Genomic DNA, 64,950 nt, shown 5'->3' with positions numbered 1-64,950 from the left:
GACACTCTTAAATCTTCAAACACTTTTCTCTTCTCCCGCAACACTCTTGTCTGTCGGCACTATGTGGCAGCGTTGCATGACAACCCCTCTCACCACGGAAAGGAACCTAACAGCTTTGGTAAGAGAGGAGAAAAGGACCTGGCCAGTACGGGACTCAAACCCGTGACCTTGGCGTTATTAGCACCACGCTCGAACCAACTGAGCTAACCGGCCTCACAACAGTGCTCCTCTCTGTGCTGCAAAAAATCGAACTCAGGGAATTTCTTTTGTCCTCCTTTGAATAGAAAGCCGTGTAATTCAGTGTACGGGCTTTCTCGTGCAGTTTCATGGTTCTTGTAACCCAAATCCTACACTGGCCTGAAGTGCCCCCCCATTTCACAGCATTTTTCAGCTGATTTAAAATGTACCTAAAGGAGAAGCATTATTGAAGACCATCAATTACCAAGAGCTTTTGTCAAAGGTTTTGGTGGTCATTTTGAATGACCACAGAGCGCTGTGACCTCGGTTTTACATCTCATCCAAAAGACAGCGCCCTTTTACAACACAGCATCTCCGTCACTATACTGGGGCATTGGGACCCGCACAGACCTCAGGGTGAGCGCCCCACTGCTGGCACCATTAACACCGCTTCCAGCTGGAAGCTTTGTTTTTCCCTGTAGCTCACCCTCATCCGGGTACTGACCTGGCTCACACCTGCTTAGCTTCAGTGGGTTTTTTGAGTTGCGAGTTGCAAGGGGATGCAAGTGATGGAGCCGCATGCTGCAAAAGCCACTGCATTGGCCGGGAATCGAACCCGAGCCTCCCGCGTGGCAGGCGAGAACTCTACCACTGAACCACCAATGCTCAGTGCCAGGGCCTTCAAAAAAGACGCTTTTTTGGTGCTCTGTGCAAAACGCGTCGACATCTGCTTCCAGCTGCAAAATGCCATTCGCGGACGCTGAAGAACTTATTTCCAAGGCAGCGGGTACAAGCAATTGGGCGTTTTAAAACCACCAGGAACAGCAAAGAGGCGCGCTTCTTTGCTTGCGCCGAAACACACCGACTGGAGGCGGATAACGTAGTCGGCAGGATTCGAACCTGCGCGGGGAGACCCCAATGGATTTCTAGTCCATCGCCTTAACCACTCGGCCACGACTACAGCAAGCCCCGCTGCATTCTTGCTACAATCTTACCTGGATCGCGAGGCGCCGGCGGAAGCCTATTTCAAAGTCGTTCTCCGTTTCAAAAAAACATTTCCAAAATACAAGCCTTGCAGACAGACACGCCTCAGAGGACTTAAGGGTGGCTTCATGTCGGAATGATAAAGTCTCCCCGTCCGGACATGAAAATGCCACTTTGTTACACACAAAAAAAGAATCAACAACAGAGAAATGCCCACAAGCATTTGAAAAGCCGCACCACGTCGCACTTGAAATAGCTCTTACATTAGTGTTAGACGCAGGAATCGCCTTTTTATTTACGCTCTTACCAACGCGATGGAAAGCAAAACAAAGCAAAGCAGAGCAAAACAAAACGAACAAACGAAAACCTTGCGTATAACGCCGTTACGTGCCCAAGCGGTATTGTACATCATCCTAGCACTGCACCCCGGGGCGTACGGTATATGGGAACGAGCACACGCCACGAATCGTCTCGAATCACTCCCTACAGCTGTAAGGCACCTTGAAGCGTGCACCCCCAACATTCTTCTTTGCGCATGTGTGAAAGGTAAACTCTTGAGCAGACTCTGAACCAGCTCTAAGGAAACTAATCCGATTAGACGTTACTTTGACTCATCTTTTTACGCTCAGTGCTGGATTGCTCAAACTCCAGCTAGGGTTAGGGTTAGCATTCCCACGCTACTTAGACACTTTGTTTACGCTCAGTGCTGGATTTTGGGAACTTCAGGATGAGTGGGAATTTTCTCCTATCTGTCAATTCTGTTTTGTTTTGGAGACTCTTGGCTGCCTATGTTGTACAGTGCAGCGTGAAGGAAACATTTTCCAAAACTGTGTCAGCTCAAAAGTTGTAAGAAAACCTCTCCAGCTGCTTTAACTCTCTTCATTTTTGTCATTTAATGTGACACTCGACGTATAACTGGAGCCTCACATATGCAAATGGTGAGGCTCCAGCTCGACACCCAGTTTGACACCACTTTACAGTATATGACAAAAGCATGGCAGACTGTGCCGGACCGGCAGATAACTTCCGCTTATTTTTACCATATTAAACATTGGAAATCCAACCACTTGTATTTGTGACACTTGATTTTGGCTCCACCTAAGACACTCTTAAATCTTCAAACACTTTTCTCTTCTCCCGCAACACTCTTGTCTGTCGGCACTATGTGGCAGCGTTGCATGACAACCCCTCTCACCACGGAAAGGAACCTAACAGCTTTGGTAAGAGAGGAGAAAAGGACCTGGCCAGTACGGGGCTCGAACCCGTGACCTTGGCGTTATTAGCACCACGCTCGAACCAACTGAGCTAACCGGCCTCACAACAGTGCTCCTCTCTGTGCTGCAAAAAATCGAACTCAGGGAATTTCTTTTGTCCTCCTTTGAATAGAAAGCCGTGTAATTCAGTGTACGGGCTTTCTCGTGCAGTTTCATGGTTCTTGTAACCCAAATCCTACACTGGCCTGAAGTGCCCCCCCATTTCACAGCATTTTTCAGCTGATTTAAAATGTACCTAAAGGAGAAGCATTATTGAAGACCATCAATTACCAAGAGCTTTTGTCAAAGGTTTTGGTGGTCATTTTGAATGACCACAGAGCGCTGTGACCTCGGTTTTACATCTCATCCAAAAGACAGCGCCCTTTTACAACACAGCATCTCCGTCACTATACTGGGGCATTGGGACCCGCACAGACCTCAGGGTGAGCGCCCCACCGCCGGCACCATTAACACCGCTTCCAGCTGGAAGCTTTGTTTTTCCCTGTAGCTCACCCTCATCCGGGTACTGACCTGGCTCACACCTGCTTAGCTTCAGTGGGTTTTTTGAGTTGCGAGTTGCAAGGGGATGCAAGTGATGGAGCCGCTCGCTGCAAAAGCCACTGAATTGGCCGGGAATCGAACCCGAGCCTCCCGCGTGGCAGGCGAGAATTCTCCCACTGAACCACCAATGCTCAGTGCCAAGGCCTTCAAAAAAGACGCTTTTTTGGTGCTCTGTGCAAAACGCGTCGACATCTGCTTCCAGCTGCAAAATGCCATTCGCGGACGCTGAAGAACTTATTTCCAAGGCAGCGGGTACAAGCGATTGGGCGTTTTAAAACCACCAGGAACAGCAAAGAGGCGCGCTTCTTTGCTTGCGCCGAAACACACCGACTGGAGGCGGATAACGTAGTCGGCAGGATTCGAACCTGCGCGGGGAGACCCCAATGGATTTCTAGTCCATCGCCTTAACCACTCGGCCACGACTACAACAAGCCCCACTGCCGCTGCGTTCTTGCTACAATCTTACCTGGATCGCGAGGCGCCGGCGGAAGCCTATTTCAAAGTCGTTCTCCGTTTCAAAAAAACATTTCCAAAATACAAGCCTTGCAGACAGACACGCCTCAGAGGACTTAAGGGTGGCTTCATGTCGGAATGATAAAGTCTCCCCGTCCGGACATGAAAATGCCACTTTGTTACACACAAAAAAAGAATCAACAACAGAGAAATGCCCACAAGCATTTGAAAAGCCGCACCACGTCGCACTTGAAATAGCTCAAACATTAGTGGTAGACGCAGGAATCGCCTTTTTATTTACGCTCTTACCAACGCGATGGAAAGCAAAACAAAGCAAAGCAGAGCAAAACAAAACGAACAAACGAAAACCCTCACGTCCCGCACTTGCGTATAACGCCGTTACTTGCCCAAGCGGTATTATACGTCATCCTAGCACTGCACCCCGGGGTGTACAGTATATGGGAACGAGCACACGCCACGAATCGTCTCGAATCACTCCCCACAGCTGTAAGGCGCCTTGAAGCGTGCACCCCCAACATTCTTCTTTGCGCGTCTGTGAAAGGTAAACTCTTGAGCAAACTCTAAACCAGCTCTAAGGAAACTAATCCGATTAGACGTTACTTTGACTCATCCTTTAAGGGACCTTTGTTAATTGGAGAAATCAATGATTTCGAATGAATTCTGTATGCGTTAAAAGACAGCTATACACAGAAAACATGCAGGACACTGCTCATGATGTTTCCCGAGCCGAAACACAGTGCGTTTTTCCAAGCCATCTGACAAAGCCCGCCCACTGAAAACTGCAGCAGATCGTGTAAAGACGTTCAACTTTGTAACTACTGCACGCACAGGAAGCAGAATAAATTCCTCTTTTCAAACTGTCAAAGGTTTGCTTTGCGAACGCTGCAGGACATCGCACAATCTCTTTTGAACGGGGACAAACGATTTCTTATGAGGCGCACTAAGTACAGACGTTTAAAAAGCTCCACTCATGCCGACCATGCAGCATGAAGAAGCGCAACCTAACGTTTGCATTCCTAGCACTGTTGCAACCTAGCACTGTTGCATTCCACGCATCAGTAGCTAAGAGAATATCATTTAAGGCTCTTGTTAATGCTGTTTCAGAAACCAGACTGAAATTTCTCAAGTATATTATTTGAATCCAGATACGATTGACGTTGGGCAACAACTATTCTCTCAAAACTTTTAGATTGAAATGGGACCTTTGAGACAGGCCTGTAGTTGTTAAGAACTTGTGGATCCAAATTTGACTTCTTAAGGAGCGGTCTAACAACCGCTACCTTAAATTGATCAGGTACAACGCCTGACGCAAGCGATGCATTCATCATACTAATTATAGGTCCTGCCAGTCCTTCGAGGGAATCTTTGACTAGCTGAGTGGGTATGGGATCTAGCGAACAGGTGGTTGACTTTGTCTTACGTCTGTGTCCATGAGTCCACCATAAGAAGAAATCTGAACAGAAATCTGAGTGGTGATCATGCGAGGTCACCACGGAGGAAACCACTGCTCTCCCCCCAAAAAAAACCACCACTGCCCCTCTCAAGTTTGCTAAAGACCACATGGATGTTCCACAGCAACTCCTGGAACAATGTTCTGTGGACAGACGTGACAAAAGTTGAACTTGTTGGTAAATGTGCACAGCGTTATGTTTGGAGATAACAAAACACTGCATACCAACTCCAAAACCTCATCCCACCTGGGAAGCATGGCGGAGGCTGTACGGCTTGCAATCATCGAGGGACCGATGAATTCCAAGATGTATCAGGAAATTCTACAGCAGAATGTCAGGGTGTCTGCCTGTGATCTAAAACTCGAAAGACGCTGGGTCATGCAGCATGACAAAAACAAAGGAGTACATCAACAACAGAGTGGCTGAAACAGAAGAAATTCCATATTTTGGGATGGCCAAGTAAGAGTCCTGACCCCAATCCCATTGAAGTGCTGTGGCGTGATCTGAAGCAGGCCGTTCAGCGCAAGACATCCCAAAAATATACATGAACTGAAACAGTTTTGCATAGAGGAATAGGCCAAAATACTTCCTAACCGCTGCTCAGGTCTGACCAGCCGCTACAGAAAGTGGGGATTGAGGTTTTTGTCATAAAGGAGGTTCCACTAGCTCCTTAATATAAGGGTTCACATACTTTTTCCATCAATGACCTTGATTGTTTAAACCATTTGGTCAATAAAGAAACAGCAATGTCAAATGTTGGGCGTGTGTTGTTTGTGAAATCAGACTCTCTTTATTAATTATTATGACTTAGATAAAGATAAGATCACATGTTAGGAGCCATTCATGCAGAAATCCACATCATTCCGAAGGGCTGTTTACAAAAGTTTTTCTCCCAACTGTATGTGAGAGAAAAGCAGAGACGCTCACTGAGTAAGGTGGGGTTGTAGCTTTGCAAATCACAAGGACATTTGTACGCTCAAAATGGGACAGGAGCACCCCAGATGGGACTCAAACCCACAATCGCTGTTTTAGGAGGCCAGTGTCTTAGCCATTAGGCCACTGGGGCACACTGGGGAGGGTCAATCACGCTGATGAGAGACAGTTTTTTTTTCCTTTGCTTTTTCAAAGGGATCCCCAAAATTAGGGAAGTTAGGCAGCAGAAGGTTTACTGTGACCTGAGAAGGACCGGCATCCAATCACGGTGGTACACACACACACGCTCTCACTCATCTGAGCTACACGGCTACCAAGATGATCTCAGGTGCGCCGAGCTGGTACGGAACATATTGAACTGATCGACGACGAATTGTCTCTCAGACAGGCTTTTCACCTCTGAGCTCCCTGACTGACAGTGATCAGCTAGGTAGTGAAACAGTCAGCTGCTTCTAAGCCTTAAACAGCTGCATCTCGGCGCTTCCACGGAGAGATGATTTGAAAGCCGAACATCGCCTATTGGGAACACCTTTCTATCACTAGTTTAAGAGACTCTTAAGGTCTTGCAGAGGTGCCTGTCTAATAGCATGTGCTTTGCAAGCTATAGGTGTTTAGGCTGAGGCAGAATGCCTGTTAACAAAATGTTTTTCTAAAGGGGCCTCGCACTCTTTTCCAAGCAATGGTCACCATCCCCACCGAGTGTCACAATGTAGTCATGTCCTAGGACATCACCTGTTAGTCTCCATTTGTCTGCCACCAACACTTTAGGTTACGGAGTCACAACCGCACCCCGGAGACCAGAGGAGCCATTGGCGTTCTGGCGGCGCAGATTGGGCTGAAGGTGGGACGCTTGAATCTCGCTGTTGGAGGCCGTCTGAAACTGACCCAAGCCTTTCCCTTGAATTAAATGTAAATAAGAAATGAACCCCAGATGCACATGGAATCAATCACGTGTTTCCTTTGAGCCGTTTCAGAGACTGCTCCAGAGTTTACCTTGCACAGATGCGCAAAGATTAATGATGGGGGTGCACGCTTCCAGGCGTCTTACAACTGTAGGGACTGTTTAGAGACAATTCGTAGATTGTTCTCATTTCCCTCTATTCCCCGTGTTGCAGTGGTAGGATGACGTAAATTCCTGCTTCGACACGTAACGGCATTATAATCAAGTGCAGGAGCTGAGGGCTTTAGTTTTGTTTCGTTTTCCATGGCGTTCGTAAGCGCGCAAATCAAAGGCAATTCCTGCGTCTAACACGAATGTAAATGCTTTGGAAAGTGCAGTGTGGTGCAGCTTGTAAAATCCTTTTCCACATTTGTGGTTTGTTGATGTTTTTTCTGTCTGCCAAAGTTGCATTTTGACATCCGGACTGGGGGACTTCATCATTTGAACGTGAAGCCAGCCTTAAACCCTCTGAGGCATGTCTGTCTGCCGGCACGAATCTTGTGAAAGGTATTTTTTTTTTTAACGGAGAGCGACTTTAAAAAGGTTTCCGCAGCGACTTCGCACTCCGTGTTAGATTATAGGAGGAATGCGGCGGCAGCGAGCTCGCTTTTGTCATGGCCGAGTGGTTAAGGCGATGGACTCGAAATGCGTTGGGGCTTCCCCGCGCAGGTTCGGAACTTGCCGACTCCGGCGTCTGCCGCACGTCGCCTTGTGCCTGCGCGGCAAAGGCAAAGTGCCGCTTCTCCTTTCCCGGTACTATAAAAATGCTAAATCGCTTGGACCCGCTGCCATGGAAAGCAGTTCTTCAGATTACCACACATTCTGCGTTCGCACCTCTGGTGCTCTACTTATGCCTTTGAAAACCTAATGAATAAAGCTGAAAGAACCGACACGATATGTAGGTGCTCGTAAAGCACGCATTAAAGATCTGTTAACAGCAAGGGTTTCAGTGGGTTAACTGAGGAGAAGGCGTGATCGCTAATTGTTGACTTTTTATTTGGTGTTAGAAACACTCTTACTGTGCATGATGTGCAACAAATGTAGCCACAGAAATTGCATCACGCTTTCATGTATGCTATTGCAGACACCAACGTTGCCTAGCTAGAAAACCGAAATAGCCGTGGGTTTGCTTGTTGGTCTGAAGGATCTCTCTTCGAATCTCTATCATTTGTCAATGGAAGTAAAAGGCGCTGCAATCTCATACGTTCAGAATCAAACCCGCAGCTGTTGTTCGACTTTATTTCTTGACTAATTACAACTGAGTGTCGCATGAGCAGTTACGTAAACTTGTCTGGTATATTTGAACACAAATGCCGTTCTTCAATTAAAACTAACAGTACATTGTCAGGGACATTCAGTTCTATACAAACAAGAGACAGACAAGAGAATATTTCTACCTTTCATGTGGACTACGTGTTGACTTACTGATCGGAATAATTGAAAAGTTCGGGTTCATAGCCGATGCAGTGCGTGCTAATTAGAACAACAGCAACGCTGAGCTCTCAGCACCGTACTGAGCCCAGGTGTTTTTCTAAAGCTGTCAGGTGCAGTTCATTTACATGAAGGAAATCTCTTACTGGGTACGATTACAATACAGTAAGTAGCACAGGCTACTTAGGGAGTAGCCTGATGCGTTTAAAAACGACCCGAGCCAGGCAGAAGTCGAACCTACAATCTCCTGATCCGTAGTCAGACGTGTTATCCATTGCACCACTGACCCTGGTGCAACACTGCAGGACTGCAACCCGGTGAGCTCAGCACTGCAACTAGTAAAATACCCCCGGTCCATTCTTTTCCAAAAGTGAGAAACACCTGTTTTCTACATTTTGTCTGTTTTAAAACCATATCTCTTTAAACCAAACCAAGAGTTTGTCTTTTGCTCTGATATTCTGATTCATTTCGATTTCAAAGAAAAAAAAAACTACCTTCCAAAGCATCATAAAATTGTCCCTTCTTCCAGACTCTACTTCTCTCTTGTAGTAGTACAGCAGACCTTTCCAGGTGAGCAGATCACAGAGTCCGAAATGAGCTTCCTCCATCAAGCAAAGTACCTGAACATGACTCTGTCATCATAAAAGCGCCCCTGTAATAAAGAAATTCAATCTGAAATCAAGAGGGCAGTTGCCTACTGAAATACAAGAAGTCATCAATTTTAACCTAGCAACACATTAAAGGCTGCATCTATACAAGTACGATTCTAGAAATGCTCACCAGATTACGTTTTAAGAAGGAACTGCGCTTCAGGTTCTGCCGAGATCTTAACTCGGATGGCAGGATTCAGAGTCCGGAGTGCGGACTGATTGCGCACGGAGGGTCCATATACTGTGGATCCCTCAGTGATCTTCCGCGTATTCAAACCGCCAGCGTGTGACTCCCCTGTCCCCGTGACCTCATTGCTCTGCTCTCTCCTCTGTGCAGCCGAGCCCGATTCACGGTAAAGTGAAAAAAAAATATGCCCTCAACGTGAGATTTACTCTGGAGCGAGGATAGATGTTACCTTTTTATCATTGAACAGGATGTATGTGATGTGGCGACTAGGTTCAATTTTGTATCCTCTTTAAAAGATTAAGGACTGGGGTGAGCGTGATTTACCACCCTTTCAGCTAAGAACCCGACGTGCGCACCGTTTAAGCTGCATAGACTCGGTCGTTTAACTCTTCTCCATTAGCAGGGTTAAGGTTAAAGAAAAAAAACATTGCTGACTTCTTTTTTTTTTGCCAGCTGCTAGCGCTGATTAGCAAGGTTTGTATTTCATGTTTTGCAAGTTGCATCCATTTTAAGAAAAACAAGTCGTGTTAAAGACAGGAAATGAATACTTGCATTTAATTAAGTCTAGCCATAGGCAGTTATCCACTGGGATTCAGACCCAGGGTCTCCTGTTTACTAGACAGGCACTTTAACCAACTAAGCCACAGCGCCCCGGGAGTGCTGTCCTTTTGCAGCCACTTGGACACACCACTCAGACACATCTGCATTCGGTGTGTGCTCCGCCTGCTCGCTGAGCAAGTTGCCACCTTTACATACAATAGCAACATCGACACCAAGAGAAAGGATGACAAATGGCTTTTATCTGGAACTTTTCATGTCCAAGGAGCTCAATGTGCTTTCTGTGTACAACAGGGCCACTGAACTCCACGCTGGCCACTGAACCACAGCAGTGGCTTGCTGGCTTGACATCTCCCAAGGAAAATGTTGAAATCGCATGTGGAACAGGAAAATGACCCTCGAGTACGAGGGAAAAAAAAGAAAAAGATCATCTGGAGCGCGCCAACCCAGTTGGGACAGCCCAGTTTTGTTGATGAGGTGGCCGAGTGGTTAAGGCGATGGATTGCTAGTCCATTGTGCTTTGCACGCATGGGTTCAAATCCCATCCTTGTTGGTTTCCATGTCTGTTTCCATTCTGTTTTTGATCCCTATTGCTCAATGCACAGTGAAAGCATTGCATACATGTGTCTGACAATGAGAAATGGGCCCCTGAGACAGTCATTTGCCTGTTTCACAAATGATCGTATTTTACTAGAGATTCTGTTTGGGATTCAGATGTGCATTCGGACAGCAATCCCTTTCAAGAAATGATACGTTCTGGATGAGGTCAAAGGTGCATCATTTGGACACTTTGTGGGCTTGAAATACAAAGAAAATCATGTTCTATGGTACAAGATAAATACAAAACTTAAGCTTTTATTATAATTAGATTTGTTTATAAAGCATAAGCAATCATTTATTACATTAATATATGTAAAAATAACATTTTAGCATCATACGTTTAGTATATTTAGTCCCTAATGCTGAAAGAAATGATCATAGAACATGACTTCTAACCTTACCTGCTGTGTTTTTGATCCCTATTGCTCAATGCACAGTGAAAGCATTGCATACATGTGTCTGACAATGAGAAATGGGCCCCTGAGACAGTCATTTGCCTGTTTCACAAATGATCGTATTTTACTAGAGATTCTGTTTGGGATTCAGATGTGCATTCGGACAGCAATCCCTTTCAAGAAATGATACGTTCTGGATGAGGTCAAAGGTGCTGGAACACTGTATTTAGGATGTGTTTGCAGTTATTCTGTGTTTCTAGCTTCAACCCAGTGATATATATATATATGCTCACTGATTTTTTGGTACATGCCCAGGGCAATAATCATTATGAGGATTTATTTCCATATGTGCTAGAGGTAGTGTTGTGAAATTCTTCAACACACTGGATCGCAGGTTTAAACCTGCACTCTTACTCCTTAAATACCAACAAATGCAGATATGTGGCAATCATATTGTAGCGGACACTCATTTGCCTGTTTCACAAATGATCATATTTTACTAGAGATTCTGTTTGGGATACGGATGTGCATTCTGACAACAATCTCTTTCAAAAAATGATTTTACCTTATCGCAGCTTTGCCCCTCTTGCCTCTTTGGAAAATATCTCCATCTTGTGGTCGTTGTTGGTAATGTTTAGACAATATCTCCATCTTGTGGTCGTTGTTGGTAATGTCTAGACAATATCTCCATCATGTGGTCGTTGTTGGTAATGTCTTCTTATGCCCTTTTTTATTTCAATTCTTTATTAGTTGATTCTAGAATCTCTACAATAGAGCTGAAAATATCAGTTTTGTAGCAGACAATATGACATTAGTTATAGTCCAAATAAGACTTTATTACCCTGTTTGTAACATAACAAATTAAAATTGATTAAAACTAAGTTTGGAACACCAGGGAACATAAAAAATGATTTTTAGGAAAACCATGAGGTTCTCTGTGTCCGATGCCTGCAAGGGGAGAAAGCTAGAATCCTTTGCTTTTTCAAAATTTGAAAATAAACATCATATAACAACAGCTTTCATTCCTAGGAGTGAAAAATAACCATTTTTGAAGACATATTAGTTTCTAAAACACTACAATAAAGTTAAAAACATCCGTTTTATATTACTTTTAGTATTTTTAGTGAAATTAGTCATTTATTGCACTATTTTTAATATAATCTCTAATTAAAAGTGAATAGAATTAAGTTTGGAGCAACAAGGAACACAAAAAAAAAAGATTTTAAGGAAAAAAATGATGTCTTCTGTGCCAGGTGCCTGCAAGGGGAGAAAGCTAGAATCCTACCCAGGCTCCTGGAGTTCTGTCCTGGCTAAAGGAGGGTGAATCCATCCCCTTCAAAGCTCCATGAAAAAATGATCATTTAAAATTTGAAAAAAAAAACATCATATAACAACAGTTTTCATTCATAGGAGTGAAAAACAACCATTTTTGAAGACATATTAGTTTCTAAAACACTACAATAAAGTTGAAAACATCCGTTTTATATTACATTAATTTTTGTGAAATTAGTCATTTATTGCACTATTTTTAATAAAATCTCTAATTAAAAGTGATTAAAATTAAGTTTGGAACAACAAGGAACACACAAAAAAAAGATTTTAAGGAAAAAAATATTGTCTTCTGTGCCACGTGCCTGCAAGGGGAGAAAGCTAGAATCCTACCCAGGCTCCTGGAGCTCTGTCCTGGCTAAAGGAGGGTGAATCCATCCCATTCAAAGCTCCATGAAAAAATGATATTTTTAAATTTGAAAAAAAAAAACATTATAGAACAACATCTCTTGGTCCACAGAGTGCAAAAATCCAACTTTGAAGAAAATCCATTGACTGATCCCCGAATCCTGAAGTTTCTTCGCATGATATCGGGCTTGCAACCACTTTCTGGAAAATTTTCAGCTCCATTGTAGAGATACTAGAATCAACTAATAGAGAATTAAAATAAAAAAGGGCATAAGAAGACATTACCAACAACGACCACAAGATGGAGATATTGTCTAGACATTACCAACAACGACCACAAGATGGAGATATTTTCCAAAGAGGCAAGAAGGGCAAAGCTGCGATAAGGTAAAATCATTTTTTGAAAGAGATTGTTGTCAGAATGCACATCCGTATCCCAAACAGAATCTCTAGTAAAATATGATCATTTGTGAAACAGGCAAATGAGTGTCCGCTACAATATGATTGCTACATATCTGCATTTGTTGGTATTTAAGGAGTAAGAGTGCAGGGGGTTTAAACCTGCGATCCAGTGTGTTGAAGAATTTCACAACACTACCTCTAGCACATATGGAAATAAATCCTCATAATGATTATTGCCCTGGGCATGTACCAAAAAATCAGTGAGCATATACATATATCGCTGTGTTGAAGCTAGAGACACAGAATAAGTGCAAACACATCCTAAATACAGTGTTCCTGCACCTTGACCTCATCCAGAATGTATCGTTTTTTGAAAGCGATTGCTGTCAGAATGCACAACTGAATCCCAAACAGAATCTCTAGTCAAATATGATCATTTGTGAAACAGGCAAATGAGTCTCTCAGGTGCCCATTGCTCATTTTCAGACACATTTATGCAATACTTTCACCATGCGTTGAGCAATAGGGATTAAAGATACCAGAGGTAAGGTTTAAAAGTGATTCTGAGGTGCAACACATCAGCGAAACAGCTAGGCATCTGAAATGCGGGGTTTGAGAGCCCTTCAGGGAACACCGTACCCTAAAGGTACCAGAAGTCCACTAGTATAAGCATTAAGTCACTGTCAGCCCTGTTGCAATGTAATTGCTACATATCTTCATTTCTTTGGTTTTTAAGGAGTAAGAGTGCAGGGGGTCTAAATCTGCGATCCAGTGTGTTGAAGTATTTCACAACACTACCTGTAGCCCGTCTGGAAATAAATCCTCATTCTGATTATTGACCTGGGCATGTACCAATAAATCACTGAGTATATATATATATCACTGTGTTGAAGCTAGAGACCTGTATGTAATAATATGATGCTAAAATGTTATTTTCACATGTAAGAAAACCGGCTCAGGGACGCCAAATATGTAATGTTGCCATAGCAAAATTAAATGTAGGGGGTCTCTGAAGGCACCAGTTCTGTAGGGTTTGGGCATTTACTGAGACAATTATTAATTGTAGCAGTAAATCACAAAGTTGATTCTTTTGATAGCTTTAGAATCCAACCATGTGACATAACTCAAACAACGCGCACACACAGGTACTAATACACGAGGATACATTTATTAATACATAAAATATGCATGTAAACCTAACAGATCTTATCAAGAGGGTTATCAGAATACAAAAGATATATATTCAGTCAGTTACGAAGTGTTACACATATCAAGAGGACATACGTTCAGTATATCATTCATTAAGACCGTTTCGTTAATGAACTTGGTTATAACTTCTACATTAGATACTCAAACAAGTACATAACTCTTAGGAATTAAATTGATATCAACTGGTTGGGATAACAATTGAATTCTCGAGCTGTAATGCATTGAAGTTGAATACTCATCCAATCTTTGGGGATTCAGATCTTCCTGCGGGCACAAAGAAACAGTTGCAGGCTGTTGCTGTCCAATCCGCGCTCTCTGGCTCCGTGCCAGGCTGTGCTGTGCGGCTTGCGACGCTGCACTGCTGATGCTCACTGTGGGCTTTAACTAGCAAAGTTTGTGCACAGGAGAAAAGATGACTGTGGGTCCCAGCAAGTCAGGAAGAGGACCGGTTCGTTTCTGATGAAGAGCTAGTTCTGAATAGTGATTCAGCTGTCCACAGTTCCGACCTGTTCACAAGGCCTGCTGCTGGTGCTAACCTCGGGTGGATCCTCTGGTTATTCTCTGGCAACCTCCGCTCTAGACTCTTAGAACAAAGGAAAGTTCTGGCACTCGTACACACTGGCCGTTCCGTGGTTGTCCGGGCTGAGTCTCAGGATGGTCAGGAGGCGCGCTGCGAGAATGTCCTGCCCTTGGGAGCCTTCTGCTCCTGGGCCGTCCTGCCCTGGAATTCTCCTTTGAATTCCCTTTAGAATTGTCCACAGAATCCTCTGAATCCTCCCTTCTGAATCTTACTGAATCTCACAGGCTCTCTGTGTTGCCTGTTTTTACCTGGAGGAACTTCAGCTCATTGATTGGCTGAAAGTTCCATGGGCATCAGAGTCCCACGTGGGTTACTCGGCCCTACCAGTCCCTGATTGATTGATCAAGGTGAGATATGAGTCACTTAGTCCTGACACTTAGTAATGCAGTCCAGATGTCCAACTGGCACTCCCTAGACAGATAGGCGCCAATGGATGACTATTGATCATGATAGCCAGGCTTAGCTAAGTGCATCCCCCTTTGGGAGCTGTCCTAGGACCTTAAATCACCCTGCAGAACAGTTTCTCTGTGGCTGCACCACAGAGATGAACAGAGAAATGGGGCCTCATTTGGGAAGGCTCAGAACACTTAATTCTGCCTTATTAATAAGCCTCGCCGCTACATATCCCCCCTTTTTGAAGGTCATGAGGTCCTGAGGCGTTGTTGCCTTCAAAACAAAACAGAGTTAAGTGATGTCCCTTGCCATTAGAACATTAATCTTAAATGTCCACATTACTCCTCGAGAATTCATACCGGAACCAGCGTTGGATACAAACAGGATGAATAACATCTGGAGTATGTATAAACACGGTAGGAGACATTATCTAAGTCTAGGAATTACACATCAGGAAGTTCACTGTCAATATCTGATACCTCTGTAGTACATATTTGGGGAGAAATCACTTCCTTTCTTTTGACATGCTACCTTTGACTCATTCATGCTACCCAGATTACATTTTGATGCAAGAGTACAGCATTCAGAGTACACTGTCAGTCATGATCCAGCTTCCCAGCAGCAGTGTTACAATAACAACAGTTCCTGTTCCCAGCCCCGCGATAAACCACAACACCTGTGTTGGGTATCTGCTTGGGTGGTTTGGAGGTTTGTTCCATTAAAGCAAACTAACTACCTGTACCTCTTCAGGGCTTACTGTTTCTTGGATTTCTATCCAATTCAATAGTGTGGCACCTGAAGGCATCCATGACCTCAAGTTTGGTCTTATGTTGTCTGGTTCCAGACCGTACAGTGTTAAGTTACCATGCTGTACTATGGCCTCCTCGGGAACTTGCAGGAAAACTGTTTGATTAGGTAGCTGCATTGTGGTAGCTGTATCATGCCTGTCACAAGTCATAGTGTCAGTTAAATGTGGTGTGCTGACCAGCCATTTACTTCCTACCTGCTCTTCATGGGGTTCATTAACCTCCCTCTGCTCGTTAGTAGCTTTACACCCTTCATTGGTGAATCGTTTAGACACAGCCAATGGATAGCTTTGGTGGCCATACCCATCTCAAGATTTGGAACCAAATTCAATCTTGGATTGCCTTCTGGGTGAGCTATGAGCGATGGGGTTAATGTCACATACTCCTCTACTGAGAAGAGTGGAATCAAGTGGGTTGGGAATCGTGCCGTGGTTAGACTAGCTACAGTGGCACTAAGCTCCCTTAATAGGTCTTGTGTCAACATTCTGGCCTGTTGCACACAAGCATAAACCCACTGTATAACACCAACAATCATGTCCACTGGTTGGGGAATAAGGTTTAACCCTGTTGCATAGGAAATTGCCTGTAGGGTTTTCCCTAAGCTTTCCAACTTTTGCTGCTGTCGATACAGTCTGTCACTACCCTCCGGCATCTCTGACCCCTGCCTTCTTGGGGCAGTCAGGGTGAGAGTGCCAGTAGCACACAAACCTACCAGAAAAAAGCAAACGTGCAACAGTGGCGGCAGCAATCAGTCCTCCCAAAAGTCTTTTCGGGTGGCTGATCCCAGTCATCTCCTTCTGAGTGACTGTCGCCTTTCTAAGCTGGCGCAGCGTGTACATGGTGTCTTTCTCAGTATGCCCTGTGGCATCTTGGGCACCAACATCCTGGAAATATGGGGAGATCTGACGCAGCTGCTGATGCTGCTCTTCCTTTTCCAGGGCATCTGCTTTTTCGATTTGTTCATGCCTGTGCTCTAGGAACCCTGCAGGGGGTGGTGCAGCGGTAGAGCATGCCTGACCCTCGGCTGAGTGGTCATCTGGAGCACCTGAGTGATCTGGGATTGTTACCCCATTCTCACTGTTCAGGTCCACCCTGCACACTTCCTGATTGAGGAATCCCTCTATCGGCATGTTTACAATCGTTCGCTGGGCGTGGGTGTAGGACACCTGCTCGCTCCCCCCTTCCCTTGCTAGGGGTTCAGGGAGCTGCCCCAGCACTGGGATAGCTAGTTCACTGTCTTTGAACTTACTATCACTCACCAGGCCCATGTCAGTGCAGGCGGGGATTCTGACACCCCTCTTTGCGATGTCCTGCACTGGCAGGCGGGTGACTTGACCATCCAGCTCCAGTCTGGCTGAACCACTGTTGGTCAGACTCAGACTGACAGACTGAGCTGGTGGCTGTAAGAAAACCGGCTCGGCTTTCATTCCCTGTCCCTTCTGGGGGACTGGGTGTGTTGGCAACCCTGCCGTTGAGGCAGGAACAATCAGGTCAGTCTCACTCACTACCTGGTAGTTGTGAGAAATAATGTTACCTGACTGCAGGTTCCCTGGGTCACAGCAGAGGGAATCGGCATCTGGGATCAGGTGTGTCCACAGCGCAGTAGTCTCAGCGTCCAGCTGGACCTCCTGTCTAACCTGTGAATGTTGCACCAGGGGCACCTGGCGGTGGCCCTGTGACAGCTGCTCAAGCAGATCCTTACTAATAGAGGACCTCTCAGGGCTAAGGGTGAGGGCTACATCACCAACCTGCTCTCCTGCCATCTGGATCCCTTCCACCACTGCAGGGTGGTGTTCCTGACCCCTCTTGGGTGCCAGGGTGCACAGGGAAAGCTCCTTTTCATCGCCAGGTGGGGAGATCTGCTCCTCTTTAGGGATGTAAAAGGTGTGTGCTTTACCTGGTGGATCAGGCGGCTGCTTGGAGCACCGCTCCTGTGGCATGGAGGCTGTTGGGACCTTGGCCGGGACACGACTTCCCTGTACAGTGCCTTGCGAAAGTATTCGGCCCCCTTGAACTTTTCAACCTTTTGCCACATTTCAGGCTTCAAACATAAAGATATAAATTTTTTATTTTATGTGAAGAATCACCAACAAGTGGGACACAATTGTGAAGTGGAACGAAATCTATTGGATTTTTGAAACTTTTTTAACTAATAAAAAAATGAAAAGTGGGGCGTGCAAAATTATTCGGCCCCCTTGCGTTAATACTTTGTAGAGCCACCTTTTGCTGCGATTACAGCTGCAAGTCGCTTGGGGTATGTCTCTATCAGTTTTGCACATCGAGAGACTGAAATTCTTGCCCATTCTTCCTTGCAAAACAGCTCGAGCTCAGTGAGGTTGGATGGAGAGCGTTTGTGAACAGCAGTTTTCAGCTCTTTCCACAGATTCTCGATTGGATTCAGGTCTGGACTTTGACTTGGCCATTCAAACACCTGGATACGTTTATTTGTGAACCATTCCTTTGTAGATTTTGCTGTATGTTTGGGATCATTGTCTTGTTGGAAGATAAATCTCCGTCCCAGTTTCAGGTCTTTTACAGACTCCAACAGGTTTTCATCCAGAATGGTCCTGTATTTGGCTGCATCCATCTTCCCCTCAATTTTAACCATCTTCCCTGTCCCTGCTGAAGAAAAGCAGGCCCAAACCATGATGCTGCCACCACCATGTTTGACAGTGGGGATGGTGTGTTGAGGGTGATGAGCTGTGTTGCTTTTACGCCAAACATATCGTTTTGCATTGTGGGCAAAAAGTTCGATTTTGGTTTCATCTGACCAGAGCACCTTCTTCCACATGTTTGGGGTGTCTCCCAGGTGGCTTGTGGCAAACTTTAGACGAGACTTTTTATGGATATCTTTGAGAAATGGCTTTCTTCTTGCCACTCTTCCATAAAGGCCAGATTTGTGCAGTGTAAGACTGATTGTTGTCCTATGGACAGACTCTCCCACCTCAGCTGTAGTTCTCTGCAGTTCATCCAGAGTGATCATGGGCCTCTTGGCTGCATCTCTGATCAGTCTTCTCCTTGTCTGAGCTGAAAGTTTAGAGGGACGGCCAGGTCTTGGTAGATTTGCAGTGGTCTGATACTCCTTCCATTTCAAGATGATCGCTTGCACAGTGCTCCTTGGGATGTTTGAAGCTTGGGAAATCTTTTTGTATCCAAATCCGGCTTTAAACTTCTCCACAACAGTATTACGGACCTGCCTGGTGTGTTCCTTGGTCTTCATGATGCTCTCTGCGCTTTCAACAGAACCTTGAGACTATCACAGAGCAGGTGCATTTATACAGAGACTTGATTACACACAGGTGGATTCTATTTATCACCATCAGTCATTTAGGACAACATTGGATCATTCAGAGATCCTCGCTGAACTTCTGGAGTGAGTTTGCTGCACTGAAAGTAAAGGGGCCGAATAATTTTGCACGCCCCACTTTTCATTTTTTTATTAGTTAAAAAAGTTTCAAAAATCCAATAGATTTTGTTCCACTTCACAATTGTGTCCCACTTGTTGGTGATTCTTCACATAAAATAAAAAATTTATATCTTTATGTTTGAAGCCTGAAATGTGGCAAAAGGTTGAAAAGTTCAAGGGGGCCGAATACCTTCGCAAGGCACTGTATATCCGGGGAACAAGGAAATATTTTTATTTCTTGTCCAGAGGGAACAGAAGGAATCTCCACATAGGCTTCTGTGTTCGGTGGGCACTGTGTGAGCACAGTCTGCCTCTTGGCCCCCCTTTCCTTCTGTACAGAAGGCTTAGGAGCCTTGACCTGTTTCCACACTTTGCCTTTCTGGTGATCCACCAAAGGTTCCTCTCTGAGTCGCATGCCCTTTTCTTTTTCAACCCGTTTGAGCTTGCCGTGTGACATCAAACACCTTTCAACCTCAGTGTCAATCAGTGTCTCACAGTGTAAGACATCTCCCATGGCAGCCTTGAGGTAAAAGCTTCTTGCTTTTCCTCTGTGTTTTACTGCCTGCTCTGTGACTTCAGGGGTGGAGTCAGCACTCACTTGGGAGTGGCTGAATTCATCCAGGCAGGAACCCTTCTGCTCAATCAGATAGACTGAGGGAGGGAGAGGGGGCGGGTCTCCGCCTCCTCATGGAGAGTATCAGCTCATTCACGCTTCCGGCAGCCTTGGGGAGCGGTTGTCCCTGTCCTAATAAAGCTTGTTCAAGCCTGGCCAGGCGGGTGGCTACTGAATCCTTTTGTTCAGCTTTATCTAGCCCTTTCCCTCCCCCGGTGTTCTCATGGCACTTAGGACGCTGGGTGTGGTCCTGTGTGCATGCTTTGGAACGGGGCTTAGCCAGCTCAGGAGCCTGTGCTCCTTCGAGCAGGGGGGAATTAACCCTGCTGGCTCTGACGGCAAACACAGTCACTTTAACAGCTTTTTGCTCAGAGCGACTTTGGACATCATACTCCCAGGCTTTCTGCACGAATCTCTTAATATCAGTCATTTTCATGGTCTGTGCATCTGTATGCATTAAGATCATCTTTCTGACTGACGGGTGGAGATTCGCAATGAATAAACCCTTGAAATGTGTGTTCTCTTCGCAACCCTCATCATTTCGCCCTGCAAAATAAGTTCGTCTAAGTCTCTCGTAATATTCGCGAGGGGACTCTGCTCTCTTGTGCTTAATGTTAAGAGCGGCGGCTATCGCAGCAGTCGGGTCAATAAACGCACTGTTTTCTTCGATAAGTGCTTGACAAAGCTGCTCAAAATCATTACAGACTTCTTTCATCTGCCTAGCCATCCACTCATGTACAGCTCTGCTGGTAGTTTTCCTGACCAGAAACACTTTCTCCTGTTCTGTGGCGTTTGGCAGATACTGCAGGGTATACCTGAGGTCCTGAATATAACTCTCGATATTATTCTTTGACACTGCGGGGTCAAATCTCTCTATGTCCTTCGCTAGCTCTCTCAGAGAATGGAGATTTATCCTTCTAGCTTCTCCGCTGACGGAGATATGGAAGAGATCGTGGTCAGACCTGTCGCTGCTAGAGAGAGTGCTTAATAGCGACTCGAATTCAGACCTTTTAGCAACCATCGTTAAACTTAAAGAGTATTACTTTTAAGTACGAAATCACAGTTTTACCACAGAAAACCACAAGATCAAGTATGCAATCAACCCGGTAGATCGCAAAAGATCACAAAACAATCAAGCACTGCTTAAAGAGCAAGGGGAACTTTTTTTTCTTTCGGCTTTCAGCACACCGTATTGTTGTGTATGAAACCCGCGGCGTTTTATATTGAATTATTCCGCTTGGTTGACTCATTTCAGTCTTGCCACGCCCACCCAGGGACGCCAAATAATGTAAGAAAACCGGTTCAGGGACGCCAAATATGTAATGTTGCCATAGCAAAATTAAATGTAGGGGGTCTCTGAAGGCACCAGTTCTGTAGGGTTTGGGCATTTACTGAGACAATTATTAATTGTAGCAGTAAATCACAAAGTTGATTCTTTTGATAGCTTTAGAATCCAACCATGTGACATAACTCAAACAACGCGCACACACAGGTACTAATACACGAGGATACATTTATTAATACATAAAATATGCATGTAAACCTAACAGATCTTATCAAGAGGGTTATCAGAATACAAAAGATATATATTCAGTCAGTTACGAAGTGTTACACATATCAAGAGGACATACGTTCAGTATATCATTCATTAAGACCGTTTCGTTAATGAACTTGGTTATAACTTCTACATTAGATACTCAAACAAGTACATAACTCTTAGGAATTAAATTGATATCAACTGGTTGGGATAACAATTGAATTCTCGAGCTGTAATGCATTGAAGTTGAATACTCATCCAATCTTTGGGGATTCAGATCTTCCTGCGGGTACAAAGAAACAGTTGCAGGCTGTTGCTGTCCAATCCGCGCTCTCTGGCTCCGTGCCAGGCTGTGCTGTGCGGCTTGCGACGCTGCACTGCTGATGCTCACTGTGGGCTTTAACTAGCAAAGTTTGTGCACAGGAGAAAAGATGACTGTGGGTCCCAGCAAGTCAGGAAGAGGACCGGTTCGTTTCTGATGAAGAGCTAGTTCTGAATAGTGATTCAGCTGTCCACAGTTCCGACCTGTTCACAAGGCCTGCTGCTGGTGCTAACCTCGGGTGGATCCTCTGGTTATTCTCTGGCAACCTCCGCTCTAGACTCTTAGAACAAAGGAAAGTTCTGGCACTCGTACACACTGGCCGTTCCGTGGTTGTCCGGGCTGAGTCTCAGGATGGTCAGGAGGCGCGCTGCGAGAATGTCCTGCCCTTGGGAGCCTTCTGCTCCTGGGCCGTCCTGCCCTGGAATTCTCCTTTGAATTCCCTTTAGAATTGTCCACAGAATCCTCTGAATCCTCCCTTCTGAATCTTACTGAATCTCACAGGCTCTCTGTGTTGCCTGTTTTTACCTGGAGGAACTTCAGCTCATTGATTGGCTGAAAGTTCCATGGGCATCAGAGTCCCACGTGGGTTACTCGGCCCTACCAGTCCCTGATTGATTGATCAAGGTGAGATATGAGTCACTTAGTCCTGACACTTAGTAATGCAGTCCAGATGTCCAACTGGCACTCCCTAGACAGATAGGCGCCAATGGATGACCATTGATCATGATAGCCAGGCTTAGCTAAGTGCATCCCCCTTTGGGAGCTGTCCTAGGACCTTAAATCACCCTGCAGAACAGTTTCTCTGTGGCTGCACCACAGAGATGAACAGAGAAATGGGGCCTCATTTGGGAAGGCTCAGAACACTTAATTCTGCCTTATTAATAAGCCTCGCCGCTACACACATATATTAATGTAATAAATGATTGCTTATGCTTTATAAATAAATCTAATTAAAATAAAAGCTTAAGTTTTGTATTTATCTTGTACCATAGAACATGATTTTCTTTGTATTTCAAGCCCACAAAGTGTCCAAATGTTCTATGATCATTTCTTTCATCATTAGGGACTAAATATACCAAACGTATGATGCTAAAATCCTGAAAAAAGGATAGGCTCCATTTCGTCAGTAGATTGGAGTCCAAAACTGATTTGGGTCAATATACATTACCTTTGAAGATAAGGTACAGTCTACTGTAGGGAACCATCAACTTAGAAAGCATTGGCCTTCCCTGGGGGTCAGGTAGGTGCAAAAGATAAACCTTTATCCTATCTTTATCTTAAGATAAGTGTCCAAGCAGTATTTTTCCAAGTTTCACCAAGCTCATCATGTTGCCATAGTAGACAAAGTTCTATAAAATGTTAAATAACTTTAGAAAAAAGCATCTTGGTCTTTCAGTACTGTACAAGGTGAATTAAACTGTCCCTGGTAATAAAAAGTAATTAGAAGCATCCCAGAAACATCCCAGCATCCCAGAAACATTCTAGAAACATTCTATCTCTAGAAACATTAGCTGTTTTATATCATGTAATTTAGTGTGATGTTGTCAGAATTCAAGGACATTATCACACACAGAAATTGGTTCAGTTAAATCTAAAAAACACAGCTAAACATGGGTTTAAATGTAAAATAGAAGTCTTACCTCTTGTCAAAAGATTTAATTCAAGAAGCGATGTAATAAATGATTGCTTATGCTTTATAAACAAATCTAATTAAAATAAAAGATTAAGTTTTGTATTTATCTTGTACCATATAACATGGTTTTCTTTGTATTTCAATCCCACAAAGTGTCCAAATGACGCACTACATGATATAAGGAAGATTATCACATGCATATCGGTATTATCTTTCTTATGAAAATGCATTCCTTTCATTACATTTTACTTTTTAAAATGAACTCAAATTGTGTATAATGTAATAATGTAAGTAGAATAGATTCTAATAATATAATGATCCAGTGTGTTGCACTACTTCACTGCTTCACCGCTCTATGCCGTCTGGAAATAAATCCTCAGACTGCTCACTGCCCTGGGCTTGTACCAATAAATTACAGGAGCACATCTATATATCACTGCGTTGAAGCAGGAGACACACAATCACTTCAAACACATCCTAAATACAGTGTTCCAGCACCTTTGACCTCATCCAGAGCGTATCATTTCTTGAAAGGGATTCCTGTCCGAATGCACATCTGAATCCCAAACAGAATCTCTAGTAAAATACGATCATTTGTGAAACAGGCAAATGACTGTCTCAGGGGCCCATTCCTCATTGTCAGACACATGTATGCAATGCTTTCACCGTGCATTGAGCAATAGGGATTAAAAACACCGCAGGTAAAGTTAGATGTCATGTTCTATGATCATTTCTTTCAGCATTAGGGACTAAATATACCAAACGTATGATGCTAAAATCCTGAAAAAAGGATGTGCTCCATCTCGTCAGTAGACTGGATTCCAAAACTGATTTGGGTCAATATACATTACCTTTGAAATTAAAGTACAGTCTACTGTAGGGAACCATCAACTTAGAAAGCATTGGCCTTCCCTGGGGGTCAGGTAGGTGCAAAAGATAAACCTTTATCCTATCTTTATCTTAAGATAAGTGGCCAAGCAGTATTTTTCCAAGTTTCACCAAGCTCATCATGTTGCCATAGTAGACAAAGTTCTATAAAATGTTAAATAACTTTAAAAAAAAGCATCTTGGTCTTACAGTACTGTACAAGGTGAATTAAACTGTCCCTGGTAATAAAAAGTAATTAGAAGCATCTCAGAAACTTTATCTCTAGAAACATTAGTTGTTTTATATCATGTAATTTAGTGTGATGTTGTCAGAATTCAAGGACATTATCACACACAGAAATTGGTTCAGTTAAATCTAAAAAACACAGCTAAACATGGGTTTAAATGTAACAGAAGTCTTACCTCTTGTCAAAAGATTTAATTCAAGAAGCGATGTAATAAATGATTGCTTATGCTTTATAAAGAAATCGAATTAAAATAAAAGCTTAAGTTTTGTATTTATCTTGTACCATAGAACATGATTTTCTTTGTATTTCAAGCCCACAAAGTGTCCAAATGTTCTATGATCATTTCTTTCATCATTAGGGACTAAATATACCAAACGTATGATGCTAAAATCCTGAAAAAAGGATAGGCTCCATTTCGTCAGTAGATTGGAGTCCAAAACTGATTTGGGTCAATATACATTACCTTTGAAGATAAGGTACAGTCTACTGTAGGGAACCATCAACTTAGAAAGCATTGGCCTTCCCTGGGGGTCAGGTAGGTGCAAAAGATAAACCTTTATCCTATCTTTATCTTAAGATAAGTGTCCAAGCAGTATTTTTCCAAGTTTCACCAAGCTCATCATGTTGCCATAGTAGACAAAGTTCTATAAAATGTTAAATAACTTTAGAAAAAAGCATCTTGGTCTTTCAGTACTGTACAAGGTGAATTAAACTGTCCCTGGTAATAAAAAGTAATTAGAAGCATCCCAGAAACATCCCAGCATCCCAGAAACATTCTAGAAACATTCTATCTCTAGAAACATTAGCTGTTTTATATCATGTAATTTAGTGTGATGTTGTCAGAATTCAAGGACATTATCACACACAGAAATTGGTTCAGTTAAATCTAAAAAACACAGCTAAACATGGGTTTAAATGTAAAATAGAAGTCTTACCTCTTGTCAAAAGATTTAATTCAAGAAGCGATGTAATAAATGATTGCTTATGCTTTATAAACAAATCTAATTAAAATAAAAGCTTAAGTTTTGTATTTATCTTGTACCATATAACATGGTTTTCTTTGTATTTCAATCCCACAAAGTGTCCAAATGACACACTACATGATATAAGGAAGATTATCACATGCATATCGGTATTATCTTTCTTATGAAAATGCATTCCTTTCATTACATTTTACTTTTTAAAATGAACTCAAATTGTGTATAATGTAATAATGTAAGTAGAATAGATTCTAACAATATAATGATCCAGTGTGTTGCACTACTTCACTGCTTCACTGCTCTATGCCGTCTGGAAATAAATCCTCAGACTGCTCACTGCCCTGGGCTTGTACCAATAAATTACAGGAGCACGTCTATATATCACTGCGTTGAAGCAGAAGACACACAATCACTGCAAACACATCCTAAATACAGTGTTCCAACACCTTTGACCTCATCCAGAACGTATCATTTATTGAAAGGGATTGCTGTCAGAATGCACATCTGAATCCCAAACAGAATCTCTAGTAAAATACGATCATTTGTGAAACAGGCAAATGACTGTCTCAGGGGCCCATTCCTCATTGTCAGACATATGTATGCAATGCTTTCACCGTGCATTGAGCAATAGGGATTAAAAACACCGCAGGTAAGGTTAGATGTCATGTTCTATGATCATTTCTTTCAGCATTAGGAACTAAATATACTAAATGTATGATACTAAAATGTTATTTTCACATATATTAATGTAATAAATGATTGCTTATGCTTTATAAATAAATCTAATTAAAATAAAAGCTTAAGTTTTGTATTTATCTTGTACCATAGAACAAGATTTTCTTTGTATTTCAAGCCCACAAAGTGTCCTTTGATCTCTTATCTGTGGTAATCCACAATGACCCCGTTCTTCAGGTGATTCATCATGTCCTCCCTCGTCTGTTGAGAGGCCATCCCGATCTCTTCTGCCGTGGCATGCTTCATACACGCTCTCTTGAAGTGAGCAGGAAGCTGATCAAAAGTATTCAGGCACATCTTGCACACCAGGGGAATCCTCGCGGGTTTCCTTTGAAAATAAATAATACCATCTGTGTATAGAAACAAGCTAAGACTGATTTCTTAAATTATCCTTAAAATTCTCTCTCATAGTTTGAGCATAATGATTTTATTGCATTTATATAAGAATTGCTCATTGCTCCAAAATAAATAATGGTTTCATAAAAAAGTGAACACTTACTTGGTCTCAGTCACAGACTTTCCAATAGAAGCCATTGTGGAGTTCAGCAACTGCAGGTCCTAGAAGTGGGGAAGGAATTTTAAAAGAGAAATTGAATTACAATACAGAAGGAATGGCTGAGGGTTCACTGAAATATATAAATATACAAATTCCAAAGACTGAGTCCATATAGAAACAACTACTTTTCATTTTCAGTATAAGAAAAAAAAAACATTATCTTCCAAAGCATCATAAAATTGTCCCTTCTTCCAGACTCTACTTCTCTCTTGTAGTAGTACAGCAGACCTTTCCAGGTGAGCAGATCACAGAGTCCGAAATAAGCTTCCTCCATCAAACAAAGTACCTGAACATGACTCTGTCTTCATAAAAGCGCCCCTGTAATAAAGAGATTAAATCCAAAATCAAGAGGGCAGTTGCCTACTGAAATACAAGAAGTCATCAATTTTAACCTAGCAACACATTAAAGGCTGCATCTATACAAGTGCGATTCTAGAAATGCTCACCAGATTACGTTTTAAGAAGGAACTGCACCTCAGGTTCCGCTGAGATCTTAACTCGGATGGCAGGATTCAGAGTCCGGAGTGCGGACTGATGGCGAACGGAGGGTCCACATACTGTGGATCCCTCAGTGATCTTCCGCGTATTCAAACCGCCAGCGTGTGACTCCCCTGTCCCTGTGACCTCATTGGTCTGCTCTCTCCTCTGTGCAGCCGAGCCCGACTCACGGTAAAGTGAAAAAAAAGATGCCCTCAACGTGAGATTTACTCTGGAGCGAGGATAGATGTTACCTTTTTATCATTGAACAGGATGTATGTGATGTGGCGACTAGGTTCAATTTTGTATCCTCTTTAAAAGATTAAGGACTGGGGTGAGTGTGATTTACCACCCTTTCAGCTAAGAACCCGACTTGCGCATCGTTTAAGCTGCATTGACTCGGTCATTTAACTCTTCTCCATTAGCAGGGTTAAGGTTAAAGAAAAAAACATTGCTGACTTCTTTTTTTTTTTGCCAGCCGCTAGCGCTGATTAGCAAGGCTTGTATTTCATGTTTTGCAAGTTGCATCCATTTTAAGAAAAACAAGTCGCGTTAAAGACAGGAAATGAATACTTGCATTTAATTAAGTCTAGCCGTAGGCGGTTGTCTGTAATGACCAGTTCTGTTCGAGAAGACACAACAAAGAAGGCACCGCTGGGATTCGAACCCAGGATATTCTGTTTACTAGGCAGGCGCTTTAACCAACTAAGCCACGGCGCCCCAGGAGTGCTGTTCTTTTGCAGCCACTTGGACACACCACTCAGACACATCTGCATTCGGTGTGTCCTCCGCCTGCTTGCTGAGCAAGTTGCCACCTTTACATACAATAGCAACATCGACACCAAGAGAAAGGATGACAAATGGCTCTTATCTGGAACTTTTCATGTCCAAGGAGCTCAATATGCTTTCTGTGTACAACAGGGCCACTGAACTCCACACTGGCCACTGAACCACAGCAGTGGCTTGCTGGCTTGACATCTCCCAAGGAAAATGTTGAAATCACATGTGGAACAGGAAAATGACCCTCGAGTACGAGGGAAAAAAAAGAAAAAGATCATCTGGAGCGCGCCAACCCATGTCCGGACAGCCCAGTTTCGTCGACAAGGTGGCTGAGTGGTTAAGGTGATGGACTGCTAATTCATTGTGCTCTGCAGTCATGGGTTCAAATCTCATTCTCGTCGCTCTCCATGTCTGACACATGTGCCTGTTTGACGTCGGCCCTCCTGTTGCTTGCTCCGGTGCTAGAGCCGTACATTTTCTAGCGGTGGCTGAACATGGTATAGTAGGCCAACGTCGGTATCGAGCAGTGACAGTAACAGTACTTACTGCGCCCCATAAGAAATCGTTTGTCCCTGTTCAAAAGAGATTGTGCGATGTCCTGCGGCGTTCGTAAAGCAAACCTTTGACAGTTTGAAAAGAGGAATTTATTCTGCTTCCTGTGCGTGCAGTAGTTACAAAGTTGAACGTCTTTACACGATCTGCTGCAGTTTTCAGTGGGCGGGCTTTGTCAGATGGCTTGAAAAAACGCACTGTGTTTCGGCTGAACTCCACACGCATGAGCAGTGTCCTGCATGTTTTCTGTGTATAGCTGTCTTTTAACGCATACAGAATTCATTTGAAATCATTGATTTCTCCAATTAACAAGGGTCCCTTTTTGAACCTGCGAGAAGCATTCTTTCAATGTAACAGATTTACTCCAGGGAAAGCCAGCATGACATTGAGAGTAGCTCAAGCTTTCAGCACCCATATTGGACTGCGTGTATGCAGACACCACTCAGAATCCCCTGTAAGATTCTCCCTCAATTCCGTTTTTCAGTGCTTTAGCTCTTTCAAAAGGCTTCGCTTTGCTAGTCACAATCCAAGGCTCATGATAGCATTTGAAAACATTCACCACTGCGTTGGCCGGGAATCGAACCCGGGTCAACTGCTTGGAAGGCAGCTATGCTCACCACTATACCACCAACGCATGCCCACAGGAAGTCTGCAGGACACCACCAGAGAATGCTTTTTTTAAAAAAAATTTTATTAAACATAGAATTTACAAATACAAATACAACAAGAGGATCAGAGTCATGTACAAGAGAAAAAAAATGCAGCAGAAAAAAGCATTTAACTACCAGAGGTAATTAAGTAATTATGTGATCAAATTGTATATTTTACATGTATCATATTTTCCTTGCTTTAATATTTCTCAATTATTTATAAACTTTAGTTTCAACATGCATGCGTTTCCTGTAAAAAATAAAACTCAGCACACAGTTTTTCTTTTAACAACATTTCGAGTACCTCTGGCATTCATGAAAAAGACATACACAAAAGCAAATAACTAACTCTAAGACTGTCTAAACTATTGAGTTTTTCAAAGAACCAGAACTATAACAGTCCTTAACACTTAACTACACCATTCCAAACTAACACTAAAGAAACACTAGTATATACTGGTATAACAAATAAAACCAAACATAATCATTAACTGAGCAGTCACTGGGAGCAAATCTCCTTCCCGTCCACAAAGGCCCTCGCTCCCACAAAGTAGGCTCTCCTCCCCTCTCTTCTGGCAGCTTCAACCTGGGGCCACAGCTGGTTCCTGGTACTCCTGTCCGCAGCAGACAGGTCCTCTGCAAACCTCAGTTTGTTCCCATTCAAATACTCATTCCCCCTCGCCGCTTGCCACAGCATGTCCCTCGCCGTCCTCTTGGTGAACTGTATTATAATCGATCTGGGGAGCACTTGCCCAGACATGTTCGCTCTCCCGAGCTTGTGAACAAAGTCAATGGCCGATATTACGTCCTCCTGGTCCGGCAGGGTCCTTTTACAGATACCCTTCACTGTTGCAACAAGGTCCTTATCACGTTCCTCTTTAACTCCAAATAATTTTAAATTCCATCATCGACGGTATCTATCTACATCGTTCACTTTCAATTCAAGTTCTTTAATATGCTTTTCTTGTTTGGTATTTACTTGTTTAAGAACTTTTACTTCACTCTTTAAGTCTTCAACCTCTTTAAACACACAGTCCATGGACTTTTTAAGACTTTCGATTGCGACTGTATTAGATCAAGTCATTTCCTTCAGCTCACCCATGCTCTGTGCCATCATGTTGAAGATGTTGGTCTGGAGCTCCTCCAGCGTCAGGTTGCCCCTTCCTCTCTTGGCTGCCGGGGTTTTCACAGGTGTGCTGGGCAGGGACTCCGGCTCTTCCTCTGGCAGCTGAGTCTCACTTGGGCTGCGAGCGCTCGCGTACGAGCGCATCTCCAGCACTCTTTCCACGTCCCCTCCAGCTGCTTCACTTTTCCCTTTAGTTGCCATCAATTTTCTTGTAGTGCTATACATATACGATTGAGGTATCTTAGAGTTCTCCTTCGAAGACCCAGCACTCTCTTTTCTTTTCCCAGTGTTACTCATATCGAAATTCTTAAACCTAAAAAAAATAGTTTTTTTTTCTTTCAATTATAACTGAAGTTTAAACAAGTAGTGTTAAGTCCTTATTTTTCTGTAGTCAAAAAAAGCAAAAATTAACATTCAGGTCATGAAAAACTCAAAAAAAATCCTCAACCACTAAACTTTACCTCCCACCTGAGCGCCATCTTGAACGCCCCTACCACCAGAGAATGCTCAAGATTTCGGAAGCTGTCTCCGGGACGTGCTGATTCCACACATCCTGAATAAATCATGATATTGTTAGTTGCTGTAGCTAGACGTTCAAATGAGTTTCATGGCCAGATGGACTGTTTCCTCCAGCGGTATAGTATTGCAGTGAGACAGCACGATGCCTGCAAGACTATGTCACGCTAAACGCCACAGATTGTGTTTGTCCGTTCGTGTCAGTCATCCTGCAGCCACGGGAAGTGGGACACAAACATGCCTCAATGCTTTCAAGACGTTAGGATTTGTTTGTGCAACATCCGAGAAGAGTACTTGTGGCTTGAATGTGAACTGTACGTGCCCACCCCCTTTCCTCTGTAGTGCATGAGTTCCTCCCGGCATGCCCTTCGTCATTGTTCTGTCATCTTGTATTTAAAGGGTTGTATTTCTGCTGCTGAAAAGAATCAACGGGTTTCTTTGTTCCCAACGGAGCCCTTGTCTGTCATGAAATTCTTCAAAACCTCAAGCTAGAAGAAGACGACAAATATGAAGCGTTACAGCAATGACATGCCATGAGACGATTGATAACGATTTCCATAGGATCCCCGCGGTTGCCTGGCAACCGTCAGCTTTGCGCAGTGGCAGTATCGTAGCCTGTGAGGTTTAGCCGAGGCGGGATTATTGCTAGTTGAAAACTTTTCCCAATACCCCGCTTCCGCCGGTTTGCAATACAATCAGCGAAAGCTATTTTTGACAGTCTCGTTAGAGACTGAGCAAGGTGTTTAAAGACAGATTTGGTCATGGTGACATCATGGTAGAAAGAAGCGAGCTTGTTCCCAGTGGGCATTGATTCGTCGAATATACGTATATTTACGGCGAAATTACGGCTATACGTATATATACGTCGCCTCGACGTATAATCAACGTCGAATTGCAACCGTAAAATTGACGACATTAACAAACGCATATATAACGTCGAAAACACATCTAACACAGTGCATGAGGCTTTTTACTGTATGTATCGTGTGTGCCGCAACTAGGAGTATACGGCACTCTGCACAGTGTACGAAGTAAATTATTTTCGCAGCAATTAATTTACATGTGTATAATAAATATAGTAAATATAATAAATTAATTACTGCGAAAATAATTTACTTCGTACACTGTGCAGAGTGCCGTATACTCCTAGTTGCGGCACACACGATACATACAGTAAAAAGCCTCAGGCACTGTGTTAGATGTGTTTTCGACGTTATATATGCGTTTATTCATGTCGTCGATTTTACGGTTGCAATTCGACGTTGATTATACGTCGAGGCGACGTATATATACGTATAGCCGTAATTTCGCCGTAAATATACGTATATTCGACGAATCAATGCCCACAGCTTAGCATACAAGGGTTTTGCTGAGGGGTCTTGCCACCTGCCTGAAAAAAAACAGTAAAATGTTTGAGTGCCTATAGAGTTTCTATTTTTATTTTCTTGACAAAAGTTGATACCATTTCCTGGACACCCCGTCCCCCATCAGTGTGCGGTGCCCGAGGAAAAATCTGTAGGGGGGCGTCTGAAATTCTGAGGGGGGAGTGATATTTCGGTTGAAACGGAGCTGTTCGGTGCAGCTACCCAAATGAAATCTCGCAGCTATGCCATTGATTAGTGCTTCATGATAGAAGATAACGACTAGCAATCTGGTATTTGCGATGAAGTTCAGTTTCACATTTTTCGTCACTCTCACGGTTTGTATTGCCTGGAGCAAAAAGTACCATAAGCGTTCATTTTTGCAGCTACATGGACGTTCTGAATCGTTAAGAAAAAAATGTTGTAAAACCAACAGAAAGCACAGACTGCTATAACTAGTCCTAGTTATATAACAATTTTAAGTATTAAATCGTTACTGCAAGGAACTACTGCAAGGAATCGGTCCACCTGAGCAAACAGGATCGTAATGTTGACACTCAATAATATGTGCAGTTCCTGGACGGATAGCCCTCCTGCCCATCAAACAGACTGAGTGACTGTTCGTGTCATTTAGTGTTGTCTGACCATTGACAAAGTACAACTATTTTTTTAGGGCGCAAATTAAGTTAGGTAAAACTTTTTGCCCAAAACTGAAGGGGCGACATTCCCCCCTCCCCCCGTGATGCCAGGCCTGTCCCCATCCTATTCCATAATGTAATTATATATAATACCATACAACAGTGACCGATCCTTACTAACTGCATGCGTTAAAATTGCACATCAGCTCATAGCAGGGGGCACATAGCCGCGATGTATTATCAATGTTAAATTTCAACCATAATATCGACAACATTAATAAACGCATACGTTGAGAAAATATCGAACCCAGCATATTTTCCGGTTATATACCACAATGCATTGCTAGTATTCGTTGGTCACCATTTTGGACACGTTTTTCAAACGTAGAAGTATATCCGCAAATATCTCAGCAATCCTCTTTTGACGAGTAAGTATGAACAATAATAATACTATCTGAATACATACAGATCTTTCTTAATATTATTTTGATTAAAATAGTATGTGAATAAGCAAAAAAATGGCACATAAAATAGTGTGAATGGGGAAGATGACACAAAATCGTTTTGCCATTTCTCTTATTCTTATTCTATGTTGTACTTTCAAACTTTGGGTACTCTTTAATTAGGATAGACTTTATTGCTCAACTGCTATGATGCAAGCCAAATTTTATACATTGATTTCAGCTTTGAGCTTAGTAAACCGTTCATTTTTTAGATTATACTAAAGAAGATATTAATCATCATTTATTTGGGAAGTAATATTATATAATTTTCTCCTAGCTGCGGTGCTGAAGTCCCACCCTACATCAACAGAAAAAGAAATAAAGGAGCACACAATGTGTTACTTGAAGAATGCATATGCAAGGCAGGGGGCCAGGAGATCTGGACTCTGAAAATAATAGGTTTTTGGTTCTAACAGGACAATTAGACAGGGTTTGCAAATAGTGGACAAAAATCGTCTTAACTTCCATTGTAATATTTTTTTTTCTTGGAAATATAGAAGTTGTACATTTTAAAATGTATATTTGAATCAAAATGTGGTTTTGAGTTAGTGTGTTAATGTAATTAGTTTTGTGTTTGTCATTACTATACTGTATATTGCCATGTTACCAGAATTTGTAGGTGAAGTTTAAGACTAGTTGTGTTTTTTATGATTATTGCCCATATGTTGATTGTTGATTGATTGTATACAATGTATAATTTGAAATACATATGTTTCAGGTGTGAATGTGTATTTTCAGAATAAATTTCTAAACCTAATCATTGGCTTGGTTTACTTGTTTCTACACCTATAAAATCTATCTTTGATGTATAATAGACCTCTACCCATATACGTATAATAGACCTCTAAAATTATCCGTATAAAAGACCTCTAACCATATACGTATAATAGACCTCTAAAGTTATGCGTATAATAGACCTCTAACCATATACGTATAATAGACCTCTAAAGTTATCCGTATAATAGACCTCTAACCATATACGTATAATAGACCTCTAAAGTTATACGTATAATAGACCTCTAACCATATACGTATAATAGACCTCTAAAGTTATACGTATAATAGACCTCTAACCATATACGTATAATAGTCCTCTAAAGTTATCCGTATAATAGACCTCTAAAGTTATCCGGAACTCCAACCATATATGTATAATAGTCCTCTAAATTTATCCGTATAATAGAACTCCAACCATTTATGTATAATGAACGTCTAAACATAGACGTATAACTTTAGACGTACATTAGAATTTCATTCTAGACGAATTGTAGACCACATTTAGACGTCTAAGGTATGCGTTTAATAGACGTATATTATACGTCTTTTGCCCACTGGGTTACGTCTCAACAGAAACGCTCTTTAGCTCTTTCAGCGTTATGCAGAGAACAGCGTCTGTCGAGATCACTTTTGAGTCAGCGCGAAACGTCGTGTGCTGTCAGTTTGATTTCATATTGCTCGTAGCGGCGCCCGGCTTTTGTCTGTCAAACGTTAGGTTGCGCTTCTTCATGCTGCATCGTCGGCATGAGTGGAGCTTTATAAACGTCTGTACTTACTGCGCCCCATAAGAAATCGTTTGTCCCCGTTCAAAAGAGATTGTGCGATGTCCTGCAGCAAACCTTTGACAGTTTGAAAAGAGGAATTGATTCTGCTTCCTGTGCGTGCAGTAGTTACAAAGTTGAACGCCTTTACACGATCTGCTGCAGTTTTCAGTGGGCGGGCTTTGTCAAATGGCTTGGAAAAACGCACTGTGTTTCGGCTCGGGAAACATCATGAGCAGTGTCCTGCATGTTTTCTGTGTATAGCTGTCTTTTAACGCATACAGAATTCATTCGAAATCATTGATTTCTCCAATTAACAAGGGTCCCTTAAAGGATGAGTCAAAGTAACGTCTAATCGGATTAGTTTCCTTAGAGCTGGTTCAGAGTTTGCGCAAGAGTTTACCTTTCACAGATGCGCAAAGAAGAACGTTGGGGGTGCACGCTTCAAGGCGCCTTACAGCTGTAGGGAGTGATTCGAGGCGATTCATGGCGTGTGCTCGTTCCCTTATACCGTACGCCCCGGGGTGCAGTGCTACGATGACGTACAATACCGCTTGGGCACGTAACGGCGTTATATGCGAGTGCGGGACGTGAGGGTTTTCGTTTGTTCGTTTTGTTTTGCTCTGCTTTGCTTTGTTTTGCTTTCCATCGCGTTGGTAAGAGCGTAAATAAAAAGGCGATTCCTGCATCTACCACTAATGTAAGAGCTATTTCAAGTGCGACGTGGTGCGGCTTTCAAATGCTTGTGGGCATTTCTCTGTTGTTGATTCTTTTTTTGTGTGTAACAAAGTGGCATTTTCATGTCCGGACGGGGAGACTTTATCATTCCGACATGAAGCCACCCTTAAGTCCTCTGAGGCGTGTCTGTCTGCAAGGCTTGTATTGTGGAAATGTTTTTTTGAAACGGAGAACGACTTTGAAATAGGCTTCCGCCGGCGCCTCGCGATCCAGGTAAGATTGTAGCAAGAACGCAGCGGCAGCGGGGCTTGCTGTAGTCGTGGCCGAGTGGTTAAGGCGATGGACTAGAAATCCGTTGGGGTCTCCCCGCGCAAGCTCGAATCCTGCCGACTACGTTGTCCGCCTCCAGTTGGTGTGTTCCGGCGCAAGCAAAGAAGCGCGCCTCTTTGCTGTTTCTGGTGGTTTTAAAACACCCAATCGCTTGTACCCGCTGCCTTGGAAATAAATTCTTCAGCGTCCGTGAATGGCATTTTGCAGCTGGAAGCAGATGTCGACGCGTTTTGCACAGAGCACCAAAAAAGCGTCTTTTTTGAAGTCCCAGGCACTAAGCATTGGTGGTTCAGTGGTAGAATTCTCGCCTGCCATGCGGGAGGCTCGGGTTCGATTCCCGGCCAATGCAGTGGCTTTTGCAGCAAGCGGCTCCATCACTTGCATCCCCTTGCAACTCGCAACTCAAAAAACCCACTGAAGCTAAGCAGGTGTGAGCCAGGTCAGTACCCGGATGAGGGTGAGCTACAGGAAAAAACAAAGCTTTCAGCTGGAAGCGGTGTTAATGGTGCCGGCGGGGGGGGGCGCTCACCCTGAGGTCTGTGCGGGTCCCAATGCCCCAGTATAGTGACGGAGATGCTGTGTTGTAAGAGGGCGCTGTCTTTTGGATGAGATGTAAAACCGAGATCACAGCGCTCTGTGGTCATTAAAAATGACCACCAAAACCTTTGACAAAAGCTTTTGGTAATTGATGGTCTTCAATAATGCTTCTCCTTTAGGTACATTTTAAATCAGCTGAAAAATGCTGTGAAATGGGGGGGCAATTCAGGCCAGTGTAGGATTTGGGTTACAAGAACCATGAAAATGCACGAGAAAGCCCGTACACTGAATTACACGGCTTTCTATTCAAAGGAGGGCAAAAGAAATTCCCTGAGATCGATTTTTTGCAGCACAGAGAGGATTACTGTCGTGAGGCCGGTTAGCTCAGCTGGTTAGAGCGTGGTGCTAATAACGCCAAGGTCACGGGTTCGAGCCCCGTACGGGCCAGGTCCTTTTCTCCTCTCTTACCAAAGCTGTTAGGTTCCTTTCCGTGGTGAGATGGGTTGTCATGCAACGCTGCCACATAGTGCCGACAGACAAGAGTGTTGCGGGAGAAGAGAAAAGTGTTTGAAGATTTAAGAGTGTCTTAGGTGGAGCCAAAATCAAGTGTCACAAATGCAAGTGGTTGGATTTCCAATGTTTAATATGGTAAAAATAAGCAGAAGTTATCTGCCGGTCATGGCACAATCTGCCATGCTTTTGTCAGATACTGTAAAGTGGTGTCGAACTGGAGCCTCACCATTTGCATATGTGAGGCTCCAGTTATACATCGAGTGTCACATTAAATGACAAAAATGAAGAGAGTTAAAGCAGCTAGAGAGGTTTTCTTACAAATTTTGAGTTGACACAGTTTTGGAAAATGTTTCCTTCACGCTGCACTGTACAACATAGGCAGCCAAGAGTCTCCAAAACAAAACAGAATTGACAGATAGGAGAAAATTCCCACTCGTCCTGAAGTTCCCAAAATCCAGCAGGTGGATTTTGGGAATGGCATACAGACCCCTGGCACAAGTGGTCTGTGCCAGGGGTCTGTATGCCGTTAACCATGCCGCTTAACCCAGTAGCACCACCACAGTCTTAAAGGAAACCGGTGTAACAACATGTCCGGGTAACTTTTTCCATTCACCCGCAGCCCTTTGTGTAAGGATGTGCCACATATGTGGCGTTTTTATCATAGTTATCATAGTTTTCTGATTTTGACCATTTAGATTTAATTGATTGTTGTGTTGAAAAGTCTTTTATTTTTATCACAGTGTAGTTTTCTGATTTTGAGATATGGAGCATTGGCGTTATTCACACAGCAGCTGTATCGACGAGCGGTGAAAAAAGTGTGGTGGAAACGTCGGACCCTAAGGTGGTGACTGCATCGGAGACGGCTGTTAAGACGCTGATCAAAACCAAACGTGTCAAGCCTTCGGAGAGAAATAATAACACGCCTAAAGACTTGGTGTTTGGTGATGTGGGAGACTCAGTGCGGTATATTGCACAGTTAGTATCAAAGGTGGGCACTAATGAGGTGGATAAAAAGCGGGGTTTAGAGAATCTAAGAGCCGCTTTAGCAAGTGTACATTCAGTGTTTCCAAAACTGATCCAGGTTTACGCCGCTAGACTCTTAGACGTTTTTTTCTAAAGAAGATGCTGATCTAACCTCTGGATTTCGTTACCTGATAATGCTATTTCATGGTGCACTGGCGAAGACCCACCGGGATAAATGACTAAACATGTGCATGGTGCAGTCCAGAGAATATTGGATGAACTTTCTCCAAACATCGGGGCGAATGATTTTGTACAGCTGCGTTTGACTGCGGGTGGTTTTAACAAACCCTTGTTCTCACGCAGGAGACAACCCGGAGAATTAAATGCTGCTGATTTTTTAAGCCACATCTCAGACCTCTTACAGAGCCACACAGAAATTCTCACCGATGACAGCCTCCGATTAGTGGTGACGATAGTTAGGAATATGCAGGGGGGTGCCCGTCGAAGATTTAAATCCGTTCTGGGTAATTGCTCAGAAAAAAGCGCACCTTATCGACTTACATTACACGGGCGGTAATCTGTGTTTCACTGGGAGTGTGTACGGTTTGTTGAATGAAGGTTGTACCAATGGGGAAATGTTACAGGGCGCTAAACGAATGCACAAAGAGTTGGGTTTTTCAGAGAATCAGAAAATTAGTTTGTCAGACATTACTGCTTTTGAAAAACATTTAAAGGTGGTCATTAAAATTTTGTACCATGACCAGGGTGATTGGAAATATTTTACAACGGGGCCCACACCACCTAATTCTAAAATACTTTTTGTTCTACTGCATGAAGAGCATTTTTATGGGGTTTTAAATTTTAAAGCTTTTGTGGGGGCGGCATATTTTTGCACTAACTACCATGCGGCGTATAGCCACAAGAACGCACACGCCTGTGTTAAAACTTGTAAAACCTGTTTAGATCCCCAGTGTTGCGAAATTGATGCAGAAATTCAGAATTGTCCGGCCTGTAAGGTCTTTTGTCGTAGCTCTCAATGTTTGGCGAGACACTTTCGGAATGCAGCGACGGGTGTTAGTAAGTGTGAGCGCAGGGTCTTTTGTGAGAAATGTGAGGTTTATAACCTCTCTAGTCACAAATGTAAAGAGAAACTGTGCTCGCATTGTAACAACGTGATCGACACCCCTGACACACATTTGTGCTACATACTGCCTTTGGACAACCCCAAAATTTCAAACAAGTACATTTTTTTCGACTTTGAATGCATGCAAGAAACGGGGACACACATACCAAATTACATCCATGCCCTTCATATTAACAATAAACGAAGCTGGGAATTTTATGGTGAAACTTGTCTAAAGGATTTTGTGTGTAAATTTATCGATAGACGTTTCAAAAACCATACATTCATATCGCACAATGGCAAGGGATATGACAATTACCTAGTAATCAGACAGTTGTAAGATGAAAAGATGGACGTTGAACTAATTAATCAGGGTGGTAAGATAATGTGTATGACCGTAAAAGCTCTGAACATCAGATTTATCGATTCTTTAAACTTTCTACCTATGAAATTAAGCAAACTGTCGGCCGCCATGGGGTTCCCCGGGGGTAAGGGTCATTTTCCACACTTGATGAACACTTCAGAAAACCAAAATTATGTCAGCCCGATGCCGCCGCCAGAACTTTACGGCGTTAACTACATGCTGCAGAGGGAGAAAGCCGAGTTTTTGGTTTGGTATGAAGAATGCAAGGGAAGTGTGTTTAACTTACAGAGAGAGTTGAAACGTTACTGCCAGTTGGATGTGGCAATTCTAAGAGAAGGCTGTGTCAGGTTTTGGGACAAGGTCATGAATATGACCAGACAGACACGCGTGACTGAGTCAGGGGCCGCCTGCGTTGTGTGCATCGACCCCTTTCAGTTTGTGACCATCGCTAGTGTCTGCATGGCCATGTTCAGACTTATGTTTTTACAGGAAGAGACGATAGCGTTGCTACCCCATGACAATTACCACCACCAGCAAAAACGATTTTCTACACCCAGCATTCAGTGGCTTATGTACATCGAACACACAGAGCCCGTTAAAATCCAACACGTGTTAACCACGGCCGGTGAGTTCAAGGTTGGACAAAGCTGAAAGCTCAAAGCTGAAATAAATGTATAAAATTTGGCTTGCATCATAGCAGTTGAGCAATAAAGTCTGTCCTAATTAAAGAGTACCTAAAGTTTGAAAGTACAACATAGAATAAGAATAGAGAAATGGCAAAACGATTTTGTGCCATCTTCCCCATTCACACTATTTTTATGTACCATTTTTTGCTTATTCACGTACTATTTTAATCAAAATAATATTAAGAAAGATCTGTGTGTATTCAGATAGTATTATTATTGTTCATACTTACTCGTCAAAAGAGGATTGCTGAGATATTTGCGGATATACTTCTACGTTTGAAAAACGTGTCCAAAATGGTGACCAACGAATACTAGCAATGCATTGTGGTATATAACCGGAAAATATGCTGGGTTCGATATTTTCTCAACGTATGCGTTTATTAATGTTGTCGATATTATGGTTGAAATTTAACATTGATAATACATCGCGGCTATGTGCCCCCTGCTATGTGCTGATGTGCAATTTTAACGCATGCAGTTAGTAAGGATCGTACTGTTGTATGGTATTATATATAATGACATTATGGAATAGGATAAACGAAGTAATACTAAGACATGTTCTTATGGATTTGTCTTACCTTGAGATATGTAATTGGATTTCAGGATTAACTTCCTCATTCAATGTAGTGGTGATTCTTTGCCTGGTCAGTACCTGGGTGGGAGACCTCCAGCGAACAATTAAGCTTGCTGCTGGAAGTGGTGTTAAGAGACTCTTAGGATCTTCCAGAGGTCTCTATCCAATAGCACTAGTTGCCTTAGAGCTGGCTCAAACATTGCTCAAGAGTCTACCTTTCACAGATGCGCAAAGATGAATGATGGGGGTGCACGCTTCAAGGAGCCTTCCAACTGTAGGGACCGATTAGAGACGATCCGTAGCATGTGTTCGTTTCCATATACGCCCCGTGTCTCAACGGTAGGACAGAGTCAAATACTGCCTCGACACGTAACAGCGTTATATTAAACCGCAGGACTTGAGGGCTGTTTTGTTTGAATGTTCAAGGCATTGGTAAGAGCGTAGGTCAAGGGCCATTGGTGCATCTCCTGTAACTGGAGCAAAAATGCTATTCAAAGTGCAGTGACTAAAATCGTCGTCCACATGTCTCCGTTGTTGATTGCTTTCTGTCTAAGAACGTTCTGTTTTCATGTCCGAACGGGGAGACTTTATCATTCCAACTTGAAGCCACCCTTAAGTCCTCTGAGGTGTGTGTGTGTGTGCTTGCACGTATGGCGTAAAAGGTTTCTTAAACGGAGAGCGAACTTGAAAAAAGTTGCCTCCGCTGCCGCCGCCGCCTCGCACTCCCTGTTCGATTGTAGCAAGAAGGCAGCGGCCACGGCGCTCGCTGTAGTCGTGGCCGAGTGGTTAAGGTGACGGACTTGAAATCTGTTGGGGTCTCCCCGCGCAGGTTCAAATCCTGCCGACTACAGCGTCCTTTGCATTTGGTTGCGTGCGTGCGTGTAAAAGGACCAGCGCCGTTTCGTTTTCGCTGGGACCTTTAACACTCTAAATCGCCTGGACCCGCAGCCTGTGAAATCGATTCTTCAGCACCCACGAAGGACGCTTTGCCGCTGGACACAGATACCGATGCTTTTCTGCAACGAGCTTTCCAGCTGAATTTTCTCGGCAGCTCCGTACTGAACCTGTTCTCCATTGCAACATAGCGGAGGCTCGTCACGTCTATAGCAAGGCTGTGTAGGACCGCATACGCCACAGTGACTTGTACACAGACCACATGAAAGGCAAGCAAAATACACTTTTAAAATTCCAAAGACTCACAAGGTCAGAGGAACAGCGATGACCTGAACAGATCTGTTACAGAAGTCTAGGTTGACCTTTTTAGAGCTGTAATTGCATTTTTGTTTAATAGAAGATCAAATCTACTCGCATGTACCAGCACCTTACAGTTTATTGATGTTAATTCTGTTTAAGTAATAAGATTGCTAACGATGTTGGACTTTAGCCGGTGTTTTTTAGAACAAATTGCTTACACTTCTGTAAGGAATACGCAGTACGTGCCTTTGTCAGTCATTGCTCACCATACCTGTAACTTTCTTATCTAACTCACTTCCTCAAATAGTGAAGGTCCACAAACATAAATGAAAAAAAACCCTTGTTGTAGATGAGGTGCACAAAAAAGCAGCCCCTGATAGTGTATAACACATTTGTACTATTGCAGAGACACATGTAACATATATATATACTGTATATATTTATATATGAAACAGAAATAGAAACAGAAACAGGAATCGCGTACTCACCTGGAGAATCTCTGTAGGAATATCTAGCATTTATCAATGGAAATAAAAGCTGCTTTAATACAGTGCATGTTCAAACTCAAACCCTCAGCTGCTGTTCTTGTTTGTTTTGGGACAAATTGCAACTGAGCATCGCATGAGCCGTTACGTACCCTTATCTGTTAGGGAATTTCAAGGGAGGAGTTAGGTCAGAATGGGTAGGCTGCAAAACAACAAGTAAAGATTTATTCCAAGATGAAACGTTGTGGCGGTTTTCTTATCTTTTTAGCATGGACTAAACTTTTACGTGTTCCTTATATGCTATATATGTATATATTAGCACCAATGTCGTTCTTAAAAACTAACATGAAATTGTCAGGGACATTCAGCTATATACAAAGACGAGACAGACAAAGTAATAATTCTGTATTAACGTGCCCTACATATTGACGCAATGATCGAACTAACTGACATGTTCTGATTCAGATCCCCTGCAGTTCATGCCAATTAGAACAATAGCAATGCTGAGTCCTCCCCACCCTACCGAGCACAAATTCAGCTGCTCTGCATGTTTTTTCATTGCAATTGAGCTCGGAGCTGGAGATGATCTCCATACAGTTCTGTGTTCACTAGCCCGCACTTGCGTGCTAATTTACGGGTTGTGGCAAATGCTTTTCTATAGTTCATATACATGACGGCAACCTGTTACCGAGGAACCTGAGAGGTTTAAAAGCCTCACGAGCCAGGCAGGACTCGAACCTACAATCTTCTGATCCGAAGTCAGACGCGTTATCCATTACGCCACTGGCCCATAGAACATGCGCTTGCACTCCACCACAGAGAGCTCTACACTGCTACTAGTAGTACACTTCCCCATCTAAATTTTCACAGCAAGAAACTTGTGTTTCCTACTATTTTTATCAGGTTTAAAATATCATCTCCTTAAAACAGAAAAAGTGTTGATGTGTCGTGCTGAAATTCCGATTGATTTTGAATTCAAAGAAAAAAGGTTTTCTTCCAAAACACCATGAAATTGTCACATCTTGCAGACAATAGGTGTATTCCATGTTGAAAAGAGAAGAAAGAAAACCATGGAGCCTTTTACAGGTGTGAGAAGACCTCACAGTCGAAACGCTGTTTCCGTTCTTCTCTTTTCAGCATGCAATAAACCCATTGCTTGTTCCTTTGCAGCCGAGGCATGCTGACGTAGCTACCCAGCTGAACATCTTGCAGACTCTACCGTACTTCTCTCCTGTAGAAGTAAAGCAGGGCTTGCTGGGTGAGCTTTTGCTCCGGTAAATTAGGTCACGTGTCATGTTAAATCACTTCTTCTAAACACAACATTTGCTGGTGCTAGCTTTCCCCATTAAAAAAAAGAGACATTTCCCTTACAGTACATGACATATCGTTTTTATTCTATCAATAAGTATAGAAATTAAACAAAAGAAAAAATGGTGTTGCCAAAGAATGCACAGCTTGGACATGAAAAGTGCCCGATAAATGCCATTTCTCATCATTTCTCTTGGCGTCAGTTCTGCTATTAAATGGGACGGAGGCAACGGGCTCAGAGAGCATGTTAAGTGCACACCGAACGCAGATGTGTCCAAGTGTCTGTAAAAGTGCGGTGCTCCCTAGTGGCTTAAAGTGCCCGCCTAGTAAGCAGGCGATCGTGGGTCTGAATACCAGTGGTGCCTCTCTCCGTGTCTTGTTGTGCCGAATGTCTCATTTCAGACAAACATGTACAGCTTGGTTCAGTTTAATGCAAGAATTCATTTCCTTTCTGGAATAACTTGTTTTTGAAGAAATCCATACAGCTTGTGAAAGATGAAATCCATTTCTTGGTTGTCAGTGGAAAAAGATTGCCGGCTGCAAGAAGCGCAAGTGATTGTTTTCTTTGACCATAAACCTGCAAATGTAGGGAGCACAAGCGGCCGTCAGTCTCTGTGGCGCAATCGGTTAGCGCGTTCGGCTGTTAACCGAAAGGTTGGTGGTTCAAGCCCACCCAGAGACGCATGTCTCAGTTTTTCCAATGTAAACATCATCACCGCTAAAGAAGATGGCGCAGAAGGCTCCACAGTCGAAACGTTGTGCTTCTTTTCTTCTCTTTTCAGCATGGAGTAAACCTTTGTTTGATCCTTTGCAGCCTAAGCATGCTGACGCAGCTACCTTTCTCTTAACGCGCCTCAATCATTATTCACCAAAACGATCAGCAGAATAAGTCACTTTGTGGTGATGTCACTCCTCTGCTTCACAAATGTCCTTAGTGACGGGCCATTTCTTTCTGCCATTTTTCCGGAGCGGTTATGGATTGCTCCATCATTTCCCTCTTACTTTCCATCACTAGATTGAAAAAAAAAACAGAAACAGGCTGACAGGACGACAATCAAATTGCAAAAACTCATCAAAGCACTCGATAAAGTATTTGAATCCACAAGTAGCTACAGATGTAGCCATTCAAAATGGGTGAGGTATTTCACGGCATACCGCGACACGCCCACCGGGGTATCACGCGGTATCACGTGTGTCACGTGACTAGCTATCCGGCGTCGCCTTGTAAAACCGCCAGGGGGAGCTTAACCTCTCATGTACAGCATTCGAGCCTTTAATTTTGAACTGTGTATCACAGCATGTTAATCATCAGTCATTCAAATGTTGGTATATTTTATGAAAGCAAGATTGCTCAGTTGGACAAAAGTACACAACCTACCTTTATCAGAAATATTTATGCATCAAAGCCTTTACTGAAGATATTACTAATAGTATTAATAATGGATGACTTTGGACAAGCTGTATACTCAAAGTATAATTTCTTTAGCACATTTGTACAAGCACTTGGAATCTGTCCAAGCCATACTTTGTCAGGCATTTTGTTTTACTTCAACGGGGCATAAAAACTTCCTTGCTTTTAACAGGGCGTTTCATAATTTCTACTACGAGAATGATTTAAAATGCGACACCTATCATTCAACTAGAGCTTAAAATATCACAAGGAAAAATACACACCGGTATTCCATTTCTCCCTAAACATTGTAAGCTTCGAAGTCTTTAACTAACGTGATACCGGATACGTCAACAAGCATACTTTTAGAATTTGATTAAAAGGGAATATAATATGGAATCGCGTATCTCAAGAATTTAATAACGGTATGATTATATCCGTGTACTGCGGCAGAACTGTGTAGGGCTGTTTCGCCTGCCTGATCATGCGAGCTGTCTTGTAGCCTCCTGGTCTGGGTGCGTGACTACCAACTGGCAGGTTGTGTGTTCAAATCCAGCTGCTGCTGGACCTTCCAGTTTTATTTATTTATTTTTTAATCGCGTAACATAAACATATTACCGTATGCAAACTGTACTGTATACAATATGTATATGTATATTTAATGTCTTAACTGTGCCCGTTTAAGTATTGAATATTCATATCTAATTTTACCACTGAAGGGAAATCTTAACATAAACATACAGTATATGGCTGGTCTCGGTACTTTAAAGAAAAAAATACACACCAGTATTCCATTTCTCCCTAAACATTGTAAGCTTCGAATGAAACCACTAAATAAAGACATAAATATAGAAATCTTAAGATTTGTTTTATTTAATGTTGGTAGCAGGATGAACTGTCAGAGTGTATATTTTGTCGCAAAGTTGCTACAAGATGTTAACAGTGAAAAAGGTATTTAGAAATGAGTTATTTCAAGATGAAAAAGAAAACATACACGAAACATGGTTTCATTACGACCAGAATCGGTCTTGAGATATTTTTAACTTGATTTACAGTATTTGAGAGGTATGTCTTAACACCGATACTACAGTGCTTAAGTACTGCTCACGTATATGTTTCTAGGTTTATATTATGCATTTCATACGGTCAAATTACTTTTGAGCAACTAATAAGAAGCGCGAAACGGTATGCGTTTTAGTTTCGTTTTGTGCTGGAACCCGTGGATTGATTAGAGATATCAAGTACATACAAGTCATTTTTTAAATGTTGTAGTTCGTCTTGAAAAAATGTTATGAGTACATCATCTATCAACAATTACACAGGTTCTGTTTCCATATTGCGGATTTTGGTTAGGTACAGTATTATCAAATCCAGTGGCGCTGTGTGTTACTTTACTGAGTCCCAATCTGTGATTGAAACCTGTAAAACCGGTTTAATTCGTCACAGCCAGCACTCTTCAGGTGTGAGGGTCTTCTGCTCAGAATGAAACGCTAAAATGTTTGTGTATATTCTAATGGTAGTGGGGGCAGGGTGTGTGGGAACAGGTTTGTTCTTCACACCTGAAACATTTTCTCTGAAAGGATTTTCTTCGAAGTTTAACCGATCTTGTTACAGCATGTTACAGTTTACTATTATTAACCATATTAATTTTAAGTGCTTAATGTAAAATCTTGTAAAAATATATTTTCATTGTTCAAATATACATTAATATACATTAAGTCTGACTATCATATAATAAGTTAAATACAAAACTAAAGAAAAAATAGGGTTAAATATAATTCAAAATATTTTGCTAACAATGTTAACTGTTTATGAATAATAAAATGTATTAACTAAGGAGTAGGATGGCACAGTTGTTAGTATGTTTTTTGTTTTGTTTCTTTTTCATAAATACAACAGTAGTACCTGATGTCTCAGTGGCTTTCAAAATTAAATTATGCATGCAAACCTGTGAACTAGAAAGATAACTAAGATTTTAATACTAATTAAATGACCGCGGGCACTTCCCACCCCCTCTACATTCTCAGAGTAGAACAGACTAACCTTCTAATGAAAGACGGTCCACCCCCCACGGACAGGAAAAGTGCCCACAGGCACTTAAACTTAATATGGTCAGTAACGGTAAACAGTAACATGGTAAGAAGGAGCACGTACAAACGTTTTCGAAATAACCACATGTAAGACTCTGATCCTAAAAATGTTTAGGGAGAAAGTGGAATACTGGTGTGCTTCCAGAAGAATCAGTATGGCTCAGAGATTAAATAAAACTTCACAGACATTAACGAAGAGCATAACGCGTGTACTGTATACACTGCAAGTACTGTACAACCCAACTCTCTGCAGGAGTGCTGGCTGTGACGAATTGAACCGGTTTCACGGGTATTTTCAAAGTAAGAGGCGAGATTTCCAGCGAAAGACACCCCCTCAAAAACCCAGTAAATACAGTACTTACTAGTTAAAGGCTAGGCTCCCGACTACGGCGAAAGGAACCCTTCTTTCATTAGAAGACAATGAACATATTTTAGCCCTGAATGAATTAATAGCAAACATGGTTTACATAAAAGACATTTTTCCAAGAAAGTTTAGCCTTTGTCACTAATGAAACCACTAAATAAAGACATAAATAGAAAAATCTTAAGATTTTTAAAATACATGACTTTGCTAAAATTTATTTGAAAATAAAAACAATTACAACCGCCAGGGGAAAGAGAGAACAGGGGAGGGATGTTGGTTTTGCATAAGGGGCGGGGCTATGGAAAGTAGGTATGTTTGGGAATGTGTAGTTACATGTTCTGGCTGTTTGTGAATTATCGTTGTTGAGTATGGAGTGTTGAGGTATTGATTTTGTGTAATGTTTTATGTTGAAAATTGAGGTGGATTTTGTTTATGATAAACAGGATAAACTGGGATGGGAGGAAGGTTTGGTTTTGCATAAGGGGCGGGATTATGATAATTGGAGGACTTTGCGAGTGTAAAATGGTTTGATTATTTGATTTTGTATTGTGGTTGTTATCTATGTTTTTGGTTGGTATTATGTTTATATGGTTGTTTTTGTTGGTTGGTTGTTATTATGGTTATTAATAATACGATCTATAGTTGAAATCTGAGCCTAAATAAAAAGAAAAAGCAAGTGATTAGGTTTATGAGCAATCTAATTACTTATTCGTTTAAAAAGCTATATAAAATAAAGTTTATTATTAATTTGCTGGACAGAGCGGTGAACATTATTATGCATAAGACAAAGATAACGATCCTGATCAGTTTAGAAATCTGTGTACGCTGTAAGGTTTTTACTTCTTAAACTTTTAAAATACACGTTTTGAATAGAAAGAAATCCTCTTCCTGGTATAGCACACCAGCACGTCTTTTTTCTCCAATCAGAGGGGTCAGCCAATCACCATTCTGCGTTGGGTAGCAACGGGTGACTGTTCTCAGGCGGAAGATGTAAACAGCTTAATGTTCGTGTTAAATATTTTTTTTTAATTCAATTAAACGGGCACAGTTAAGACATTAAATATACATATACATACTGTATACAGTACAGTTTGCATACGGTAATATGTTTATGTTACGCGATTAAAAAATAAATAAATAAAAATGAAAAGTCCAGCAGCAGCTGGATTCGAACACACAACCTGCCAGTTGGTAGTCACGCACCTAGACCAGTAGGCTACAAGACAGCTCGCATGATCAGGCAGGCGAAACAGCCCTACATAGCTCTGCCGCAGTACACGGATATAATCATACCGTTATTAAATTCTTTAGATACGCGATTCCATATTATATTCCCTTTTAATCAAATTCTAAAAGTATGCTTGTTGACTCCGGTATCACGTTAGTTAAAGACTTCGAAGCTTACAATGTTTAGGGAGAAATGGAATACTGGTGTGTATTTTTTTCTTTAAAGTACCAAGACCAGCTATATACTGTATGTTTACGTTCCAAAATTAATATCGTTTATGGCCTTCACACGCGTTACAGTATGCTCCTATTCTTTTTATGCTCAGCTACTAAGATTTCCCTTCAGTGGTAAAATTCAATATCTACAACGGGCACAGTAAAGACGTTTACAGTAAGTCTTTCTACGACAGACCAACGGACCACGAGTGCCCCTGTCGGTCAACCAATCACGCACCGCGGTATCGCGTGTCATCTTACCTGCTGTACGTGTCTGTACCGCTTACTTTGAATGGCTGCATCTGTACGAGCAACTTTGTCCTGGCTTGCATGAAAGTCGGAAAATGTCAAAAAGAAAAAGATGGTGGCTTTTTCATATTCGTTCTTTTATTTTTAGTTCGTTGGCTCTTCTGTCCATTGTCCTCCTGCCTGGCTCTTGACCTGTGACTGTCTGAACGCACACAGTAAAATTTCATGTGGGGGATTTGTCCTGAGCCTCTGTGAAAGACCCACCCACCCCTATAAATAACTGCTCTAGAAACACATGAATGCAAAACTAAACCACAGCTTAAAGAGGAGCTTGTCATGACCGCCAGGCAGTTAAGACCAACTCATAAGCGATCTAATCAGCACCAGCAGTGGGTGATTATTAACAAACGCCGCCGCACGAGTTAACCCACCTGCACACACTCCACCGTGCGGTACGCAGTGCTATTTTTACCATCTTTACCTGCTTCCCGCTGCTCGGTATTGAGTCTACTCCTTGAGAGCTCTACCTGGCGTTTTTCCATTACCTCGTTTATTCTGGATATTGGACTCCCCTTCTGCCTTTTCGACTTTGGACCTCGCCTCTCACCTCGGACTGTTTGCCACCAGTGTTCTCCCTGGATTACGACTTACCTTACGCCTCTTGACCACGAAACAAAGCAAAGCAGAGCAAAACAAAACGAACAAACGAAAACCCTCACGTCCCGCACTTGCATATAACGCCGTTACGTGCCCAAGCGGTATTGTATGTCATCCTAGCACTGCACCCCGGGGCGTACGGTATATGGGAACGAGCACACGCCACGAATCGTCTCGAATCACTCCCTACAGCTGTAAGGCGCTTTGAAGCGTGCACCCCCAACATTCTTCTTTGCGCATCTGTGAAAGGTAAACTCTTGAGCAAACTCTGAACCAGCTCTAAGGAAACTAATCCGATTAGACGTTACTTTGACTCATCCTTTAAGGGACCCTTGTTAATTGGAGAAATCAATGATTTCGAATGAATTCTGTATGCGTTAAAAGACAGCTATACACAGAAAACATGCAGGACACTGCTCACGATGTTTCCCGAGCCGAAACACAGTGCGTTTTTCCAAGCCATTTGACAACGCCCGCCCACTGAAAACTGCAGCAGATCGTGTAAAGGCGTTCAACTTTGTAACTACTGCACGCACAGGAAGCAGAATAAATTCCTCTTTTCAAACTGTCAAAGGTTTGCTTTGCGAACGCTGCAGGACATCGCACAATCTCTTTTGAACGGGGACAAACGATTTCTTATGGGGCGCAGTAAGTACAGACGTTTAAAAAGCTCCACTCATGCCGACGATGCAGCATGAAGAAGCGCAACCTAACGTTTGACAGACAAAAGCCGGGCGCCGCTACGAGCAATATGAAATCAAACTGACAGCACACGGCGGTTCGCGCTGACTCAAAAGTGATCTCGACAGACGCTGTTCTCTGCATAACGCTGAAAGAGCTAAAGAGCGTTTCTGTTGAGACGTAACAAGCTCGTTTCTTTCTACCATGATGTCACCATGACCAAATCTGTCTTTAAACACCTTGCTCAGTCTCTGACGAGACTGTCAAACATTGCTTTCGCCGATTGTATTGCAAACCGGCGGAAGCAGGGTATTGGGAAACGTTTTCAACTAGCAATAATCGCGCCTCGGCTAAACCTCACAGGCTACGATACTGCCACTGCGCAAAGCTGACGGTTGCCAGGCAACCGCAGGGATCCTATGAAAATTGTTATCGATCGTCTCATGGCATGTCGTTGCTGTAACGCTTCATATTTGTCGTCTTCTTCTTCTAGCTTGAGGTTTTGAAGAATTTCATGACAGACAAGGGCTCCGTCGGGAACAAAGGCCGTTGTGAGAAAACAGTTGCTTATTTTCAGCACCAGAAATACAACCCTTTAAATACAAGATGACAGAACAATGACGAAGGGCATGCCGGGAGGAACTCATGCACTACAGTGGAAAGGGGGCGGGCACGTACAGTTCACATTCAAGCCACAAGTACTCTTCTCGGATGTTGCACAAACAAATCCTAACGTCTTGAAAGCATTGCAGCATGTTTGTGTCCCACTTCCCGTGACTGCAGGACGACTGACACGAACGGACAAACACAATCTGTGGCGTTTAGCGTGACATAGTCTTGCAGGCATCTTGCTGTCTCACTGCAATACTATACCGCTGGAGGAAACAGTCCATCTGGCCATGCAACTCATTTGAGCGTTGGTGGTATAGTGGTGAGCATAGCTGCCTTCCATGCAGTTGACCCAGGTTTGATTCCCAGCCAACGCAGTGGTGAATATTTTCAAATGCTGTCACAAGCCTTGGATTGTGACTAGCAAAGCGAAGCCTTCTGAAAGAGCTAAAGCACTGCAAAACGGAATTGAGGGAGAATCTTACAGGGGATTCTGAGCGGTGTCTGCATACACGCAGTCCGATACGAGTGCTGAAAGCTTGAGCTACTCTCAATGCTGCCTTTCCCTGGAGTAAATCTGTTACATTGAAACAGCCCCGGGAGTGCTGTCCTTTTGCAGCCACTTGGACACACCACTCAGACACATCTGCATTCGGTGTGTGCTCCGCCTGCTCGCTGAGCAAGTTGCCACCTTTACATACAATAGCAACATCGACACCAAGAGAAAGGATGACAAATGGCTTTTATCTGGAACTTTTCATGTGCAAGGAGCTCAATGTGCTTTCTGTGTACAACAGGGCCACTGAACTCCACACTGGCCACTGAACTACAGCAGTGGCTTGCTGGCTTGACATCTCCCAAGGAAAATGTTGAAATCGCATGTGGAACAGGAAAATGACCCTTGAGTACAAGGGAAAAAAAAGAAAAAGATCATCTGGAGTGTGCCAACCCAGTTGGGACAACCCAGTTTTGTTGACGAAGTGGCCGAGTGGTCAAGGCGATGGACTGCTAATCCATTGTGCTCTGCACGCATGGGTTTGAATCCCATCCTCGTCGGTTTCCATGTCTGACGTGTGACGTTGGCCCTCCTGTTGTTTGCTCCAGATCTAGAGCTGTACATTTTCTAGCGGTGGCTGAACATGGTATAGTAGGCTAACGTCGGTATCGAGCAGTGACAGTAACAGTATTTACGTGCCACTGCTGCCAAGTGGCTCTGGGTTGAGACCGCGTTTCCACTTACTTGCAACGCAAACGGAGAAAGCGATTTTTGACAGTCTCTTGAGAGACTGCGCTAGGTGCATAGGGATAGACTTTGTAAGTTCCCCCTGGGATGGTGGCCTCTCAAATAGTTTGTGATTCCTCTAGACATTTATACAGTAGAAGCCTGCTTCGTGGCTTAAATCCAAGCTAAGGAAACGAGTTAGATGTCTGATGCAGAACTGCGAATTCAATGAAGGGGAACACTACAGTACATTGCACTGTATGTGTGAGGAAAGCTGCCCCCTTCTGTCCCTTATCGACCGAACAGAGTACTGTAAAGGATACCGCCAAGAAACTTTAGGATGCTGGTTGGAATCCAGCTCCAAAGAAGCCCCTTTGGGTGTTATGTCATCAAAAAGTAAGAACAGCGAATCTCCCTTTGATCAAAAGCGCAACAGAACTGTTTTCCGTGGAGCAGCTTTCAGACCCGCAGACCTGTTTTATTTGTAGGGCAGGGCGCATTCCCAAATGCGAATCTCCTGTTTTAGAAATGCTTTGGGCGGCGTGAAGTGAAAATAAGAAATGGGCTCCAGATGCACATGGAAGCAATCAAGTGTTTCATCCGAGCTGTTTCAAAGACTGCTCAAGAGCTTTCCTTTCACAGAGGCGCAACGATTAATGATGGGGGTGCACCCTTCAATGCGCCTTCCCAGTGGGCATTGATTCGTCGAATATACGTATATTTACAGCGAAAATACGGCTATACGTATATATACGTCGCCTCGACGTATAATCAACGTCGAATTGCAACCATAAAATCGACGACATGAATAAACGCATATATAACATCGAAAACACATCTAACACAGTGCCTGAGGCTTTTTACTGTATGTATCGTGTGTGCCGCAACTAGGAGTATACGGCACTCTGCACAGTGTTCGAAGTAAATTATTTTCGCAGTAATAAATTTATTATATTTACTATATTTATTATACACGTGTAAATTTATTACTGCGAAAATAATTTACTTCGAACACTGTGCAGAGATTCTAGACAAATTGCAGACAACATTTAGACGTCTAAGGTATGCGTTTAATAGACGAATATTATACGTCTTTTGCCCACTGTGCTGCCCTCTTGATTTCGGATTTAATTTCTTTATTACAGGGGCGCTTTTATGATGACAGAGTCATGTTCAGGTACTTTGCTTGATGGAGGAAGCTCATTTCGGACTCTGTGATCTGCTCACCTGGAAAGGTCTGCTGTACTACTACAAGAGAGACGTAGAGTCTGGAGGAAGGGACAATTTTATGATGCTTTGGAAGATAATGTTTTTTTTTTCTTTGAAATCGAAATGAATCAGAATATCAGTGCAAAAGACAGACTCTTGGTTTGGTTTAAAGAGATATGGTTTTAAAACAGACAAAATGTAGAAAACAGGTGTTTCTCACTTTTGGAAAAGAATGGACTGGGGGTAATATTTTACTAGTTGCAGTGCTGATCTCACTGGGTTACAGTCCTGCAGTATCACACTGGATAACGTGTCTGACTACGGATCAGGAGATTGTAAGTTCGACTCCTGCCTGGCTCGGGTTGTTTTTAAACGCATCGGGCTACTCCCTAAGTAGTCTGTGCTACTTACTGCAATGTAAGAGTACCCAGTAAGAGATTCCCTTCATGTAAAGGAACTGCACCTGAAAGCTTTAGAAAAACACCTGGGCTCAGTACGGTGCTGAGAGCTCAGCTTTGCTGTTCTAATTAGCACGCACTGCATCGGCTATGAACCCGAACTTTTCAATTATTCCGATCAGTAAGTCAACACGTAGTCCACATGAACGGTAGAAATATTCTCTTGTCTGTCTCTTGTTTGTATAGAACTGAATGTCCCTGACAATGTACTGTTAGTTTTAATTGAAGAACGGCATTTGTGTTCAAATATACCATTTACGTAACTGCTCATGCGACACTGAGTTGTAATTAGTCAAGAAATAAAGTCGAACAACAGCTGCGGGTTTGATTCTGAACGTATGAGATTTCAGCGCCTTTTACTTCCATTGACAAATGACAGAGATTCGAAGAGAGATCCTTCAGACCAGCAAGCAAACCCACGGCTATTTCGGTTTTCTATCTAGGCAACGTTGGTGTCTGCAATAGCATACATGAAAGCGTGATGCAATTTCTGTGGCTACATTTGTTGCACGTCATGCACAGTAAGAGTGTTTCTAACACCAAATAAAAAGTCAACAATTAGCGATCACGCCTTCTCCTCAGTTAACCCACTGAAACCCTTGCTGTTAACAGTTCTTTACTGCGTGCTTTACGAGCACCTACATATTGTGTCGGTTCTTTCAGCTGTATTCATTAGGTTTTCAAAGGCATAAGTAGAGCACCAGAGGTGCGAACGCAAAATGTGTGGTTATCTGAAGAATGTATTTCCATGGCAGCAGGGCCAAGCGATTTAGCGTTCTTATAGTACCAGGAAAGGAGAAGCGGCACTTAGCCTCTGCCTCGCAGGCACAAGGTAACGTGCGGCAGACGCCGGAGTCGGCAGGTTTCGACCCTGCGCGGGGAAGCCCCAACGCATTTCGAGCCCATCGCCTTAACCACTCGAGCACGACAAAAGCGAGCCCGCCGCCGCCGCCGCATTCCTCCTATAATCAAACACGGACTGCGAGGTGGCTGCGGAAACCTTTTTAAAGTTGCTCTCCGTTAAAAAAAAAATACCTTTCACAAGATACGTGCCGGCAGACAGACACGCCTCAGAGGGTTTAAGGCTGGCTTCACGTTCAAATGATAAAGTCCCCCCGTCCGGATGTCAAAATGCAACGTTGTCAGACAGAACAAACATCAACAAACCACAAATGTGGACAAGGATTTTACAAGCTGCACCACACTGCACTTTCAAAAGCATTTACGTTCGTGTTAGACGCAGGACTTGCCTTTGATTTGCGCGCTTACGAACGCCATGGAAAACGAAACTAAACTAAAGCCCTCAGCTCCTGCACTTGATTATAATGCCGTTACGTGTCGAAGCAGTAATTTACGTCTTCCTACCACTGCAACACGGGGAATAGAGAGAAATGAGCACACGCTACGAATCGTCTCAATCACTCCCTAGAGTCGTAAGGCGCATTGAAGGGTGCACCCCCATCATTAATCGTTGCGCCTCTGTGAAAGGAAAGCTCTTGGGCAGTCTTTGAAACAGCTCGGATGAAACACTTGATTTCTTCCATGTGCATCTGGAGCCCACCCAGTGGGCAAAAGACGTATAATATACGTCTATTAAACGCATACCTTAGACGTCTAAATGTGGTCTACAATTCGTCTAGAATGAAATTCTAATATACGTCTAAAGTTATACGTCAATTATACGTCTATGTTTAGACGTTCATTATACATAAATGGTTGGAGTTCTATTATACGGATAAATTTAGAGGACTATTATACATATATGGTTGGAGTTCCGGATAACTTTAGAGGTCTATTATACGTATATGGTTAGAGGTCTGTTATACGTATATGGTTAGAGGTCTATTATACGGATAACTTTAGAGGTCTATTATACGTATATGGTTAGAGGTCTATTATACGTATATGGGTAGAGGTCTATTATACATCAAAGATAGGTTTTATAGGTGTAGAAACAAGTAAACCAAGCCAATGATTAGATTTAGAAATGTATTCTGAAAATACACATTCACACCTGAAACATGTATTTCAAATTATACATTGTATACAATCAATCAACAATCAACATATGGGCAATAATCATAAAAAACACAACTAGTCTTGAACTTCAGCTACAAATTCTGGTAACATGGCAATATACAGTATAGTAATGACAAACACAAAACTAATTACATTAACACACTAACTCAAAACCACATTTTGATTCAAATATACATTTTAAAATGTACAACTTCTATATTTCCAAGAAAAAAAAATATTACAATGGAAGTTAAGATGATTTTTGTCCACTATTTGCAAACCCTGTCTAATTGTCCTAACAGTTAGAACCAAAAACCTATTATTTTCAGTGTCCAGATCTCCTGGCCCCCTGCCTTGCATATGCATTCTTCAAGTAACACATTGCATGCTCCTTTATTTCTTTTTCTGTTGATGTAGGGTGGGACTTCAGCACCGCAGATAGGAGAAAATTATATAATATTACTTCCCAAATAAATGATGATTAATATCTTCTTTAGTATAATCTAAAAAATGAACGGTTTACTAAGCTCAAAACTGAAATAAATGTATAAAATTTAGCTTGCATCATAGCAGTTGAGCAATAAAGTCTGTCCTAATTAAAGAGTACCCAAAGTTTGAAAGTACAACATAGAATAAGAATAGAGAAACGGCAAAACGATTTTGTGTCATCTTCCCCATTCACACTATTTTATGTGCCATTTTTTGCTTATTCACGTACTATTTTAATCAAAATAATATTAAGAAAGATCTGTATGTATTCAGATAGTATTATTATTGTTCATACTTACTCGTCAAAAGAGGATTGCTGAGATATTTGCGGATATACTTCTACATTTGAAAAACGTGTCCAAAATGGTGACCAACGAATACTAGCAATGCATTGTGGTATATAAGCGGAAAATATGCTGGGTTCGATATTTTCTCAACGTATGCGTTTATTAATGTTGTCGATATTATGGTTGAAATATAACATTGAAAATACATCGCGGCTATGTGCCCCCTGCTATGAGCTGATGTGCAATTTTAACGCATGTAGTTAGTAAGGATCGGTCACTGTTGTATGGTATTATATATAATGACATTATGGAATAGGATGGGGACAGGCCTGGCATCACGGGGGGAGGGGGGAATGTCGCCCCTTCAGTTTTGGGCAAAAAGATTTACCTAACTTAATTTGCGCCCTAAAAAAATAGTTGTACTTTGTCAATGGTCAGACAACACTAAATGACACGAACAGTCACTCAGTCTGTTTGATGGGCAGGAGGGCTATCCGTCCAGGAACTGCACATATCAGTGTCGTTATTGAGTGTCAACATTACGATCCTGTTTGCTCAGGTGGACCGATTCCTTGCAGTAGTTTATCATTATACTTAAAATCGTTATATAACTAGGACTAGTTATAGCAGTCTGTGCTTTCTGTTGGTTTTACAACATTTTTTCTTAACGATTCAGAACGTCCATGTAGCTGCAAAAATGAACGCTTATGGTACTTTTCGCTCCAGGCAATACTCTCCAGTGAGAGTGACGAAAAATGTGAAACTGAACTTCATCGCAAATACCAGATTGCTAGTCGATATCTTCTATCATGAAGCACTAATCAATGGCATAGCTGCGAGATTTCATTTGGGTAGCTGCACCGTACAGCTCCGTTTCAACCGAAATATCACCCCCGCTCAGAATTTCAGACGCCCCCCTACAGATTTTTCCCCGGGCACCGCGCACTGATGGGAGACGGGGTTTCCAGGAAATGGTATCAACTTTTCTCAAGAAAATAAAAATAGAAACTCTATAGGCACTCAAACATTTTACTGTTTTTTTTTTCAGGCAGGTGGCAAGACCCCTCCGCAAAACCCTTGTATGCCAAGCTGTGGGCATTGATTCGTCGAATATACGTATATTCACGGCGAAAATAAGGTTATACGTATATATACGTCGCCTCGACGTATAATCAACGTCGAATTGCAACCGTAAAATCGACGACATTAATAAATGCATATATAACGTCGAAAACACATCTAACACTAGGAGTATACGGCACTCTGCACAGTGTACGAAGTAAATTATTTTCGCAGTAATTAATTTACACGTGTATAATAAATATAGTAAATATAATTAATTACTGCGAAAATAATTTACTTCGTACACTGTGCAGAGTGCTGTATACTCCTAGTGTTAGATGTGTTTTCGACGTTATATATGCGTTTATTAATGTTTATTTCACAGTGTCGTGCACCTTTTCATTGCTCTCGCTTTCAGAGCCTCCGCACGGCACACGACTCAACATCAGGAAGCACATTGAAGTGAAAGCAGGGAGCGCTGCGACATGCACTGTGCAGATCCCGCCACACTAAGAGGTGAGTGGGTCTGTTCGATGCACAAAGAACGCTTTGATAAGCGTCAAAGGCAAATCATTCCGAGTTGGTCGTTTGTGTTTTCCGTTCAGACGCGAAATGCTGAAATGATCTCTCGGCTCCTCGGTTGTCATTTCTGCTCCGTAAAGGAATCACAGCACGAGTCGGCTTCCAGCACGGTGGGTCAGGACACGATGCCGGGGGTCGGAGAGAGCGATGTCTTCCTCGTTAGTATAGGACCTGTCACGTGGACCTGTCACCTGTCCCCACCTGTCACGCGGGAGACCGGGGTACATCAGGACGCGCATTGAAGTGAAAGCAGGATGCGCTGCGACATGCACTGTGCAGATCCCGCCACACTAAGAGGTGAGTGGGTCTGTTCGATCACAGCACTAGGCGAATCCCCAATCCCCTTTTGTGCGTGGCGACAGAAGAAGTCTGGTCTGTTTCCTCCCGGTTTCAATCCGGGGATCTTTCGCGTGTGAGGCAAACGTGATAACCACTACACTACGGAAACTGTGGTCAGATGTGCCCAGCGGCCCAGCGCTGAGCTTCACCAATGCGATTCAGCTGCTTCCAGTGCCTTTATTGGGATGCGCTGATGGACCATGCTCTCTCTCCAGAGACCAGCACGCCTGTCATGGACGGAGCAGGAAAGACGGCGCCACATTCTACAGCCCTCTCCACGCAATCGACGAAATCGGGCTACTGAAGTGGAGAAAATCGCCTCTCCAGAAAGTGCAAATATCATCTTGGAGAGTATTGTAACGCAACGGGGGCTCAGGCGGGCGCCCTTGCCGCATCTGGTCGGCCCCATCCCGACTGGAGGCTCGAACCCGGGACTTCCGCGTCTCTCTGCAGCGACCTAGCCCCGTGAGCCAAAGAGAGATCTCACCACAGCCCAGTAGCTGTGGTCCTGCTATCACAGGGAAGGGCGGTGACGTCACCCGCTCTGGTACGCCGGCTCTTACACAGCGCCTGTCGGCCGTAAGCGTTACACTCTCCCCCGCTTAAATCGCCGTCCCCGGCGAAGGGCTATCCCGCCCCGCTTCTGACACCAATGTAACGCAACGGGGGCTCAGGCGGGCGCCCTTGCCGCATCTGGTCGGCCCCATCCCGACTGGAGGCTCGAACCCGGGACTTCCGCGTCTCTCTGCAGCGACCTAGCCCCGTGAGCCAATGAGAGATCTCACCACAGCCCAGTAGCTGTGGTCCTGCTATCACAGGGAAGGGCGGTGACGTCACCCGCTCTGGTACGCCGGCTCTTACACAGCGCCTGTCGGCCGTAAGCGTTACAGTATAAATCCTATTGCCGAAGGTCAGCCCTGTCTACCAGAGTGACCCTCCCACCTCCTGCAGCGATGGTCAGCTCGTCTCACACGCGTGAAGTTTCGGCTGGAAACAAGCGCCCCCTCTTCTCGCACGTTTTGCACGTTGAGTAGTTTTAATGCGGCTCCTTCGTACACAGTGCTGATCTTTTGGAAAGCAGGAGGCAAAATTGACACGTTCCCATACCGGGAGTCGAACCCGGGCCGCCTGGGTGAAAACCAGGAATCCTAACCGCTAGACCATATGGGAGTGCACAACCCTGCTGTTCCGGGCATCATGCAAGCAAACTACATAAATATGAGAAAACACGCAAGAGAGCTGTCACTCAGAGTGTCGAAGGGTCGATGTATACTGGGGCTCAGTTGAAATGCAACGTCAGGACTTTCCCGAATTATGTCACACGAAGAGAGCACAGCCTTTTCCGCCCTGCCACGTGTGTATCGGTAACTCGCCGTGATCGTATAGTGGTCAGTACTTTGTGTTGTGGCCGCAACAACCCCGGTTCGAATCCGGGTCACGGCAGAATAGGGGCGTCTGCTTTTACTACTTGCACGAATGAAGGCAAAAAAAAGCCAATTGATGTGAACGAACGGCGCTTTACAGAGGAGTACTGCCTGACTGGATCGTTGATGAACGACAGAGACCACTCCGACCTCTTCTCGGGTTTCTTCAATGACTTACTAAGGATCTTCTTCACATTCGCCCATGCAGGGGAAGCCAGTTACACCAAAGCAAACGCAGGAAAGTGCAATTCAAGCAGAGACCAGGAGGGACTTGTTTACACCGAGAGTGGTCGGAGAATGGAACAATGCGCCCAGCCCTGTTGCTGGAGCCGATTCTTGATGAGATCTTGGGCTCACTAAGAAGCCCCCGCTGGATGCTAATCTTTCTGTTGTTCTTGCAGGTCCTGCGCTGCTATTGAGCCGACAGAGCTCGTCCTGATCTGTCGGCACAGCCCAATTGCAAATGATCGGCTCCGCATACAGAAGGAACGTGCGTTTGGTACAAGAGTGCATGAAGGCACCGGAAATACATTGGGAACAAATGACCGGTCGCTCAATACCTCTGTGAAGTACAGGAGCGTGCAAAACGAGGCTGTTTCCACCCGGTCTCGAACCGGGGACCTTTCGCGTGTTAGGCGAACGTGATAGCCGCTACACCACGGAAACCTGCAGGGACTGCTGCTGGTGTCTCGCTTGCGTTTCGGGCTGAGAAAGGGACGCGTCACTTTAGGCAGGGGGCGCTGGAGAGAGGAACAAAGGGCGCGATGAAACAAAACACCGAAACCCGGGATCTTTAGATCTTCAGTCTAACGCTCTCCCAGCTGAGCTATTTCGGCGGTGCACAGAGCCCACAGCCACCTGCTCCAGCCTTCCTGTGTTGCGGCATGAGCGCACCAAGAGTAGCGGGAGAGTGTTGCAGGAACGTCACTCAGAAGGAAAGCCACCCAGGTGCGCCCTCTGAGCTCTGTCCAGCGCATCTTCCTCGCATGGACTCCTGCCTGCGACGGGCAGGAAACAATTAGCAAGAACAGAACAACACCCCATGGGTGTCTCATGACCACACCTTAGGTTGTGACACGTGCAGGTGTGAGGGGTTGCCGGGCTACTTTGGAGCAGAGCTTGGGCGGAGGGAAGGCGGGAAAGCAGACAAAGAGGTGACACCTCAAGGTCTGCACGATCACAGCTCTCCGCCGCCCCAGGCTTCCGCTCGATAAGCTGCTGGACACACCCGCCCCTCCTCACACAGACCGTGGAAAAGCCCCCGAGTCGGAAGCCTATTTCAAAGTCGTTCTCCGTTTCAAAAAAACATTTCCAAAATACAAGCCTTGCAGACAGACACGCCTCAGAGGACTTAAGGGTGGCTTCATGTCGGAATGATAAAGTCTCCCCGTCCGGACATGAAAATGCCACTTTGTTACACACAAAAAAAGAATCAACAACAGAGAAATGCCCACAAGCATTTGAAAAGCCGCACCACGTCGCACTTGAAATAGCTCTTACATTAGTGGTAGACGCAGGAATCGCCTTTTTATTTACGCTCTTACCAACGCGATGGAAAGCAAAACAAAGCAAAGCAGAGCAAAACAAAACGAACAAACGAAAACCTTGCGTATAACGCCGTTACGTGCCCAAGCGGTATTGTACATCATCTTAGCACTGCACCCCGGGGCGTACGGTATATGGGAACGAGCACACGCCACGAATCGTCTCGAATCACTCCCTACAGCTGTAAGGCGCCTTGAAGCGTGCACCCCCAACATTCTTCTTTGCGCATGTGTGAAAGGTAAACTGTTGAACAAACTCTGAACCAGCTCTAAGGAAACTAATCCGATTAGACGTTACTTTGACTCATCTTTTTACGCTCAGTGCTGGATTGCTCAAACTCCAGCTAGGGTTAGGGTTAGCATTCCCACGCTACTTAGACACTTTGTTTACGCTCAGTGCTGGATTTTGGGAACTTCAGGATGAGTGGGAATTTTCTCCTATCTGTCAATTCTGTTTTGTTTTGGAGACTCTTGGCTGCCTATGTTGTACAGTGCAGCGTGAAGGAAACATTTTCCAAAACTGTGTCAGCTCAAAAGTTGTAAGAAAACCTCTCCAGCTGCTTTAACTCTCTTCATTTTTGTCATTTAATGTGACACTCGATGTATAACTGGAGCCTCACATATGCAAATGGTGAGGCTCCAGTTCGACACCCAGTTCGACACCACTTTACAGTATATGACAAAAGCATGGCAGACTGTGCCGGACCGGCAGATAACTTCCGCTTATTTTTACCATATTAAACATTGGAAATCCTCCCACTTGTATTTGTGACACTTGATTTTGGCTCCACCTAAGACACTCTTAAATCTTCAAACACTTTTCTCTTCTCCCGCAACACTCTTGTCTGTCGGCACTATGTGGCAGCGTTGCATGACAACCCCTCTCACCACGGAAAGGAACCTAACAGCTTTGGTAAGAGAGGAGAAAAGGACCTGGCCAGTACGGGGCTCGAACCCGTGACCTTGGCGTTATTAGCACCACGCTCTAACCAACTGAGCTAACCAGCCTCACAACAGTGCTCCTCTCTGTGCTGCAAAAAATCGAACTCAGGGAATTTCTTTTGTCCTCCTTTGAATAGAAAGCCGTGTAATTCAGTGTACGGGCTTTCTCGTGCAGTTTCATGGTTCTTGTAACCCAAATCCTACACTGGCCTGAAGTGCCCCCCCATTTCACAGCATTTTTCAGCTGATTTAAAATGTACCTAAAGGAGAAGCATTATTGAAGACCATCAATTACCAAGAGCTTTTGTCAAAGGTTTTGGTGGTCATTTTGAATGACCACAGAGCGCTGTGACCTCGGTTTTACGTCTCATCCAAAAGACAGCGCCCTTTTACAACACAGCATCTCCGTCACTATACTGGGGCATTGGGACCCGCACAGACCTCAGGGTGAGCGCCCCACCGCTGGCACCATTAACACCGCTTCCAGCTGGAAGCTTTGTTTTCCCCTGTAGCTCACCCTCATCCGGGTACTGACCTGGCTCACACCTGCTTAGCTTCAGTGGGTTTTTTGAGTTGCGAGTTGCAAGGGGATGCAAGTGATGGAGCCGCTCGCTGCAAAAGCCACTGCATTGGCCGGGAATCGAACCCGAGCCTCCGGCGTGGCAGGCGAGAATTCTACCACGGAACCACCAATGCTCAGTGCTTGGGCTTTCAAAAAAGACGCTTTTTTGGTGCTCTGTGCAAAACGCGTCGACATCTGCTTCCAGCTGCAAAATGCCATTCGCGGACGCTGAAGAACTTATTTCCAAGGCAGCGGGTACAAGCGATTGGGCGTTTTAAAACCACCAGGAACAGCAAAGAGGCACGCTTCTTTGCTTGCGCCGAAACACACCGACTGGAGGCGGATAACGCAGTCGGCAAGATTCGAACCTGCGCGGGGAGACCCCAATGGATTTCTAGTCCATCGCCTTAACCACTCGGCCACGACTTCAGCAAGCCCCACTGCCGCTGCGTTCTTGCTACAATCTTACCTGGATCGCGAGGCGCCGGCGGAAGCCTATTTCAAAGTCGTTCTCCGTTTCAAAAAAACATTTCCAAAATATAAGCCTTGCAGACAGACACGCCTCAGAGGACTTAAGGGTGGCTTCATGTCGGAATGATAAAGTCTCCCCGTCCGGACATGAAAATGCCACTTTGTTACACACAAAAAAAGAATCAACAACAGAGAAATGCCCACAAGCATTTGAAAAGCCGCACCACGTCGCACTTGAAATAGCTCTTACATTAGTGGTAGACGCAGGAATCGCCTTTTTATTTACGCTCTTACCAACGCGATGGAAAGCAAAACAAAGCAAAGCAGAGCAAAACAAAACGAACAAACGAAAACCCTCACGTCCCGCACTTGCGTATAACGCCGTTACTTGCCCAAGCGGTATTATACGTCATCCTAGCACTGCACCCCGGGGTGTACGGTATATGGGAACGAGCACACGCCACGAATCGTCTCGAATCACTCCCTACAGCTGTAAGGCGCCTTGAAGCGTACACCGCCAACATTCTTTTTTGCGCATCTGTGAAAGGTAAACTCTTGAGCAAACTCTAAACCAGCTCTAAGGAAACTAATCCGATTAGACGTTACTTTGACTCATCCTTTAAGGGACCTTTGTTAATTGGAGAAATCAATGATTTCGAATGAATTCTGTATGCGTTAAAAGACAGCTATACACAGAAAACATGCAGGACACTGCTCATGATGTTTCCCGAGCCGAAACACAGTGCGTTTTTCCAAGCCATCTGACAAAGCCCGCCCACTGAAAACTGCAGCAGATCGTGTAAAGACGTTCAACTTTGTAACTACTGCACGCACAGGAAGCAGAATAAATTCCTCTTTTCAAACTGTCAAAGGTTTGCTTTGCGAACGCTGCAGGACATCGCACAATCTCTTTTGAACGGGGACAAACGATTTCTTATGAGGCGCACTAAGTACAGACGTTTAAAAAGCTCCACTCATGCCGACCATGCAGCATGAAGAAGCGCAACCTAACGTTTGCATTCCTAGCACTGTTGCAACCTAGCACTGTTGCATTCCGCGCATCAGTAGCTAAAAGAATATCATTTAAGGCTCTTGTTAATGCTGTTTCAGAAACCAGACTGAAATTTCTCAAGTATATTATTTGAATCCAGATACGATTGACGTTGGGCAACAACTATTCTCTCAAAACTTTTAGATTGAAATGGGACCTTTGAGACAGGCCTGTAGTTGTTAAGAACTTGTGGATCCAAATTTGACTTCTTAAGGAGCGGTCTAACAACCGCTACCTTAAATTGATCAGGTACAACGCCTGACGCAAGCGATGCATTCATCATACTAATTATAGGTCCTGCCAGTCCTTCGAGGGAATCTTTGACTAGCTGAGTGGGTATGGGATCTAGCGAA

The 64,950-nt window shown here is 43.4% G+C and overlaps 18 non-coding genes across 18 annotated transcripts; 6 read left to right on the top strand and 12 right to left on the bottom strand.

Moving 5' to 3' along the window:
- Positions 1-139: 139 nt before the first annotated feature.
- On the bottom strand, positions 140-213 carry trnai-aau (transfer RNA isoleucine (anticodon AAU)). Its single transcript has one exon. It is a non-coding gene; the product is annotated as a tRNA-Ile (tRNA).
- A 559-nt stretch (positions 214-772) lies between these two features.
- Positions 773-843, bottom strand: trnag-gcc (transfer RNA glycine (anticodon GCC)). Its single transcript has one exon. It is a non-coding gene; the product is annotated as a tRNA-Gly (tRNA).
- Positions 844-1,056: 213 nt separating this feature from the next.
- On the bottom strand, positions 1,057-1,138 carry trnas-aga (transfer RNA serine (anticodon AGA)). The gene has a single exon. It is a non-coding gene; the product is annotated as a tRNA-Ser (tRNA).
- A 1,264-nt stretch (positions 1,139-2,402) lies between these two features.
- Positions 2,403-2,476, bottom strand: trnai-aau (transfer RNA isoleucine (anticodon AAU)). The gene has a single exon. It is a non-coding gene; the product is annotated as a tRNA-Ile (tRNA).
- Positions 2,477-3,319: 843 nt separating this feature from the next.
- On the bottom strand, positions 3,320-3,401 carry trnas-aga (transfer RNA serine (anticodon AGA)). Its single transcript has one exon. It is a non-coding gene; the product is annotated as a tRNA-Ser (tRNA).
- Positions 3,402-27,680: 24,279 nt separating this feature from the next.
- Positions 27,681-27,754, bottom strand: trnat-agu (transfer RNA threonine (anticodon AGU)). The gene has a single exon. It is a non-coding gene; the product is annotated as a tRNA-Thr (tRNA).
- Positions 27,755-28,928: 1,174 nt separating this feature from the next.
- On the bottom strand, positions 28,929-29,000 carry trnag-ucc (transfer RNA glycine (anticodon UCC)). The gene has a single exon. It is a non-coding gene; the product is annotated as a tRNA-Gly (tRNA).
- Positions 29,001-31,246: 2,246 nt separating this feature from the next.
- Positions 31,247-31,388, top strand: LOC138235778 (U4 spliceosomal RNA). The gene has a single exon (XR_011188320.1). It is a non-coding gene; the product is annotated as a U4 spliceosomal RNA (small nuclear RNA).
- Positions 31,389-35,984: 4,596 nt separating this feature from the next.
- trnag-gcc (transfer RNA glycine (anticodon GCC)) lies at positions 35,985-36,055 on the top strand. The gene has a single exon. It is a non-coding gene; the product is annotated as a tRNA-Gly (tRNA).
- A 561-nt stretch (positions 36,056-36,616) lies between these two features.
- On the top strand, positions 36,617-36,690 carry trnai-aau (transfer RNA isoleucine (anticodon AAU)). The gene has a single exon. It is a non-coding gene; the product is annotated as a tRNA-Ile (tRNA).
- Positions 36,691-41,234: 4,544 nt separating this feature from the next.
- trnas-uga (transfer RNA serine (anticodon UGA)) lies at positions 41,235-41,316 on the top strand. Its single transcript has one exon. It is a non-coding gene; the product is annotated as a tRNA-Ser (tRNA).
- Positions 41,317-42,862: 1,546 nt separating this feature from the next.
- Positions 42,863-42,935, bottom strand: trnar-ucg (transfer RNA arginine (anticodon UCG)). The gene has a single exon. It is a non-coding gene; the product is annotated as a tRNA-Arg (tRNA).
- A 1,126-nt stretch (positions 42,936-44,061) lies between these two features.
- Positions 44,062-44,135, top strand: trnan-guu (transfer RNA asparagine (anticodon GUU)). The gene has a single exon. It is a non-coding gene; the product is annotated as a tRNA-Asn (tRNA).
- Positions 44,136-50,575: 6,440 nt separating this feature from the next.
- Positions 50,576-50,717, bottom strand: LOC138235776 (U4 spliceosomal RNA). Its single transcript, XR_011188318.1, has one exon. It is a non-coding gene; the product is annotated as a U4 spliceosomal RNA (small nuclear RNA).
- An 8,984-nt stretch (positions 50,718-59,701) lies between these two features.
- On the bottom strand, positions 59,702-59,773 carry trnae-uuc (transfer RNA glutamic acid (anticodon UUC)). Its single transcript has one exon. It is a non-coding gene; the product is annotated as a tRNA-Glu (tRNA).
- A 201-nt stretch (positions 59,774-59,974) lies between these two features.
- On the top strand, positions 59,975-60,046 carry trnah-gug (transfer RNA histidin (anticodon GUG)). The gene has a single exon. It is a non-coding gene; the product is annotated as a tRNA-His (tRNA).
- A 574-nt stretch (positions 60,047-60,620) lies between these two features.
- trnav-aac (transfer RNA valine (anticodon AAC)) lies at positions 60,621-60,693 on the bottom strand. The gene has a single exon. It is a non-coding gene; the product is annotated as a tRNA-Val (tRNA).
- Positions 60,694-62,505: 1,812 nt separating this feature from the next.
- On the bottom strand, positions 62,506-62,579 carry trnai-aau (transfer RNA isoleucine (anticodon AAU)). Its single transcript has one exon. It is a non-coding gene; the product is annotated as a tRNA-Ile (tRNA).
- Positions 62,580-64,950: the final 2,371 nt, after the last annotated feature.

The sequence above is a fragment of the Lepisosteus oculatus genome, unplaced genomic scaffold, assembly GCF_040954835.1.
Source record: "Lepisosteus oculatus isolate fLepOcu1 unplaced genomic scaffold, fLepOcu1.hap2 HAP2_SCAFFOLD_83, whole genome shotgun sequence".
Classification (NCBI taxonomy): domain Eukaryota; kingdom Metazoa; phylum Chordata; class Actinopteri; order Semionotiformes; family Lepisosteidae; genus Lepisosteus; species Lepisosteus oculatus.
The sequence above is the reverse complement of the archived record's forward strand: the minus strand, read 5'-3'. Positions and strand labels throughout refer to the sequence as shown.